Raw genomic sequence first — 72,089 nt, forward strand, 5'->3', positions numbered from 1 at the left:
TGTTTCTTCAGAGATTAGAGTTGCTTCATTGAAAGCTTCCAATGTTTCTTTGCAACAGGATCATTTGTGTCTTCCAGATCCAGTTCATTAGGATAGATTTCTATCAGACATATCATTTTTATTTGTAAAATCCCTCATTTTGGATCTAGGTGATAGCATTGATTTTATTCATCTTCTCTTTGACGAAGGTGACTCTTCTTTAGTTGTTGTGAGCGAGCCTCCTCGCCCTCTTCTTCCTTCTCTACATAGTCATTCTTCACAGATTGATATGAGTTTGGATACATTTGTACAACATTTTGAGGAGATTTATTTGTCTTTTGAGGTGAAAAATGTGTCTTTTGATTATGTTCTACAACAATTTCTAAAATATTATAGCCATTTCAAGATCTATATAGAGACCATGGAGTAGTTGTCAGAGGCATCATACATCTTGATATTTCTTCGTACATATCCCTTTCAAGATTGGGGAGACTTCATTCATACATGTTCAGTTATGTTTCTTTCTAAAGGGAAGAATTTTGTTTGAAGATCATGGACCAACTTCTACACACAGTGTTGAGCATCTACCATTCACTACACACCATGGAGGAATCTATCGTCTCTTCCATTTCACTTTCTTGGAGATCTTGTTGAGTCAAAGAAATTGTAGTATGGTAGTTTTATTGCTTTATTAGCATCTATTTTGAGTAGGGGTTTTATTCCTACTGGGTTTTTCCTCTTTCCTCTTAGATTTTTCTTTTATCCTTAGTTAGAATTAAGGGGGGCTGTTGGTAATTAATTCAAACTAATAGCTCATACTCTCTAAATCTGAACTTCTAGTTTGGACGGTGAAATTAGACTATTTCCATGCTGCATTATGTTAGTTGGAGATAAAACTTACATGTGTCAATTATTGTTGGGTATTTGACCATGATTTCATATTCTATGGGTGATTGGTTTTGCATAAATGCTCACATTTTGTAATTGATACACAATGAATGAATAATAGAATTTCATTATTAACCAGCTCTGTTTTTTCTTCTATTTTTGTAATTTTTGCTTTCATCTTTCAGCAAAATTGTTCTTTAAATTTCAGATTTGCTGAAAATCTTACAGATTCGGCCACCTTACCTGAAGATGGTCGAATGTCCTTGTGTTGACTATATGCTAAGTCGACTATTTATGTTCAATGTTTGATGTTCCAATTCAATACAATCTTCAAGTATTTACTATTTTACATCTTTATATCTTTTTTTTTTAGTACCATATGTATAGAATATACAACCCCAAATTCCACCATAGTCTCCGGCCGACCCCCAAATTTGTCCCCCCATTTCACCATCCCCTGTCTTGGGAACAGAGTAACTAGGCCTAAAACAGTCGCGCTGATTAAGCCAACTTAGTGTATTTTCAAATCCATGTCCTGTTTCATTCACGGTAAAGCTCCATTCTGGGAAAACATTTTTCAGCCTTAGTTTTCTGGCCCAAGCCCACTGAAATAACTACTTCATCTAATTCTTGAAAGCTATTTCTAATCAGAGGGTTTGTGCTTCTTGAAATTTCTTGCCATGCTTCTTCATGCCAAATGACTTGCCTCTATAGAATAAATCAATTTATTCATCAGGGTCCTATCTGCATATTTGACCTGCTCTTTAATGGTTTGATCCTCATGTTTTTAGTCTATCACATGTTTTCGTAGGTTATTGCGGATAAGAACGATTATGATATTGACACTACTATCCACCCTTTGTATTTTGTCCATGATTTTACTTTGAGATCCCACATCTTTTCCCTTCAACACTCATATGATTTTGACACTCCATGTTTAGAACGTACATTCTCTTATTCCGATTCAAAACTTTAAGGTACACGTTGGATAGCCACGATTCATTGCTACGTTAAAATAAAACCAAATTCATGGTGCAATCTGCTTTACCAATGATTTAGATTGTGCAAATATTATAATCAAAATTCATATAGGGAAGAAAAGATAAACACGCATATTTATGTTTTTGAATTTTAAGGATCTATTTACATGAACGAGCTTAGCAATTGGCTTATAATTAGAGCTTTACATGAACTTGGCAGGCCAAACACAAATCTACACACATTCTTACAATTGAATCTAAAAATCACGACTGCATAACCGGCTGCTGCCTTATTCTTAATGGAAGAAGGAGATCGACCGTCGGTGATGATGGGGATTAAATGACTTCCCCACAAGTTGAATCTGCTCATGATCTTGTCCCATATCGAGCCTTTCAGATTTACTGTTGTATTTCTCCTGCCCAAGCAATCTCGCAATGCTTGTGGAATGTCCACTCCATGATTGAGTCCTTCTGTATTTCTGGTGGCTCTTCATGTGATTAATAACAGCTTTGTAAATGTAAGGAATAAGGCCTTCCATTCAACTTGGTAGATCAAACTTAACACCTTGAATTTTGCGAGAGAAAATGAAATGGAGAAGCTGAACTTTGACTGCAAACAATGAAGATGAGGTTGGATATAAGGCTGTATAAATAAGGGCAGTTTGAGAGGGTCAGAAGGAGAAGTGGAAAGCGGCACGTAATTCCCACGCGGGCTGCCAAGAAAATACAATTCTCCCTCCATGTCCAATTGGTTAAAGTGTATCAAAATTCTACTCTAGTTCTGAATAGCTATTTTTTTAAATCTCTAGGTTATTTTACTATATTTGGTCTTGGCTGTCGTTTTAATCTAATTTAGATAGTGTGTTCAATTTTTTATTTGTCCATTTCACGATGCTTAAAAATGATGTCAACCCTCCCTCGAAAGAATCGAACTCAACATTGTTGAATTGAACTATTGATTTCTCTCGATTAGAAAACACTACCAACCCTAATTAAGATTGTTCCATTCTGTACAGCTGGGCGGGTAAGCGTATGGAAAGTTTAGTCAGATACGAAACCACGTGTGATTATTGGCTTTGAAATATGATGGTATCTGACTCTATCCCCGTTTATCAGTATCCTGGGACTCTCAAATTAATTCATTGTTTATTAGTTTGAACAAGTGATTGCACTAAACATACACGTCATCGCGGCTAACAGCCATTTCATTCCATAATTTGAAGTAAAACATGAGTATAACACTTCACCAACTATGCGAACTTATCTGCGTCGTGTGGAACTCATGCTATCAATGTTTCTTGTTAGGTTTTTCCAAATTTATTCTCATTCTTCAATATACGCTTATATATAGGCATGTGCTTTACATTGTCGATCATTTCAGTGCTCTATATTCCAATGGTTTATTTGTCCCCTATTTATATATGTGAAAAACAAAATTTTAATATAAAATATTAATAATTCAAAATTTATGGTATAAATGTAATGCTATTATAACTTAGTTGTATCTTAGTGTATTACTATTTTATTTAAATTGATAAACTAATCGATATGTTTGATCTTTTTGCATATTTTAGTTGTTATTATTAGCACCTTGTTAAATAGTTTTATATGAGTTCAATTTTTTTTTAAATTAAGATGATTAAATTAAATTTGATTTATTAAGGGGCACATGCTAATTGTACGGGTAGTGATTCCTGGAAATCCGCTCCTATAAGACCCCATATATGTGAGCCAATTAAATTGAAGTAAAATAATTTAATTGATTTTAGAATCAAAACAAAAATACATACATCTAATTGATTAAAATTAAAAAGATTAATTAGTAGTTAAGTTGAAGCGATTACAATAGTATTTAGCCTACCACAAATCCAATAATGCGTTGAGATTTCAAATATTAGAAATTGATAAAGATGGTTAGGGTATTTCACTTTGTGATGTGATGTGATTTGTTAGAATCAAAAAATTATTGACAAAGAGTATTCTAAATTTTCATCTTTTATTTTGAAGTATTAGATAGCAGCAAAAAAGATGAGGGGCTGATTGTGTAGTACAATAAAGGTTGTAGGTCAGCCAGAGGTTACCTCCTAGTCAACTAACTGATACCAACTTTAGACTTCAAGAAACACATAATGTTCATAACCGAATTAACAGTACTATTAGTCCTTAAAGTAATATAAAGAAAAGACTGAGAAATAAACCAACAACACTTCAAAACATCTCTACTATTAGTCCCAATAAATGATAAAAGCATAAAAAGTAAAACCCCATAGGGTATCGAGTTCATAGTCACGAGCAACATTAAAACAAAAATAAACACCAGACCCATGGCTAGCTACCCTCCTTCTGTCCATGATCATCTTCCTTCTTTTCCTCAAACACATCCTTATTCATGTCCTCCCCCATCACCTTGATTGGTTTGTCCAAGATAGTCTTAAGCCTATCCTATTCCAGGAACACATAAATAGAGTGGGTTGTTTGACTTTCCTTTTTCAAGTCCTTCTCTTCTTTATTCACCTACAAAAAGTAAAGGGTGGTGGCTACGGAATGCATGACTTTGGTGAATTTTTTTACCAAAGTATCAAATCTTTGGAAAATACCAATTTGATTGTCTGCTAGGTCCCTGATAGACTGTTCAAGCCTATCCAGTCTAGCCTTAATATAGCTTTTTTTGTGGCTATGCTTTCCTTTCTATCCCCCACCTTTAGGAGTTTCTTTCCTGGAGGATGTGATGTCTTCCCTCGCACTTATAGTCAACGTAGCTTTGAGGGCATCAAAGATATCAGAAGGGTTAAGAAAGATGGGGGCAGGCTTGGTGTCCTGGGGTAGTCTCTTCTTTTTTTCAAGTTTGACATCACTTTTGGTAGATTCAAAGCTGGAATCATCCTTACGGGGACTTAAATTTTTCCATTTGGAGGCATTTGCTAGGTCACCTAGCACTCTACTTACTCTTCCTAGTGTTCAAATCTGACTCAATGAGGCTAGTTTTGACCTCAGGTGTAGGTTTTTCTTGATTTTATTGTGGCAAGGGCCAAGGCCAAGGTCCAAAGAGACTTGGGGCATGATAAAGGCTAGAGGGTTAACTAGGAGTGGCAGGTTTTGGGTGAGATGTTGGGTATATAGTTTATTCATGACCCCCTGATGGATGAGGTAGAAGGTTTTACCCCCCCATGTTTCTTCCTAGCCTTATAAATGTAATCTTCCAATGAATGCAACAAAAGAAATGGGAAGGAAATGCGGTCCAAGTTTCTGAAGTGATTAAGAATGGGGAAGTGGTAATAATAGAGTACCTAGAAGCGATCCTCAAGGGTGATATACCACATAATCACATAGCAGATAACATCATAAGGTTTAGAAAGGGCTTCCCTTGAAAACCCACCACACATTCGCACTGGCTCCTCCTTGAATTTGTAAATTTTTTGTAAATTGGTTACCTCATTAACCTTGGCCTACCTCCCCCAGTTCTTTCTTTCCATGGTAAACTCTCCAACTCTTCAACCCTTGCCAATTTTTTCTCCAACCTCTAAGGACCCAAGCCTAGATTTTCTTAGCAATGATGATGAATGGATGATCCTTGAAAGAAAGCCTATGGGAGGGAATAGGGCTAATGTTGGATCATCCATGAGGATTGGGAAATCTCTGATCAAGAAAATCTATCAAAGGGAAATAGAAAAGGATATCAGTGATTTCTTTAGTGGCAAATCTTTGCCTTTTGGCGATCCTGTCTAACGAGTCAATTGTCATTTGGCGAATAATGCATGCAATGCAGGTCAACTATGTTGCCGAATATTTATCGAATTTGGGTCCAATGCTCGGGGTAGTTGCCCATTAGTTATCACACAATTGGTCAAAAATATCAATACAATCACCATTGCAATATACATTTTGGATACATTTATTTTAAACATATAGCCAGCCTTTGCATGTTATTTCTTATTGGCCCACGTTCTTTCGCCATTACTACAACCAAATAATTTTCCCTTGGGTTAGGTGTCGCCAACCATTTTACTGACATGTGTCGATCACCAAACTCGTTTAGCCAACTATTTCTTACTGTGGGCTTGCATAGGAAGGTACGTTTCACCTACATTTGAATTCATGCTTGTTAATCTCGCCTAATTTGCCAACCTAGATTGGACTATAAGATATTATTATTCTACATAATTTTCTATTTTCTGGTCTGGAGACTAGCATTTCTTATTGCTGTCGAACTTTCAGAGTGTTGAGTGCATTGGGCATTGACTCATGGACCCTGGTTTTTGTAAAAGGAAAGTGATTTTTAATTTATTTTTTATGTCAACAGTGGTACTGGACCATTGGTACAGTGGTACTAGTTATTTTTTTAGTTTTAGTGTCTAGTGTCCGCTGGTGACAAGACATTTCACATGCTAGGATAGCCTATAGGTTTGCAAATTATATTGGGTAGTACCATAGACTATAGTACCATAGTAGTAGTACCCTTTTTTGAGAATGAATCATATTATTGTTATTATATGTTTTCTAAGTAGTTGAGTCTTTTTTTCAACAACTAAGTTGATTTTTTTGTAGCCTTTATCAATTTTCCATGACAAGCAAGAGGGGTAATAAGGGTTCCAGTAGGATCCTTGAAAGCCAAGAGAGGCCACCATTACCAAAATGCAAAACCATAACGGCATATTTTGGTGGTGGAAATTTTGGCAACCTACAAGATTCACAAGTTAGATCTCTAGTGGTTATTGAAAAAAAAGATTCATCAAAAGTTGGACCCTCAGACCATATTGAATTTCAAGTTGGTGAACCTGATATCTCAGTTGAGGATAAATTTTAACAAGATTTGGAGGCACTTCCCCTGAGTAGGGAGTCACAAACTGAGATTATAGAGTTGGAGTCGATCCTGAACTAGTCAAGTGAGAAAACCAAAACTAATTCCATAAATTGTGTTCATGCACAAAAGGGGAAAAGAAAATTGGAATCGACAAAAGATCGATCTCATTGGGATATATCCAAAAGATTTTTCAGTTAGAATGGGTTGAAAAGTACTGGTTCATTAAACCAGTGCACAATCTAATTGATAGTGAGCCTCCTAGAGAATTCAAATGTAAGATTTGCATAGAGATAACAAAGAAGGAGAAGAGGTTGTAGCTTAAAATTGATACCATAGAAAAGCATGTCGGTAAAGTTTACAAGAAGGAGACTATAGATGGAGTTGAAAATTTCGTGCTAACTTGGAAAACAAAAGAGAACTATCTACATATCAAGAATGTCAAAATATACGAGTTACACCAGCAATTATAGGAGAAGCGTTCTATGATAAAAGGTTCCATTGAAGATTTCATTGGAAAAGAAATGGAAGTGCAAAATATGGGAGAAGTAGTTTAGTTAAGTGTGGTTTTTTATATATTGAAAAGAGGACATCCTATGACGAACTACCCTTCAATTCCTGCCTTACTACACTTTTTGAAAACTTGAAACTATCTAAATAGTCACTAGTTAGTAAATAGTAGGTGGGAATGGGCTAGATGTCTTGCACAGGTTGAAAAAGAAGATATGAAGGACAAAATTAAAGACTCTAATTTCATTGCATTGTCTCTAGATGAAGTTACAAAAATTGATAATACTTTCTAGGTGTGCATGCATGTTTATATTGTAAACAATCTTTGTCATCAACCATTTCTACTCTCTATTGCTAAATTGAACTGTAGTGTGATAGCTAAAAATTTATATGAATTATTAAAGACTACTCTAATTGAATCTAGAGGTTTGGATAGGATGGAGATTGCCAAAAAGTTGGTGTGTGTTGGAGTAGACGGAGCTTCGGTTATGCAAGGTCATAAAGATGGTCTTTGCAAAAAGATCATGGATGATTTGGTGCCCTACTCTATTCCCATTCATTGCATGGCCCATCGAATGAATCTAGCTTTTGGAATTGTCAACAATTTTGGTTGTGTAAGTAAAGTGGAATCTCTAATCAAAGAGATTTACCAATACTTCTATCAAAGTCCAAAATGAGTCCAAGAATTTCAACACTTTGCTAAGGGACTTACTGATGGGAGGAAGCTTCTTAAAGACAATGATACCAGATGGATCTCTTTGGATGGACTAGTGCATCGAGTAATGTCTAAATACCTGTCATTGTTTGGACTAATCCACTATGTGTAAGACAAATTCCCTCAGTTGTATTCAATCCTAACTAATGTTAAGGTACTCTTAACTTTAGCAGCTATTCTCCCCATGCAATAGGACATGAGAAATATTATAAAAAAGGTTCAACAAAGAGATATGTACATTGTAGAATATAATGAGTTATGCAAAATGGCATGTAGTAGCCTGGATACTCTGTACTAATTAATACCATTAGATGAAACAAAGTTTGCAAAGTGGTTAGAAATCTCAGATTTGAACAATCCTGAAAACTTTTTACATATTGGTGGAAATGATGAGGTATATGCTAGGGTATGTAAAGTTGACATACCAATACAGTACTATGATTGCATCAACCCTAACTCCAATCCCAACAAAGCAGGAAGAAAAGTTGAATTAGTACCAGAGAAGGTACTTTCATGTTTTACAAGTGAAGACTTCAAGAAGATCAAAGACTCTGTGCTTGACTCTATCAAGTGAGTTTGCTACAATCTTTCGTCAAAAATTAGATTCAAATTCCCTCTAGAGGAATTGCTCGAAGCAATGTCAATTGTCTTTCCACAATATTGGTCTCTAAACTATCTGACTAATTTTTGAAGAAGGATGACGACTTTGATTCAGCATTTTTGCAAACCTAAAGTAATCAATGGAGTCACTATAAATAGAATTTTAGATGAATCTCGACTGAGAGATCAATCATATTCTTTTACAAACATAATGAGGGAACAATATGCTCTTATGGAGAACCCAAATGAAGAGGGAGCGGTAACAAAGCTTTGGAAAAACCTTGGTGAGAGCAATCAGTAGAGAGAAACAATACCAAAATATTTCAAGCTTACTAATTTATGTTTGACAATGATATTGGGTTCAGTGGAGGATGAGAGAGTTTTAAGTACTTTGGGCTTCCTGAAGTCAAAGGTTAGAAACAAATTAGACAAAAATTTGGATAATTGTTTAAGGCTCTATAATTCTAGGTATGAGGTAAAAAATTTCTCTTATGACAGGGTTATCAACATTTGAAGAAACCAATGTCAAAGAAGAGGGATTGTCAACATTTCAAACCCAAGTGGCAGTGGCGGTGGTAGTGGTAGTAGCAGTGGCGGTGGCAGTGGTTCATATCCTAATATTGGAAGCAATAAAGATGATGTTGACTTTGGCATGCATAGTGAATCTGATGCTGATAGTGAATATGAAGAAAACACAATGGACAATGAAATATTATATGCAATAAATGAGGAGGATTCTGATGATAGTGATGCTGAGTTAGTCCAGGTGGAATGGCAACTATAGAAGCATCTCAACCTCAAGTTCTAACTTCTACCTAAGTCAAGTAATAGGCTAGTAGCTCTGATCTAAAACTCTACCTAGTAATTAATTATGTAACATGTTTGAAGAAGTTAATTTATAGCCTTCATTCACTGTCCCTTTATAGATGCATAAATTATTATTTTTTGAACATGTTGATGTTACAAACTTACATGTTGAGATTTTCATTGATTGTATTTTTTTAACATGTTGAGATTTTCATTGATTCTAGTTTCTTTAAGAAATTGTAACATAGTGCATTTAATAGAATAAGCTCTATTTTAAAAAAATTGTATTATAATTTATAATTATAAATTAGCCTACAACATAATACATTTAACAATTGTCAATTACAAACAATTACAACCCTTTGCAAATGACTCAATGTCAAATTGAAATGACTCTAAATTCTCTTTTGCAGATAAAAGGGAGCAACAATAGCTGTAGGTTCGTTTGGAATTGTATATATAATCAAATTATTACTACATAATATATTATGTATATACAACATAGTTCCAAGAATCGTGATGATTCACATGATTCAACGATTTGATTCGAGCTTGCCGATTTTGATTCTTGTTACTTTGGTACTATACAATCACATTGCCAATTGTACAATTTTTTCAAATAGTAGGACTAGGGAAAACTTTTCCATCTGCTTTGTGTAGTAATAGTATGCTAGTTCCTGGCTGCCCAACTATCCTGATATGTTGGCTCTTGCTTCCTATAACAATTAAAATTAAACAAAGTTGAAATTAAATCCAAAATTTGAAATTAAAGAGCAACAAGTAACAAAAAAATTATAGTACTATCACTTACTAAGTTGTTACTTCTTAGTGTTATCAACTATGAGTCATGACTGCCAATGACATCAATAGTAACAGCTTCAGTTTGAGAAGATGACCCAACTTCAAAGAATTTCCTTAGGGTGCTCCATTCTACATCATTTAGAAACTCTATTTGTTTGAGGTTGTAGCTAAATAGCTGTAACCTCGTCAATAATCAATACTTGTGAGATATATTTTTACATGAATTGAGGAATTTATCTACAACTTCATTTATTATTTACAGTGGTTTGATGCAACTTGCAATTCTTTCTAGAGTGGTTTCCTCAGGCAAGTTGCCTAAATCATAATTCATGTTGTCCTGCAACCTTTTCATGTAATTTTCTTTTCCAATGAATATGCCATCTAAGTCAGTTGGATTTGATAATCTAGAATTCAACAAGTTCAGTACTGTTAGAGTAAATAATTAATTAATTAATAATTATTTATTATATTTACTTAAGCTTACTTAGGTAAATGCATTTTATTTATTAGTTGTAGTCTAGAAGTTAGTTATAAGTTGTTGACAATATGGGAGTTTGTTCTCTTCTAAGTTATACTTATCCTCTCACCTTGTTTGAAGAATTTCAACCTCATGTGGATGTGTGCTTAGTTGTCACACTTATCTTCTAGCTTGTTCTAGGAGATTCCATGAGGCCTTTATAAGTGGTCTCTCCCTCATTGTATTTCATAACACAATATCACTTTTTGCATATTGTAAATACATATTTTCTTATGTTGCAATATCTTGTGGTCTCTCATGTCCGTTTAGGGTTTTTCCCTAGCTCTACACTCTTCTCTCCTTGGCTTTCCTTTGACAGGTTATTTGCATGCAGGTGATCTTGGGCGTCTTCAGAGTTGGATTTCATCAAATCCAACAAGTATGATGTTATTCATCTTCTTCAATTCTTTAGAAGAAGATTTGAGAGCTTCACCTATTTCCATTACTTGTTCACAATGGTGACTGATTGCAATGGTTATTATAGAGGTGCCATCCAAGTGGTTGTTTATTCTATGGTTTTCCAAATCCTTGTCACTGGATCTCTTTACTTTATTCAAAATTTGGTCAAAAAGATTTTTTAAGGAATTGGTGAAGATTTGTCTTTTACCCAAAATATCACTTTTTACATTTTCAAAGACAAGTCTTATATTGCTATTTAAATCAAGCCATTCAAACAAACTATCACTATTCTTCATTATTTTGTCCCAATTTTCTTGTTTGATAAGCTTAACCATGTTTATTAGAGTATCCTTCACATGATGGTCTTTGGAAGAGGTTGCTCTATTTTCTACCATTACATTCTCCATCTTTTTCTTCATTTGAGACATCTCTTTTTCACTCTTTTTTTGTATTTCCTCTAGTTGCCCTTGCCAATTAGTTGCTCTCTTCCTCTCATCCTCCAATTTCTTCTTCAAATCTCGGATTGTCTTTGCAGTAGTTACCTCTTTTTTCTTCTCATCCTCGAGTTCCCTTTTCAAATCATGGATTGTCTTTGTAGTGGACTCCTCCTTTTTCTTCACATTGTCTAATTCCTTCTTCAAATCATATAGTCTTTGAGTAGATTCAGTAGACTCCTCTTTCTTCGTGTTCTCCAATTCCTTTCTCAAATCGAAGATTTTCTTTGCATCTGACTCCTTTTTTTCTTTGCATTCTCCAATTCCTTCCTCATGTGGTGGATTGTGTTAGTTCTTGCAATAGCACTAGACTTTATTTTCTTTGCATTCTTCAATTCCTTCTCCAAAGTACTGATAGTTTTTGCAGTTGACTCCTATTTTTGTTTCATATTCTCCAATTGCTTATTCAAATTGTCAATTGTTTTTTCACTAGACTCCTCTTTTTTCTTCTCATTCCCCAATTCTTTTTGAAAATTAAAAACCATATTTTCCCTAGACACCGAATGTTTCTTTTCATTCTCCAATTCAGTCTTCAAACTATTATTTTCCTTGATAGCATAGTCTAGGTTAGTTTTCAATTTATTGTTGACCTGTGCACTACTCTTTACAGACTTGAACAACTGTGCAATAGAGGCTTGTTAATGCTAAAGTCTTTTTTGGTACTCATCCAATTCTTTAGTCAATTTTTGTACTTTTTCATTCATCTTTTCTTGCTAGACAATTGCCTCTATAGGAGAAGATTTCTTTATCCTATTTTGCAATTCTTTGAACCTATTGTCTGCTGCTTTCTCCTTTGCCATCACATTATCAAGGTCTTCGTGTAACTTTTATATTTTTTTGGTAAGCTTTTTTTTTCCCTCTCCACTTTCAGAAATGTAGAGCAAACCATTTTGTTGCTCTCTTTTGATATATATTGATTTTGTCAATATTTTTCACTTTTGAAAAATCCATTTGAAGACTGGTAACTTGTATATCATTGAGATTTATTACATTTTGCGGTGGATTATTATCTCTACCCCAAGGGCATAACAACCATTAAGTTCATCATTTCATTGTTTGGATCATATGTTGGAAATATTCTATTAGTAGATCCCTAACATTTAGCAACTGCATCACTTTTCAAAGTCTTCATAATTTGCCTATTTCTTTTGTTTTTCTATTCAAACTTTGATGCAAACTCGTTCAAACTAAAATCTGGGTTTGTTGACACAATTGAGTGTTTGAAAGGTGAATTATCATTTTTATCCATGTGTGCTCCTCCAACTCCAGTTAAACTTACTCCACCTATAATTATATTTTGAGGATTGCCAATAGACTGAAGATGGCCCATTCCAAATCCTGGCATTTTAGGATTATTTTATAGACTAGTGCATACATTGGTAAAGTAACCACTGACGTTGTTGGTAGTGTAATTGTCATAATTTTTTTCTTTTTTGCACAAGGTCCATCCATGCTAGTGCCAATGGGATCAACTACAACTAGATTCAAAGATTTAACAAATAAAATTTTGGGATGACCTTCAGCAGCAAAGGTATAATATTTTTTTCCCTTTCTAGATGAATCTTCATTCTCAAAGAGTCCAATGATTGGTTTACATCTTGTTTTGGGTGGGTCTGGTATTGGAACTAGATTTCAAATCCCTTCACCACTTGCACCATTGGGCCCTATACCTGCATAACCCATTTTTTGTATAATAGTTGCCCCTCTACTATATGTTTTCTTAACAGAATCACTCATTTGAAGTGTAAGAATATCTCTACCCCTGGTTGACCCAGAATCTGGAATACCTTGAATGTTAACATCAGACTCGAGGTCCTTCTACCTTCCATTATCAGTGTCACTGCCAAAATCATATAGTACAATTGGATGCTCTTTATTCCAATAATTGCTAAAAAATTTATCCTCCTCAATTTCATCAAAACTAGCTAATGTCTTTGGTTCGCCCAAATTTTGCCTCATTATCTAGAAATCAATCATCTTGGTTTGACACCACATTTCAGCTGCGCATGCCTCTTTAATTTCTTTCAGCATAGACCTCTTAGAAGGTTGAGATGCTTTCTTGTAGAAATTTAAGTATGTTAGAGGCTTTAATTTGTGCCATGTCATAATTTGGGATGACAATTCTTGCATTGAAATATTATTCTCTATTGCATATTTTTCCATCTCTTTCTTAACCTCATCCCATGACTCTTTGTTTTTAAACTTTTCTATCAATGGCATCTCCTGATGTTCATATTTTCTCACAGAGTTTCCATTGGCAATAAGTTTCATTTTTATTATATTCAATGGATCATAATTCCAGTGACTGACAAAATCAAAGCCAAAAAAAGTTACCAATTCATTTGCTAGTTTGAAAGCCTTTCTCTCAAATGTGAGGCCTCCAATTACAAAAGGCAAGGAAGGAAATATCTTTTTCTTTTGTTGTCCACTGAAAAGTTTATTTGCGCTCTCCATATGCCATACATATTCTAGTCCAAAAACTCTTTCTGTAACATGCATTGGAAGTTTGCAGGGTTCAACCACTAAACCGTAAAACCTTAAGATAGTGTACTCTTCCATGAAGAACCAATTAGCCAATTGAATTTGACTTTCGAGTTGAATGCAATTTTTACAAGACAGTAGCAATCTAAGCATCGAAGTGCTTATGATTTTTTGGTAAATAGGTGACAAAGAGAAGTCTACAAAATGGTTGTAGTTTTTATTTGCAGCAGTCATCCTCATCTTATGTGTCCACTCATATACTGGACTTGGAGTTTCTGATTTCTTCTAGGTTCTCTCATCAAACGTATAGACCTCAATATCAAGCTTGTTGTTCTCTATCTCAAATATTGAGCAATGCTTTGCTAAAAGAAGGTAGCACAAGTAACTTGTGAACCTATATGTCTTTGTCTTTCCTGTAGTTGTACTTTGTTTAATCATCAGTAATTATTGTTGCATAGATTCAACAATGTGCTAAAAAAAATTATATCTTACATTTACCTGCTCAACTGACTGATCTTGACAATGGATATTATAAATCATTTCAAGAACACTAGCCCCCACTTCTTTGTTACTGTCCAATCCCAAACAAAATGATAACAAAGAAATAGTATTCTGAACCCATAGGACAAAAATATCATACTGATAAGGAGGCTTATGGTCTATGTCTGGTGTAACACTAGTAGAACTAGAGGACTCTAAGTTTATTAAACTCTTAATAAATGAATCTTGAAAAACTCTTTCCAGTTTGTAATAAGTCTATGCTAGTTTATCCAAGTCAATGCATACGTTAGATTTTTCTGGTTTAAACCCTAGCCCAGGTCTAATAGAGTGAAAAATTCACTCTCAGTTATGGATACAATTTCCTCCTAAGTGTTTTGGTTTACAATTGTCTTTCTTATTTCATCATAATTCTTAGCGCATAGCATTACAATTTCAGGGCAAGGGAATACTTCAGGTACAATGAAGTTTGCTAATCCAGTAACTAGAGTAGCTAGTTTATTTGTATGTGCACCAATATTGTTTTTATATTTGTAATAATTTCTCCCCTTCTGTGGATCTTTCCACTTATTAAACAATCAATGTCTAATTTTCATGATTCCTAAATCTCCATGGATAACAGGATAAAAAAATCATGACATTCATCAGTGAAACATGAGGTTTGTAGCACTTGCCTGAGTTCTATAATGTGTTTCTTTCCTTTATGCTTGCACTCCTACAGGAGGTTTTTGACTTTGTTTTTCCCATCCCTACTACTGGTTATTACACAAAATTCTTCTTCATGCCCTATTTAAAATAATTGTAAAGTGTAAACCTAAGATAGTTAAAATCAAAATTTCTATTGCTGCAAATTGCAATGAAAAAAGTTTTAAAAAGATTAAATACCCAGAATTGAGATTGGATAATTGGTGTTGTCATCTGATACACAAGTTTCACACTTTTAGTCTTCAGAACACAAAATAGAATTTTGCCAATCTGAGAAAATTAGAAATTTGAAAACCCTACTGACGTATAAGACTTTAAAAAAATAATGAACATACAAGGTAGGGTTAATAGTTAAAAAGAAAGTATTAAGTAATTAATGGTTTTAAATACTTTATTAATAGTATGTACAATGTACATGTAAACAACATAAAGAGTAAGACTCAATAATTTAGTAATGTACATAACAATAAAAAAAAATTTAAAAAGAGAATTTATTACATTGATATACATTTGAATATTTTTTTTCATTTTAAATAAATAAATTAATAAAAATAGAACTTAATTATCAATGATTCGATATAATTTTCGGGTGAATTTGAATTTTGTGGAGTGATATCATCACGCATGACGCATCTATCAATCGTGACATCATGACACTTATCAAGGACACATGTCACAATTTTAGATGAATCTAATCACTTGCAAGAGCATTCCCCAAATCAACCCAAAATTTATCTCGGGTCATTGATCTTTCTTTTAGTCAATGGTTTTGATTTCAATTTTTAGGTAGAATCTTGTAGCACACGTGTCTCGATTTTGGGTTAATTTAATTATTGATATTCAATGAAGATATATTAAACTTTATAAAATAAAATTGGTGCAAGATATGAAACAAAGTGCCTTTAGTTTTTATATAAATCTAATTTAAATTGAATAAATTTGTTATAATATATAATGTATTTTAATTAATAAAAATGTAATATAATTATTATTTTTTGTAATGATGTTAATTTAAATTTAAATTTTATTCATAAATATATTATATAATCATTGATATATATGTGCTATAACATATATATCATATGGTTATAATTTTATTATATTAATAATTATATTATATGTTCTATTATATAATAAATAATTATAAATAAAAATAATAATATTTTTATAATAATAATAAATCTTAAATGATTATATCATATAACTAATATTATTTTTAATTGAATGACAAAAAAACACATTATAATTTATAAAAAAATTACATTATTACAATATAAAATATTAAACCAATGCACTTACATTAAAAAAATAAAAAAATTAGCGTTAATGAATCACATTGAAAATGAAATATTTAGCTCTTAGCCCTAAGTCTAGTAGCTATCGGCAAGTACTAATAATTATTAATAAATTATAATGACAATAATTTAATTTAAATAAAATAAATAGAATTTAAAAATAATTACAAATGTTATATTTTTATTCATATTTATTATTTAGTTTGAAAATAAAAATGTAATATAGTTTAATTATCTATAGATTATTAACATATATTGGTAATTGTGATAATTGTTTATAAACATAATTATTAATAATAATATTAACCGAGTCTTTCGATTGGCAAAGACCAGACACGTGTCAGGATTCCGGATGAATCTAGGCACATATAAATGTATTTCCCAAATCAGTCCAAAATTCATCTCGGGCCATCAATCTTTCTTTTAATCAATGGTCGAGATTTCAATTTTTGGGTAGAATCTTGTAGTACACGTTTCCCAATTTTGAGTTAATTTAATTATTGATATTCAATAAAAAAATATTAAATTTTATAAAATAAAATTGGTGCAATATATGAAACAAGTGCCACTAGTACTTGAATTTAGTTTTTATATAAATCTAATTTAAATTTAATAAATTTATTATAATATATATAATATTTTAATCAATAAAAATGTAATATAATTTTTTTTTTGTAGTGATGTTAATTTAAATTTAAATTTTATTCATAAATATATTATATAATCATTGATATATATGTTCTATTACATATATATCATATGGTTATAATTATATTATATTATAAATAATTATATTATATATTCTATTATATAATAAATAGTTATAAATAAAAATAATAATATTTTTATAATAATAATAAATCTTAAATGATTATATAATATAAGTAATATTATTTTTAATTGAATGAGAAAAAAATATATTATAATTTATAGAAAAATACATTATTACAATATAAAATATAAACCAATGCACTTACATTAAAAAATTAAAAATATTAACCAAGTCTTTCGATTGGCAATGATCGAACACATGTCACGATTTTAGATGAGTCTAGGCACATGGGAAAGCATTCTCCAAATCGGCCCAAAATTCATCTTGGGCCATCGATCTTTCTTTTAATATTTATTATAATAGTTTTAATATATAAATAAAGGATTTTCTTTTCTATTAGAGAATTGGTTTTCTTTTCTATCATAACCATAAGCTTTTTATTATAAAGATGATATGAAAAATTCAATGAAGATATATTAAATTTTATAAAATAAAATTGGTGCAAGATATCATGATATAATAATAATAATAATGTAATAAAATAATTACAATTTAAAAATATAATAGCAAATGCTATATTTTTATTCATATCTATTATTTAGTTTCAAAATTAAAATATAATATAGTTAAAATATTTATAAATTATTAAAATTTAACATATATTGAAAATTGTGATAATTGTTTATAAACTATTCTTCATCATTTAAAAGATTTCATAATAAAAAAAAAGTTAGGAATAGGTGACAAGATAGGTATGAAATAAAAATTTGACACATAAATTATCAAAATTATATTTAACTTTGTTAAGGTTATAATCTATTAATCTTTAGCTTTCCTTGAAGCTCCATTTGTTTTAACCAATCAGATTAAACAAAAATAGTTAATTATTAATACTTAATTATTTTTAACAAAGTCGCAGACTAATAGTAGCATTTCAACAGTGCATTGAGAATCAAGATGCCAAAAACAAACTTACAAAGTCGTAGACTAATAAGAACAATGATTTGAGAAGCCAAAAACTATTGTTTTTATTGATAATATTTTAGAGTATACAATATACATAGTACTAATTCATAGCATAGATATTCAAAATAGCTGATTAAATCAGCCTGGTTTTACTATTTTGTAATTTATGAAAAAGGGCCAGGTCCAATCCAAAGAAAAAATTAAAAATATAGATATCTTTAAAACATTTTTTTGCCCTAAAGGCTACGGGTAAGGAAATAAGTTACAATATTAGGGAATAAGGCTAAGGGAATAGGAAACTAGGGAACTAGGGAGGTTGGAAGCATGATTAGGCTAAGGGGCTGAGAGTTTGAAGCCTTTAATCAGAAAGCTCTTCAAGTTCATCCGTGAGGAATCTGTTGGAGAAGATATGTCGCTAAACTTGTCTAGCCATGTGAATTTGGTCTCGCTAACATCATCAAAAACAACCATTTCCACAAGAAATCTCTTCCAAGCATGCCCACTTCTGATAACGAGTCAATTATCATTCGTTCATGCTGAGCAAGAAAGGAAGCTTATATATAATGCACCCTATGCCTTCCTCCTAGCACTTGTCTGCTACATCTACAAAAGGGATGCCAATGCCCAGCCCTCGTATCTACTTGACCAATACAAGAATTTTGACATCATCTTCTAAAAATGTTACACAAAAGCATCAGCATGTCTATTTGATTGCTTTCAAGGTTGAGAAGAGATGCAAGGAAGTGAGAGGTAATATTCGTGGACACAAGGTACCTCTTATCGATTCTCAAGAATTCATAACCGAGTACCATGAATATAGCATGGCGGATAAAAAGACTTTGGACATCTACTTTGCAAACCATGGTAAGGACACCATCAAGAATCCTACCTAGAAAGGGCTTTTGTAGAGCCATTGTAGTGCATTTGAGGTGAATTGGCGTATCCATGACTAAGATTCAAGAAACTCTACAAACTGCAACTACAAATCAAATTCAGATTGAAGTTTGAAGAATATGAGAAATGATAATGAAAGAGGAATTGAAGAGGCTATTCAATGGCACTTCCAATTCCATTATGGTAGTTGCATTTAATTCTTTGGTATTTGTGATTTTTCATATCTTGATTTTTTGTATTCCTATTAATTTTAAGTGTGTGAAATGCCAAAATGTATTGGCATTAATGTTAGACAGTTGATAGTGCCTGACATTAAGTAATGATTTGCATGAAAATCTTTTCATGTCTCTCCATTATAGAGAATTATGTGCGACTATAGGTCTTTTCAAGCGAGTGGCCCCGAGATGCATCTTCTATCATTGATCTCTAAGTAATCAATGGTCAATAAAACTATTGTATTTACTATTAACAATACGAAAGTGATAGTAGCTAACTTGGTAATAGTGACACTAACTTAACAATGTTACGTCATTATCAATAACACACCTGAGATAGTACACAAGTTGATACTTGAAGTTGTTAGAGTAAATAATTAATTTACTAATTATTTATTCTATTTACTTAAGCATACTTAGGTAAATGCATTTATTTATTAGTTGTAGTCTAGGAGTTAGGAATAAGTTGTTGACAGTATGAAATTTTGTTCTCTCCTAAGTCATACTTATCCTCTCACATTGTTCGAGGACTTTCCACCTTATGTGGATGTATGCTTAGTTTTCACACTTATCTCCTAGCATCTTCTAGCTTGTTTTAGGAGATTTTTGGAGCTCTTTATATTTAGGCTCCCTCATTGTATTATCTCAACATTTCATTTTTATTGTAAATACATATTTTATTATGTTTGCATATTTTCTCTCTCTCATGTCCATTTAGGGTTTTTCTCTATCTCCAAGCTCTTCCTTCTTTGGCTTCTCTTTGACAAGTTTTCACATGTAGGTGATCTTGGACATCTTCGGAGTTGGATTTTATCAAGTCCAACATGGTATCAGAGCCTCCCTGTTGCTGCTTCATTGAAGAATTTTCGAAGCCGTGATTTGGAGTCACAAACCCTAGTTTGTTTATGCATTTTTCTTCAAATTAGGGGATCAACAAATTTTTGGAGTATTTTCAGCCCAAACAGATGCTGCCATTGGATCCGGAAGGCTATTTGTAGTCAGGATTCATATAAAACTTGTCGATTTTGGAGACAAAGCTCTGGGAGGCAAAAAAATTTGCTTGCAGCCTTCCGTACGGACTGTACGGACAATTTTTGGCAAATAAAATAAAATTTCTACTAGGCAGCCATCGCTGCGCTACCACAACACCTCCTGAGCGTGGCCCATAGTGGCTGTAGCAGGAAATGCCACCCCAAGGCCACCGCTGCCCGTCCTTCGCTCTCCACAGGCGGCACCATCATTTCCTCCATCGGCATAGCGCTGCTTCACCTCCATTCCGCCACGCCTACAGTTGTTTTCATCGACAACTCCTGCACACACTCTTTGAAGGACACATGGAATTCTGCAGTGCCAGTCAGTGCATGACACGTGGCAGGTGTGCCACATGGCACTTTGCCACGTGGACCTTGCCACATCATCCTCCTACCATGTGGCATCCATGTGGCACCTTTTTTTTTGCTGTGACGGCCTCATGGCCATCAAATTTTTTTCTATGAAATGTGATCGTCAACACTACATCAGCACCTTCCTGCCTCTCCTTCAAGGTTGTTTTTTACCTACTCTTGGTTTTTTGGCCATAACTTGAGCATACAGAGGTATTTTGCCAATCTAAAAGAAGTGCCAGAAAGCTGGTTGTGAGATGGAGACATTGGTGTAGGTATTTTTAGGTTTTAATATATTTTTATTTCCCATTTTTGTAGTTAAAGTCTAAAGTTGTCCTTTTTACTCTGGTCAGCATATCTTTTGCGTCCCATGCCCATTTTTTGAAAACTTTATATTTTTGAAAAGCTGGTTTTGTCACCTTTTCAAAATATAGTTCTTTTTCTTAGCCTTTGGCCCATCCCCTGTCTATCATATTTTTGGAATTTTTGCTATATGGTGGATATCTTGAGTGATTTAGGCCCGAGGATCATTTTCCTGGTATGGTTTCTTTTGTTTTAGGTTGTTCTATGTTTTGTATTAGATTATTTTCTATTTTGATCATTGTAGCTATCATTTTGAAGCACTTTTATGTATCACATTGAGATAAAGTGTCACTCTTGCATTTTCGGGGTCATGAACGTTATTTTTAAGTCAGTTGTACATGCACTATTTTTATAAAGAACCATGGGGGGGATAGTTGTTTTCTATTTTAGGCATTCTCCCTTTGTCAAGTGAGTGTCCCTTCCATGACATTAGCCCCATGTAGAGTCAGTTTGATCGTGTCTTTATAGGTTTCTATATCTCTTCCTCTCTCATTGTTCTTGGTTCATCTATAGGAGACTTTGGCCCACCTTCTCAGTTGCCTGTCATCTCACCTCGTCTTCATTAAGGGGGGGTTATGTTTTTGTTCTAATGCATCCTTGGTTCGATGGTTCGATAGTGTGAGCTATGTATTCAGTGGTTGATCCTATATACAAGGCGATTGCAGTGGCTAGCTACCTATGCATTTCGGTGAGATGGATCATCTACCATATAGACATGCTCGGTTCATGCCTTCTTCTTCCTTGGAGGTTCTTTAGATTAGCAATTTTCTACTTGATGGCAGATTTGTGGCTTCTTCATGCTTCAGTGATGCTCTTCATGATCATTCCATGTTCCTATTTTAGGGGATATTTTCCTAGTTGGAGGCTTCTTCAATTCTTCACTAGGTTCTTACCTCTTTTTGGGGGAGGATTTTTCCCACATGGTTTTCTCTCTTTCTCCATTTTTAGAGGTTGCATCTCTTTGCATTGTTCATGGGTACCTAACATTGCCTCATTACCGAGACCCATTCTATATTCATCTTAGTTTTGTGAGCATAAGGCATTTCCCTAAGTTGCACTTAAGGGGGGTGTTAGCGTAAATAATTAATTTACTAATTATTTATTCTATTTACTTAATCTTACTTAGGTAAATGCATTTATTTATTAGTTGTAGTCTACGATTTAGGTATAAGTTGTTGACAATATGAGAGTTTGTTCTCTCCTAATTCATACTTATCCTCTCATATTGTTCAAGGACTTTTCACCTTATGTGGATGTATGCTTAGTTGTCACACTTATCTCCTAGCATCTTCTAGCTTGTTCTAGGAGATTCCTGGAGCTCTTTATATTCAAGCTCGCTCATTGTATTATCTCAACATCTCATTCTTATTGTAAATACATATTTTATTATGTTTGCATATTTTCTCTCTCTCATGTCTGTATAGGGTTTTTCCGTAGCTCCACGCTCTTCCTTCCTTGGCTTCTCTTTGATAGGTTTTCGCATTCAGATGATATTGGGTGTCTTCAAAGTTGGATTTCATCAACTCTAACAAAAGTGACTATTCAGAAGTCAATACAGTCATTAGCCAATACATGTGCAAATTTTACTTTCAGATTAAACAATTTTTAAGATTACCACTAAAGATTAGCCAAGACTATTATTATTCATTTTTCTACAAAAGAAGTAATTCACCTCTGACATTGTTAATTCATTTTTGGCAAGGGAAAAAATAGCCATCATTTATTTATCCATCAGCCAAAAAAAAAATTAATTTGCCACATTTAAAATGATTTTTTTCTAGGGCAAGACAAAAATCACCAACATATAATATTTTATTTCCTTACATGGAACAAAAAAATTACCCTCGACATTAAAATTTTCCTTCCCACAAAATGTTGGATTTGCTGGCAATTTAGGCTTTTCTTTCGGGAGGTGTTTCTTAAAGTTATCCCTAAAGGATATAGCATAGAGCAAACAAAAAAACCCTAAAAGAAACTCAAAATCATAGAAGACGAAGATTATACACTAGAATGTTAGAGAGCTGAAAAGCCTTAGGAAGCAAGATGAAATCAAAAAAAAGATCATTGAACTTAATATTGACATGATTCTTTGTTGGAAGTGAAAAAGAATGAGCAATTTTTCTCTAAAGTGGCTAATGACATTTGTCCAGGTGCTATGTATACTTATAGTAATGCTAATGAAGCTTCTAGTGGCATTGTTATGATGTGGAATCCTAATAGGGTAGTGAGCATGGTTATTTCCATCAACACCCATTTTTTTGTCAAAAGTTTCACCACCCAACTAGCATCTGAACTATGTTTAATTTCTATACCCCCAACACTCAAAATGGTAGGCTTGCTATTTGGGATGAGGCTACCAATGTGGCTAATTCCATGAGACAAAGAAATATTTTTTGCATGGGAGACTTTAACACCCTACTTTACCCTTTGGAGAAAATAGAGGGGATTGGAGGATTTTTTGGATTGTATCTAGGACTTGGAGGATTTCTTGAGAAGAAACAATCTAATTGACATTGATCTCCAGGTTTTTGCCTTCACTTGGTCTAACAATAGATTGAGGGAAATTTTGATTTAGGTTAGGCCCCTCATCTCATTTGGATGGGAATCCTCCAGTACACCTCCTTAAAGGAAAATCTAAGGACCATTTTAGATCATTCTATGCAGGTTCTCTCTTGGACACAAAGCACAACTAGACAATGAGATTTTAGGTATGAGATCATGTGGCACTCGCATAAAGAGTTTAGAGACTATATTGTGCGATGGTGGAAGGATCTAGTGGAAGACAAGACCATGTTCCATATTTCTAGAAAACTTGACATAATCTGAAAGGAGGTGAGAGAATGGAGAAAATCCTCATTTTGAAAGATATCCAAAGAAAAGAAGTTGGAAGCTCTCCAAAATCAACTTGTGCTAACCAATGCATAGGTTGAGAAAGAATAAGAGAAGAGGGAGTGTAGATAAAAATAGAAAACCTTCCTAAATCGAGAGGAAGCCTTTTGGAAATAGCTCAATCTAGGGTTCAATGATTAGAGGAGGGAGACATAAACATGACATTCCATAGATCGGCCTTGAGAAGAAAAAAGAGAAACACTATTAACTTGTTGATGGATGATAATTATCAAGAAGTTACTGAAGTGGAGCAGATAGAGGATAGAGCCAATTCCTATTTTTTAGGAAATGTATAACCCATCAGTTGTCTAGGTTAACAATAACTTGTAAAGTGATATCCTGATGTTGTTTCAACTAGTGACCAATGAATAGATGAATGAGGATGTGATGAGCAAGGTCAAAGAGGAGGAAGTTAGAATGGTTGTTTTTAGTATGAATCAGTATAAAGCCCTTAGTCTTGATGGGTTTCCTTTTGCTTTCTTCCAAGAATTTTGGGACATTGTAAAGTACGCCATGATCTATGTTTCTAATGATTTTATTAGAATAGGTAAACTACTAAAGGAACTCAACCAGACCTTCATTTTTATCATACCTAAGATTGAGGACCCTATGAGGATAGAGGATTTTAGAACCATTAGCCCATGTAACGCTATTTATAATATTCTTGCTAAGGTTATGGTGAATCGTATAAAGACCCTTCTGGACAATTTTATTGGCCCCTATTAGAATGGTTTTGTGCTAGGGAGGTAGATTCTTGATGCGGTTATAACTACCCATGAGGTGATTCACTCAATGGAAAGGTGTAAGAACCAAGGTATGGCCCTTAAACTAGATATTTCCAAAGCTTATGAAAAAGGTAGAAGAGAATTCCTCTTTTCTACTCTTACCAAACATGGCTTTAATGAGAATGTTAATAGAATTATAAAAAAATGTTATTACCTTTGTTACATTCTTGGTGCTTATTAATGGATCCCCTTGCAAATTATTTTCTTCCTCCCAAGGTCTTCATCAAGGTGACCCCCTATCTCCTTACATTCTTGAGAAAATCCAACATAATTATTTATGGTTGAAGTGAAGTCTAGAATGAGTTTGGTTAGCTGGGAAAAAGTTTTTCATTTGGAAGCTCTTGGAGGATTGAATATTAGAAAAATAGGACAATTGAGTATGGCCCTCCTAACCAAAATTAGCTTGAAATTTGTGAACTCTCAGGGTATTTGGTGTAATAGCATGATGGCTAAATACCTTAGAGGATCCTCTTTACATCAATTCCTTTGGGCACTAGATCTCCCTCAAGGTTCCAAGATCTGCAACAATGTGGCTAAAACCTGAAAGATCTTGAAAATGGAGTGTCATTGGATCATGGAGAATGGTAATTCTATTGACTTTTGGGAAGATCAATGGATTCATGACAACCCCCTCATGCATACCAAGTTCTTACCTCTATGAGAGATGTGCACTAGATGGTATGGCTCTCATACTCAAAACTTTATCACCCCTAATAGACATTGAATCAAATTCTAAAACCTAGAGCCTATGGAGTTAGGCCTTGCCCAAGAGCTGTAGGAACTTATTTAGAACTATAGGATTCCCCTCACTTTGGTGGAGGACTCCTTAGTGTGGAAACTCACATCCTTGGGTGAGTTCATAGTTAAGTCTTTTTATCTCAGTTGTCACGAGGGGGAGGTGGCCCAAGCTAATTGGAAAAAGGCCTAGCACCCTTGGAATATACCAAAGATAAACTTCTCTTAGTGGAAAACTTTGCATGGATTCATCCTCACTATCAATAAGCTCTAGAGAAGAAGGTGCCAACTTGCTAACTATTATATTTTATGTCTCCAAGATGTTAAATCTATTCCACACCTGCTTATCCACTGCCCTTTTTCCATATATGTTTTGAGGGAAGTCACTACCTTATGGGAAGTCCAATGGTGTATGGATAATGGTTTGAAGAAATTTTTTCACTAGGATGGGTCATCTGCTCACCCATAACTCAAAAACTTATGGTCGATTCTACCCTCATATGCTTCATGGAAAATTTGGAAGGAGAGGAGCAATACTATTTTTAAGGAACAATCCACTACTAGCTTGGGGGTGGCCAAGCAGATTATTAGGCTACTAAAAGCATGCAGTGGGACCTGGTGTTGGAAGCCCCCCTCGAAACTCCTAAGAAGATTTGATATGAAATGGGCATCAACTTAGGGGCACAATTCAATGATTCCAAAGTCATGGCTAGAAAGAAGACAATGTGGCACCCTCCTATTGAGTCCTAGATCAAGCTTAATTTTGATGGCTCAGCTATGATGGGTAGCACCATGGTGGGAGGCGTCCTTTGCAATAGTATGGGAAATATGGCGGTCGCTTATACTGGAAACTATGGAGGAGGCTCAAACATGTAAGTATAAGCCTTGGTGTTTCTATGGAAATTGAGAATTATGAGAGCTCATGGATTCAATAAGCTTGTCATTGAGGAGGACTCAATGTTACTTATTAAAGCTACTAGGGGAGAGAGTTGGAGAAACTAGTTGATTAAAGTTATTATCAATGAAATCTAAAGGTTGATGGCTCACATATATCATGAAGAAAATGTCATGGCAGATGAGCTAGCCAAATTTGGCTATAGTGTCACACATTTAGTTGAATGGGAGGACATCCAATTGCTGCCATCATCAACTCACACTATGATGGAAAAGAGTGTACTTACAATAATACCATACGAATCATCACAATAGGTGGTAGGCATTCATTTATCCACGTGGGTGTGATGACATGACTTTTAAATAAGGGATCATTTGGCAAGATTGTATGATGATTTGTGTTAATGATTCGATTGTCATGAATCTTAAATATTATTGAAAAAGGATGCACAGGGTGGATTTGTCAATATGAAAAATATCGTCAATTAATGATAAAAAGGACAAGTTGTTAAAATCCCACACCCACTTCAGTTAGCAACAACCATTTACGGATGTAAAAGGACCACTAACACATGCCACTAAGGCTGGGAAATCTTGCAAATTATGATGGTTATGTACTGCCTTTTCATTTTAATCTTCGAGGCTTTTCATTTTAAATTTGGTAACTTCCAAACCTGCAACAAGGCTATGTCAGAAAACTTTGAAGAGTTGGTGGTTGATTTGGCTAATGGCATATGCACTAATGATCACATTGAACCAATGGGTGTGGAGGTTTGCATCCATAAAAATGAAGCAATTATGGTTTACTTGCAAGAGGGTGGCCTCTTACCATTTATGGAAGGAATGAAGAGGCAAGATGATAATGTCTCTATGTAGTTCTTCCATTCCTGGAAGGATAGGAAGGTGACTATCAATGGGATGGGATTTGAAATTTTTATCTATTTTGATTACATATGAATATGGTCTTTATTTATGGATTTCATTGGAGATATGAAATTAGATTTTGATTATCAGTTATTAGCTTCTATTTATCCATAAATATAATTGAAGTTTGTAGGAAAAGGGGTTTTGTCTTAGTATAATTATTTGAATCAATTTGATAATTTAAAAAAGATTATAGATAGCCAAGAAATTTCTATTTAATCACTAATTATTTTATTTTAGATGTAATCATAGTGAAATATTCAATTGAATGAAATTTAAAACATGATTTTCTCCACATTAAAATATGAATATAGATTTTTCTTTATATATTAAAAAATGTATATATTATATTCATATCTCAAGTTATTATTAAAATGTAGAAATAATTAATTTAAACACATTTGTGACACTTGAATTTTTATCTATTTATTTTATATTATGTTAAAGAATTGTACTTGGATTTTTCTTTATCAATTTATATATTATCAAAATATCGTTGTTTAACATCAATTTTTTAAAACTAACTTAATTATATTGCTCACCCAAATATTTATGGACAATTTATCAGTCTTACTCAAGGACATGGTATATTTTCAGCTATCCCTATCCCATAAAAGTCTTGGAGACTTGGGGACACCTAAGGGACTTTGATTCCTAAAACAAATTAGACTTTGACTTTCAAAGTAACACAAATTTGACATGCATGCCAATTCTTATATTTTAAGATTCTATTATGTGCAAGTACATGCTTTATTCATCATTTCATATAAATATTTTAAATTTTTATATATATATTAATTTTCTCTATTGTTATATAGCCATCCCCATTTGTCCCAAACTGTCTAGAAACTCAGAAGAACATAGCAATTTATTTATGTCACCAATATGTCAAAGGTATTGTCCTACCTAATGGAGAGGAAATCTCCAATATGTAGTTTACCGATGACATTGCAATAAACATTACATTGGACGAAAGAAATATTCAGAATCCATTAAATAAGGTCAAAGAAATATTTACAAACTAATGGATAAGTTGGACCTATTTTGTACTGCCTTTGACAGTAAGATATCACTCCCCAAGTCTATTATGCTTGGATGGCAAGAGGAACATCCTAGATGGTATAATCGGTTTGGCTTCTCTTGGAAGGGGTGATAGGGTTGCAAACCATATTGTCAAATATCTTGGAATCCCCTTTTGTGTTTCCCAAAATTGAGAGAAACATGGAGATGGGTGAAAAGCAAATTGGATAAGACTGTCAGGCTTCTTTCCTTGGCGGGGTCGATTAAAATTAGATCAATTATTTCCAAAATATAATTAGAAATTTCCTTTGGTTTGATGAAAAAGGAAACATGAAGGCACATGCAGTTAGATGGAAATGGTGCACAATGAAAAAAAATCAGGGGGGCTTAGGGATTTAAGATTCAAGACTTCAAGTATCTCACTTGCAGTAAAATGGATTGCTAAGGCCAGTAAGGGTAATGAACGTTGAATTTTATTGAGTAGAAATAACATTGCTAAGGTTTATCCTTATAAAGCATCATACTAGAATTACCTAAACCTAAGTGACCTCTTGTCATGAAACTTTTCAGTGAAAGTCAGCGGATCTAATATTTTCAAATCAATTTGGAAGTGTTGGAAATTGATGAGACCACACTTTTCTGCTAACCATGGACATTATTTTTCATATCGACAAACCCGTCCTTTTGCGTCCTTTTTGTAGGATTCAAACAACAACAGCAACACAAAAGAAAAAAAATGATAATATTCAAAACAAAGAAGGCTCTGTTTTACTGCAGAGAAAAAAAAAACTAATATATTATTCCTCCAACAAATTGTTGTTCAGCCAATACATTTATTCAAATAAAAATTGTTAAAACTAATCCCTAACACAAAGATCAAAATATAGATCAGGAGTTCTGACAATAGTTTTAGCATTATTCCATGCGTATGATTAAGGATGGGAGAAGAAGTAACTAAGACTAAACTAAAATGCATCCAAAAATATCATCTAATGCATGCCATATGTACATCATGCTTCTTGTTTAAACTACTCCTAAACTGAAGTATTCTAGAAATTATTTATAGAACGGTGGAAATGGAGCAGTGGAGCTGGAGTTTGAAATGAAGATCTCAGCATCAATCTTCATACTCCCCCTTGATGCTGAGAGGACTCACAATCTGATCTCTGAGTACCAAAAACTAATCTTTTGTAACTGCCTTTGTGAAGATGTCTGCAATTTGCTCCTTTGTGCTGATGTACTTCAACTCAACCACTTTATTTTGTACCAAATCTCTGATAAAATTTTGTTTAAGATCAAAGTGTTTGGTCCTGCTGTGATGAACCGGATTCTTGGCCAATTTAATGGCACTTATGTTGTCACAAAAAATCACAGTAGGCTGAACCTGTATCTCTCCAATTTCTTCAAGAAGCTTTCTAAGCCATAAAGCTTGTGTGCCAGCTGAAGTGACCGCAACATATTCCGCTTCTGTAGAAGAAAGAGCAACCATACTTTGCTTCTTTGAACTCCATGTAATTAAACTAGAACCCAAAGAAAAAAAATTACCAGATGTAGATTTTCGGTCATCCAAACAACCTCCCCAATCTGAATCACTAAAGCCAACAAGCTCAAACTTATTAGAAGAATAGTGAATGCCAAAATCTACCGTGCTTTTCACAATCTCAAAATTCTCTTGGCTGCCTTCATATGTTCCTTTGATGGATTTGCCATATACCTTGAAACCAATGAAACTGAATAAGCAATATCAGGCCTTGTGTGAGTTAAAAACATCAAACTCCCCACAATGCTCCTGTATAATGTCTCATCAACAATTTTAGCACCATCATCTCTACATAAACTAACTCTATGAGCAATTGGAGTGGAAAGAGGTTTACAATCAGCCATATCAAATTTTTTCAACATATCTTTTGCATACTTTTCTTGACAAATAAAAATTTCATCTTTACCTTGATAAACCTTCATGCCAAGAAAGTACTTCATGAGACCTAAATCTTTCATCTCAAACTCATTCATCATAGCAACTTTAAATTCATCTTTCATCTTTGAACTACTACCCATATATAACAAATCATCAACATACAAACTCACAATGAGAATATCATTACCTTCTTGTTTGTAGTAAAGGGTAGGTTCACTCTTACTTCTTTGAAAGCCATTCTGCTGAAAATATCCATCAATTCTTGCATACCATGCACGTGGTGCTTGCTTGAGGCCATACAAAGCCTTCTTCAACTTGTACACATAATCTTCTTTGCCTTGAATCTCAAAACTTTGTGGCTGTCCCACATATACCTCTTCTTCTAAGTACCCATTCAAGAAAGCACTTTTCACATCCATGTGATGAATACTCCATTCCTTTTGAGCTGCAAGAGATATTAGCATCCTAATAGTTTCTTGTCTTGCTACTGGTGCAAAATTTTCTTCATAATCAATGCCATACCTTTGAGTGAAACCTTTAGCAACCAATCTTGCCTTATGTCTTTCAACACTCCTATCACTATTATACTTGGTCTTATAGACCGATTTTGTGCCAATCTTCTTCTTCTTATGTGGAAGATCTACAAGCTCCCATGTTTCATTCCTATCAATGGAATCCATCTCTTCATTCATTGCTTGCATCCAAACCTCATTAGCACATGCATCTTCAAAACATGATGGCTCAAAATCAGCTTTAGCAAGTAATGCAAAATTTACTGTCTCACCTATTGGATCTTCTTCATGTGCTTGATTTTGACACCTCTCATAAATATCACTCAATCTTCTTACCTTCCTTGGAGGACTTGAGGATGGACTTGCTCTTGGGATTGGTGAGGGGTTTCTTGGTGGGCTTGGTGATCTTGAAATAGAACCATTAGCTAGCTACTCATTATCATTATCAGCAATATCATCATCATCCAAAACTAATTTTGGCTTTCCAACATGTTGTTTTTGATGACTATAAACTCCCCCTTCATCAAAAATCACATCTCTTGAAACAACAATCTTATTAGTAATAGGATTGAATAATCTATAAGCTTTGTTTTCCTCACTATAGCCCACAAAAATACATGATTCACTTTTAGCATCTAGCTTTTGCCTATTTTGATCAGAGATGTGAACATAAGCCAAACAACCAAAAACTTTAAAATGATTTACATTAGGCTTTTTCTCATACCATGCTTCATATGGAGTCATCTTGTGGAGGGCACTTGTAGGACTCCTATTGAGAATATATACGGTTGTAGCAACTGAATCAGCCCAATAAGAATTGTTCAAACCCTTGGTTTGTAACATGCTCCTTACCATTTCTACCATAGTACGATTCTTCCTTTCAGCCACTCCATTTTGTTGGGGTGTGTATGCAATTGTGAGTTGTCTTTTGATGCCATTCATCTCTCAAAAATTCTGAAAATTGTTTGAGAAAAATTCTCCTCCTCGATCTATTCTCAAACATCTTATTGTGTTCCCTTTCTCATTCTCTACACGAGCTTTAAACTTCTTGAATGTATCAAAGGCTTCATCTTTAGTCTTCAAAAAATATACCCAACACATGCGTGAGTAATCATCAATAAAAGTAATGAAATATGACGACTTAACCAAACTTTGTGTTTGCATTGGACCACAAATATCTGAATGAATAAGTTGAAGTGGGTATTGGGCCCGCCATCCATTGCCTTTTGGAAATGATTCCCTTGAATGTTTCCCTTTTGCACACCCTTCACAAATCTGTTTATGCTCTTCAACCTTAGGCAATCCAAGAACTAATGCATTTGATGTTAGATTCTTCAAACTATTGAAATTTAAATGGCCATACTTGAGATGCCACAACCAACTTTTATCCTCATAAGCCATATTGACAAGCTGATTATCATTTTGACCAAACTTCAAAGGAAACATCCTATTCTTTGTCATAGGAACAACTGTAATCACTTTATTTTTTTTATTCTTATCATAGATAGTACAGTGCATGTTCTCAAATACCACTCTATAATTCTTCTCACATAGCTGCCCAACACTCAATAAATTATGCTTTAACTTGGGAGTATAATAAATATCTTGAACACTTTTCATACCTTCCTTTGTCTGAACATCCATGGCTCCTTTGGCCGCAACATCCACAGTATTGTTATTACCAAGGGTAATATTGGATCTGTAACTATCATCAAGCTTTGAAAATATTTCTCTGTTACCAGACATATGGTTAGAGCATCCAGAATCCAAATACCAAACATCGTTCATAGTACTTTCACCTTTTCCATAACACAAAAATAAATTACCCGAGGAAGGATTCTCATCTTGTTTGGCATAATTTGCACTATTGTTACCTGATTTCAGTCTACACTCTCTCTCAAAATGTCCATACTTATTGCAATGATAGCATTGGATGTTCCTTTTATCAAATATGCCTCTACCTCTGCCTCCTTGAGCACCTCCTCTTCCTCTAGATCCTCTTGAAAAATTCTGATTTTGGCACCTTCCCGAGCCTTTGTTGTTGTTACTACTGCTGCTAGCACCATCGTTCTTTGAAATTTTCAATTGGGAAGCAAAAGCCTTCTCATTAACACTGATAGATGTGTCCCTTATTCTATCCTCATGTGATATAAGAGATCCAACCAATTCATCATACTCCATGGTAGCTAAATTTTTTCTTTCTTCTATGGCAATTACTACAATATTCCATCTTGGGGTTAGAGATCTCAATACCTCTTGTATTATTTGCTCTTGAGCAATAGATTCACCCAAAGTGGCCATTTTATGAGTCACGTCTTTCACTCTCACATAGAAATCTCCCACACTCTCTGTCTCCTTCATCTTCAAGTTCTCATATTTTCTTTTCAAGGTTTGTAGCTTCACAACCTTGATCTGATCATTGCCATGGTAAGCATCTTTTAGAGTCTTCCAGGCCTCTTTTGCTGTCTGTGCATCAGCAATTCGAGGAAACAAGCTCTTATCAAGAGCCATCTGAATGTGAAACAATGCCATTGCATTCTTATTCTCAGCTTCTTTCTTCAATGTCTTGTCATTAGGTTGGAGAGTATTCCAATCTGCAGGCTCTTCATATCCAGATTCAACGATCTCCCAAAAATCTTTCCCAATCAAAAAAGTCATCATCTTGATTGACCAATATTGGTAATCAACTCCATCAAACTCTGGGATTTGCAAATTGTTTGCCATGCTGCTGTCTTCCAAACACCTTCAGCTCTGATACCAAATGAAGGATTCAAACAACAGCAACAACACAAAAGAAAAAAAATGATAATATTCAAAACAAAGAAGGCTCTGTTTTACTGCAGAGAAAAAAAAATTTGATATATTATTCCTCCAACAAATTGTTGTTCAGCCAATACATTTATTCAAATAAAAATTGTTAAAACTAATCCCTAACACATAGATCAAAATATAGATCAGGAGTTCTGACAGTAGTTTTAGCATTATTCCATGCCTATGATTAAGGATGGGAGAAGAAGTAACTACGACTAAACTAAAATGCATCCAAAAATATCATCTAATGCATGGCATATGTACAACATGCTTCTTGTTTAAACTACTCCTAAACTAAAGTATTCTAGAAATTATTTATAGAATGGTGGAAATGGAGCAGTGGAGCTGGAGTTTGAAATGAAGATCTCAGCATCAATCTTCACTTTTCCAACAATATTTAAGACTCACGACAATCGAATCATTAACACAAATTATCATACAATCTTAATATTGCCCGGGGTCTTAATACTGTCAAAATACTGTCTTAATTATTCCAAAAAAACATGGACACAACCTATCCATTGAATGCGAGCATCGAAGCAAAATGTACCTAGATTACCCTCCAACCCGCGGTTTTGCACAGAAATCACAAATAATGATGGAACGTCGATGAAATTGGAGTTTCTTGTTTGGGGGATTTGAAGTCTTAGAAGAGTGATCGCTATGCCTGATGCCTTTCTTTTATGACAGTCCTTTATTTTCTATGACGATTACCTTACATTTATTATAGTCTTACTTTTACATGTACATGTTCCCATTTTGCAAAAGGTTAGAGACACTGTAATAGGCCATAATTGCTGTGGAATCTGCCAGAGACTTGAAAACAAATTGTTCATGCTAAGGTATTCTTGTTCCAAACCCAAATGACTTGAAACAGTCCCGCTAATAAAGCCAACTTAGTGTATTTTTAAATCCATGCACTGTTTCATCACAATAAAGCTCCATTCTGAGCAAACATTCTTCAGTCTTAGTTTTCTGGCCCTTTTTTGAAGCCCACTGAAATCACTGCTTCATCTAACTCTTGAAAGCTATTTCTAATCAGAAGTTTTGTGCTTCTTGCCCTTGTTCTATCATTACATGTTTGTTCATGCCAAATGAAGTTGTCTTCCCTCTATAAGATAAATCAATTTATTCATCTCAGTCCTATCTGCATATTTGACTTGCTCCTTAATGGTTCCATCCTCATGTTTTTAGTCTGTCACATGTTTTCGTAGGTTATTGTGCATAAAAACAATTATGATATTGAGACTATTATCCACCCTTTGTATTTATCCATGATTTTACTTTGAGATCCCACATCTTTTCCCTTCAACACTCGTATGATTGTGTGATGAGGAGATAACAAGAACAAAGTCTATAATAGGCTCAATATTGGATGGGAAGAAGAAATTTTAAAAAACTACAGGAAAACACCAAATATGAACAACACCTTACAGGTTACATGTGTTCATTCATGGCAAGCACATAGGGATGTTGCCTTACCAAACACATGTTTCTTCAAACTGTAGCCCATTCTTGCAAATGGCCATGAAGAAAGTAGTGTACATTCCTCCTACCCGCTCTCCACCACACTCAGGCCACTTCACATGGTGATTATGCGAGCAAGAGGCATTACTGCCCAATTTAATTTCTAGAGATTCTAGTATGGGTCTGGCTTCCTGCAACAATAACTTCTACAAAAAGAAAACAATGCTACTACTACTATTTTATTCAGAAAACAATAGATATGATATGCATCCCTAATCAATTTGCAGTGTGAATAAAATAAAACCAAAACCTGAGTAGCAAAAAAGCACTACAATTTTATTTATTTCATCTGTTCATCTCAATCCTTCTGCACACAGAAAAGAAAAATCTCAAATCATACTCTCCCAAATGATTTCAGAGAGAATTTATAAACAAAGCCAAACAGATAAGAACTGATTTTGGCAACCACCGTAAAGGTTTTGTTTAAACCTTTACTAAAGTTATAACAACATATTAAATTAAGTCCCAAAATTAAACACCATCACAATTGCAAACCAAAAATTTATTCCTGTGCCCAGCACTTGCTCCTGCAGCATTGTGGCACTCCATGTGAAAGTACATTCTTTTATCCCGATTCAAAACTTTAAGGGACAACCGTTGGATAGCCATGCTTCATTGCAACCTTCAAATAAAACCAAATTCATGGTGCAATTTGTTTTACCAATGATTTAGATCGTGCAAATGTTATAAACAAAATTCATATGGGGAAGAAAAGAAAAACACGCATATTTATGTTTTTGAATTTTTAAGGATCTATTTACATGAATGAGCTTAGCAATTGGCTTATTAGAGCTTTACATGAACTTGGCAGGCCAAACACAAATCTACAGACATTCTTACAATCGAATCTAAAAATCACGACTGCACAACTGGCTGTTGCTTGTATTTTTAATGGAAACAGGAGATCGACCGTCGGTGATGAAGGGAATTAAATGATTTTCCAACAACTTGAAACTGCTCATGATCTTGTCCCATATCGAGCCTTTCAGATTTACTGTTGAATTTCTCCTGCCCAAGCAATCTCGCAATGCTTGTGGAATTTTCACTCCATGATTGAGTCCTTTTGTATTTCTGGTGGCTCTTCATGTGATTAATAACAGCTTTGTAAATGTAAGGAATAAGGCCTTCCATTGAACTTGGTAGATCAAACTGAACACAGATTTTTGCAAGAGCAAATGAATTGAAAAAGCGAAGCTTTGTCTGCAACCAATGAAGATGCGATTGGATATAAGGCTGTATAAATAAGGGGATTAGTTTGAGATGATCGGAAGGAGAGGAGAAGTGGAAGGCGGTACGTAATTTCCACGTAGGTTATCGAAATCCGTGGGCTGCTAAAAAATTCAATTCTCCCTTTTTCATGTTTATTTGGTTGAAGTGTATTGAAATTCTAGTTCCAAATAGCCACTTTTCCTAATCTCTATGTTATTTTACTTTATTTGGCCTTGGCTGTCGTTTCAATCTAATTTATATAGTGGGTTCAATTTTTGACTTGTCCGTTTCAGGATGCTTAAAAATTATATAACCACGCCCACCCCCCGCCCCCAAAAAAAACAAAAGAATCGAACTCAACATTGTTGAATTGAACTCTTGATTTCTCTTGATTTAGAAAACACTACTAACCCTAATAATATTGTTCCATTCTGTACAGCTGGGCGGGTAAGAGAATGGAAAGTTCTAGTCGGATACGAAACCACGTGTGATTATTGGCTTTGGAATATGATGCCGGTGGCTATCCAGTTTTGGAAAAAAAACCGTGTGTTCTCCCTTCGTATGCTAAACGTTTTTCGTGCCTGCATAGCGATTGCCAAATATGATGGGATCTGACTCTATCCCCGTTTATCAAAATCCTGGGACAGAGAGATACCCTGTACCTACCTCCAGACAAGCATTCTCAAATTAAACCATTGTTTGGATGAGTGATTGGACTAAACACACATGTTTCGAGGTTAACTGCCCTTTCATTCCATAATTTAAACTAAAAGATGAGTGTACACTTCACCAACTATGCGAACTTATCTGCAAAAGATGCGTCGTGTGGAATTCATGCTATCAATTTTTTTCGTAGGTTTACTAGATTTATTCTCATTCTTCAATATACGCTTATTTATAGGCATGTACTTTACATTGTCGGTCGTATCAGTGCTCCATATTGTAATGGTTTATTGAAAAAGTGACGTTATAAAATTCAAGCACCTTGCCTGCTCAATGCAACGACAGAATGAATGGTGTAACAATTGATATTCTAAGAGTTTTCTAGGGCAAATGAATGAAAACCATCATTTACTGAATGTGAATATATTAGAATAATGTCAAATATTATAAATGAAAATGATAAAGATGGTTAGGCAGTTGGCTTTGTTTGTGTTGTGAGGTTGTTTGTTAGAATAATTTTTTTTAGTATTATCAAGAAGTAGAGGCTATATACTATATATAAAAAAGAGTACAACTCAATTTGTGTGGCACTAAAAGGTTGGAATTCGGTGATGGTAATTCAGCTTAGCTCAAATTTTAAAAATATATTCTTTTTTTCACATCCAATGGTTATAAATTTCCATCTTTTCCAAAGAGATCAACTCTTGTGTCTCAAATTACCTAAAACATCAAAGAAACACTAATCAAAATAGACAACTCCATGTTTCTCTGTTAGGGGTTAGAAAACTTTAAAAAAGATACTATTAAAAGATAGAAAAACAAGAAGTTGTAGAAGGCCAACAACTAGAGATTGATGAGCATAAACCCATGAAGTCTTAAAGGAGCTTTTAAACACAAAAGAAACACATCAAATTGAATAAACATCAACACACCCAAAGTTGATTAATAACACAACAAATTGATTAATAAAGTGCCAGCGAGTAAGGAGCTTCTTGTTCAAAAGGGCTTAGCATCATCTCAAGGTCTATTATTCTTTGAGGTTGGAGAGTCTTCTATGAATCAGGACAACCTTGCTACAGATGTGGATTAGAAGCTGTGGGGTCCAGAATGTTCAAAATCTACTTTTAACTTTGAAGTAGATGGCAAAAAGCTCCTGCTCAAGAATATCCATGTCTGAAATAGTAGACCAAACCCATGGGTGATGGATTGAAGCATGGAAAATGAATCTTTACCAATGGGGTTAGCAAGCATCATCAGCTTCCTTCTTATGTGTCTTTCCCTAGCTCCATTTATCTCTCCAAACCTAGATTCCTCTTAGAACCTAATAACATTCCCTTGCTAGGGAAGGTTGCTCTATCTATGGTTCGTGGAGGCGTCAATGAGCAATTTTGCAACTCAAATTATAACACTCAAGTGTGGAGAAAGAAGCAATCAATGGAGAGTATATCTGATCAAATTCACAGTCCTCTTCCTTCTGATCAACAACACCCCTTTGTTCCATTGCTAGATCATTCTCTTTCTTTGTTGGTGGATTTCTAGAGATAAACAATCCTCATTAGTAAGTTCGTGAATCCTAATCTCCATATTTCAGTCATTTCAGAATGGGCTTTTGAACATTGGATTGGTCTAAAGGACATCTTTTTAATTCACTCTTGCTCTAAGTTCTTCATTGCTCTTTTTAAGTCAAAATCTAGGCAGGATGCTGCTCACAGAATCAAAAGTTGGTTTTGCAAAGGTTATGGCCTTTTCACTATACCTTGGGTTCCCAATTTCAAGTATGATCCTTCCCTCTATGTTTTTATGCCTTTTTCAGTTGCTTTGCCTACTTTACCACTTGAATACAAAGATCCTCAGATTGTTGAAAGTTTGGCCAATGGTTTGGGGATTTTTATTAAGCATGATTTGATCCCTTTTGAACACCTTCATCACGATGTTAGAGTTTTCTTACTCCTTAAGCTTGCTAAACCTTTGTCTCAAATGCTTTTCATCCACTTAAAATGGGGTTTATGGGAACAAGAAGTTTTGGTTCAAGATGAGGCTCTCTTGGAGAGATTTGAAAACCATCTAGATCATCTTGACACTTAGTTCCATTCTCCCCCTCACTCTGATGTTCTTGTTTGCAAAGATTCTCATTCCAACCCCGATCTATGCTCTTTCGTTGCACCCAATGCTTACATTATCCTTAATAATGAAGTCACTAATGTCTCTTGTTTACCTTTGGCATCCTCTGTAAGCAGGAAGGATATTGTTTGTTACCACATTTTTGGGAAAGGATCTTTGGAATATTTCCAACTTCAGGAGTTTATTACTAGTCTCTTCCAATCTTTCAGACAAACTTTAATGACATGGACACAGTGAAATAATTATTCTTTTTGGTTCCAAGATCCCTTCCCTCGTCAATTCAATCTCAAGATTGCGATGAAATTTGTTTATCTATTGAGACTATTTAATATTTGACACTAGATTTGATGCTTCAAAACCACCCAATACAAATTCCATTGGAATACACAGGATTGAAGTCTAATGTACCTTTTGATCAACATTTGGAGAGCATGGCCAACAAAATTTTGTTTACCCTTGCTTCAAGAATGATTCAAGAGATTGCTACTAAAGAAGCTGTGTGTGTGGCATTAGAAGACTACTCATGCTAGGATTGTAAACCTTCTTCACATTATGATTTTCTTTGCAAGATCTCTCAACCAAATGATTTCACAATAGGGTCTAAAGATTTAGCACATGAGATTCATGAGAAGGAGGATCCCATGTGTATAACCTCCCAAATGGATAGCTTAGATAGCTTTCACTCTTTTCAAGATCTTCACATTGTTTGTGACACTTCTAACACTATCTCCAACTTGGTTGATCCCAGGCTGATTGAGAAAATTCAATGTTGTGATTTGCAGGATAATCAAGATCCTCCCCTTTCTTCAGATTGTTTAAATACAAATTTCTCTTCCTTGGATGTGGATTCGTATGACATTATTCAACCTCTTTCCAGCATGATACCTAATGAAATTTCTACATATCATTAGGGGCACGACTCAAATACACCTCTTCCAATACATAGTGGGATACATGATGATAGCATAGAGAGTGACTCAGTACCACTATAGAAATATATCTGAATAACTTGACTTTTGATTCTCTCTAGATTTTATTGATCTCACAAACACCATCCCAAAAGATAGCAGGTAGAAGGACCCCTAAAACTTGAGGTAGAAAATCCAAAGCTTCTAAAATCAAAGAGGAAATTGAAGTTGGCACCCAAAGCACAGTTGATGGCAAGTTTGTATCAGTTAAAAGAGTGACAAGGAGAATATAATGTTCTTCTTGTCAACAATGAATATTTCCTCACGGAATGTCAGAGGCATTAATGCCTTTGACAAGAGATTAAGGATCAAAAACCATCTTGATTCTTTGAAGGCTAACTTGGTATTGTTGCAAGAGAAAAAGATGTCACTAGGGTCTTACTCCAATTATATTAGTAAATGGTAATTATGGAAGTCTACTCATCAACAAAGTGTTGGTGCTTCCAGTGGTCTTGCTATTTTTTGGAATCCAAAAACCATTTAAGGTCAACCAATAGAGAAAAATGCTAACTTTCAAGTCTTCAAAGTCACCCATTTTGACACTTCTTTTACTCTAATTAATGTTTGTCACCCCTCTTCAATGTAACGCCCCGCCAAGGGATCCAAAAGAATTAACCTAAAGTTTCACTAAGTTTACTAAACATTTTTATTTTTTTATTTTTTTTTAAAGTAAGAAAGTATGACATACACATCAAACAAATAGTAGCGGAAGCAATAACATGTAATCATCGACAAACATACATTGCAAGTTACATTTCTTAAAGATCCCAAGACGTTGAGTCACGTTTAAATTTAATTAATTCTAAGTCTAACAACTAACACATACATATAGAAGAATAATCAGAAACTCCAATATCCATAATATACATTTGTTCCGAATGCTCCTTGGCAAATTAATTCGGAATGCTCATTCATCCACTGTACATGTCATAGGGTATGAAAGGCTTAAAAGAATATACATATGTAAAGATCAAGATACAACATCCTCAAATCCATGATACAAAGTACAGTAAAAATATATGAAAATTATTCACCATACATGATACATCCATACATCCATAATGATAAAACATCTATCATAAAATCTAATCATCCATCATACTAATCCAAGAACATAGTGTAGGTAAATGCCAATCACAAAATCTCCAGCCACGGTGACCACGGAACGGATCTCAATGGTAAGAGTAAAAGCACTACCACCCGACCGCGTGGAACCTAAATGGTCCACTCCCACCGCGCTGAGGAGATAGTCTCAAGTCTCAAATAGGATAACAAAACCTATAATCATAAATACTTTCTAAGTCCAGGAGATCCTATAAGTATGCCAACTCAAGGGTTCCTAAAAAGATCGACATCTAAATCCCAGAGGTACCACAAGACACGTAGGAAACCTAATATGCAAGCGGGAAAGTGTCATCGCAAAAGTCATGTAGAAGTTACCCGAGCAATCCCTTAGGAATCCCGGGTCCCTACTGATCCTGCGGCCACTAGTATCCTCTCGTACTGACGAGGCATACTATGGTATGCAAGGTCGTAACCAAGCGTCCTCTCTACCCCATCCTAGTCTGTACTAGCACTCATGGCATGGGAGAGAACATACAATTATCTTATTAGGTTCATTTTCTCTCATTTAGTGTAAATGTTTTCACTTATTAAAAACGACTTACAATGGGTTTCTCAAGGCAGCCACTTAGGGCTCTGACCCCCATTGCAAGCCACTTCCCGACTCTACACATAGATAACCTACCCTAGCTCATGAACTCATAAATCAAAGAATCATAATAAAACCATCTCAGTCCTATGCGAGCAACTAAAAATATCATAAAAAGATAATCCACAAAATATATCAGTTCTTCATGAGCAACAGATAACATCAAATAGTAATCAAGTAATCACGATAGTTCTCTATTAGCAACTGAAGGCATCAATGATAAGTCACAAAATCCAATGGTTCTCTAATGAGCAACCAGAAAGTAATACAAGTATAACTGATCGAGACTCAGAAATGGTTAAGTTAGGTATTCTCAAATACATACATCTCAGCTTCACACAAGGAACTGGAAAGCAATCACAAACAGTAAACACAATCATGTCATAGAGCACTTCATCACATTACCATGGTCAAGTTTAAGAAAGATCGAGACCAAATCATCAAGACATCACATTCACAAACCCCGAGCCTCTGGTAACAACCTGAACTGGTCAACGCTAAACCAACCCCAAAACATTCAAAGTATAAAGACAACATCAAAGTCTCAGAGATTGGATCTGAAAGTATATTATTTAAGTTAAGGTAAGGTTTGTGATTTAGTTTAATGTCGAATTCAAGTAACAAAGTTTTCACAACTACCCTTTTTCGAATAACCCATTTCTATAATAACTTTCATTAAATCAATATCCAAATTTATAATTTAGTCAAATAAAATTCATTATTAATTAACTTAATTAAACTAATTTTAATTAAATTAATCAGTATTCATTAGATCTAATTAATTATTTTAATCCCACTACTAATTGTTAATTTATTAATATTTAAACAAAATTATTAATAAATTAAAATCTACAACTATATCTATGCAATTAATATTTATTTATTAAATATTTAAAAAGTTTAATATATTATAAAAATTGAATATATTATAATTTTTATTATTTAAAATTTTTAATTAAATAAAATTTCGTTTTTTAATCATTAAAAAAAATTATATAAAAAAAAAATAAAAAATAAAAAAAAAAACGGAATTAAATTCTTCCCCACGTTTAAAGCCCGTCGGCTTTGGCCGCAGGCCTGCGGTCGCAGGGCCTGCGGCGGCAGGTACTTTGTACCTGCCGTCGCAGTACCTGCGACGCAGGTACTGTCGGCCTGCGCCGACAGTGGGGGCGGGTACGGGGTAATTCCCTCCCCCCCACTATATAATATTTAAATATATATATTTTTTATATATATATATTTTTTTAAATTTGATTTGATTTTATTCTAAACAATAAAATAAATTTTATTTTAACAAAAATAATTTTGTTAAATTCTTTTTTTTTTTTTTAATTTATTTATTTATCTAGAACTTTTCAATTTCATTAAAAACAAAACCCTTATCAAATTAGATCTTAATTTCTAAATCAGGAAAAACAAGGGTTCTAATTAATTCATCCAGTCTCCATGGATACAGAAATTATTGACGAATAATTAATAGCTTCACAAGATTGAAAGCTTAAAACTTTTATAACAGAGAATTCATATCTACAAACCCCAGACACGAAGAAGGCAGGAAGGGATAATTGCAAATTTAATGGATAAAAAACACAAGACCCTACCTGATCTTGATGCTATTATGCAACCTCCAGAAAACTGTATGCGAATTCGCTCCTCTCAATAACCTTTCCCTTCGAGACTTTCTTCGTATCAACCTTCTGAAATTTTCTTCCAAAAATTGTCTTCCTCCTAATTCCCGTCCAAATTCCTCTCTCTAAAAAAAATGAACCCCCAAAGTTGTGATAAGCAAATTCTCCTCAATTCGGGGCACTAATTGTGCGTTTTCCCGAGAAGACTCTTTTCACAACTCAGTTAACTCAAATTAACTTTTATTATCTTTTCTAATTCTTTTGCATTCAACTTTCATGCACATTAAGTTGAATGATTAAATAACTTTATTTAAAATTTCACTTGACTTCAATTCTTAATTAATTTATTACTTTAAATCTTATGTGCACTTTTAAGAAATTAAAATAACATTATTAATTTTTATAATTTAATCTTTTAATTTAATTCTTATATTTAACTCATGTTTAGATCATGCGATCTAGAATTCTTAATAAAATTAATATCTTTCAACTTTTTAATTTATTTTAGAACTTAATTGATAACATATTTAATTAATTTAAATAACAATAATACTTAGCATTTATTTAAAAATGAACTCCAAATATATTATTATTAAATTAAATAAATATTATCCTATTCTAAATATATCTTAAACTTTAATTTCCAACTTTAATTCTTTTATTTAATTAATTAATTAATTAATTAAATATAAAGATATCATAATAATTCCTTATTAAATTAAATCATTAATTTGTCTTTTTAATTAGACTTAATTAATAGAAAAATACACCAAGGACTCATAAAGCAACATACGAAAACCCATCATAGAAAAATACATACCACATCAAACAAAAAGGTTATAATCACAAAATTACATCATTTGATGCATTCGGAGGGTACTAACTCAGATACTTGTCCTAATTATCAATTAGGACAATTGGCTAGAGGGTTTAGGATTTGGACTTAAGAGTTTATCTCCCCTCTCTTACCATTGAGACAGTGCGATAGGGTACGCTCATCCTGACAATTCAGGGAAGTCGATACCCAGTACCTGCAACCTGCATAAAATCCACGCATGTACAAACACAATATTCTAAGCTAAACAGGCAATGGCAGGAAGTGGTGCATCGTGTAGATCCCGACTAGCAGGTGACTACGACTCCCTTCCTTAACCATATCAGAAACACCATACATAAATAAAACAGCACGCACACCATACACATGCAGTATGGGGTAAGTATCCATAAGAGGCACATGAAATAATAAGCCATCTAACTAATCATCATCGATAACTAAAACCATTGAATAATCATCATACATGCATGAAATATAGAGTACCAAGTAATCTCATCATATAATAAACTGAGTGTAAACATCATCTGATAATCTCTAAAATAATAATACTACTCATCAAACATAAATTGGCCTAAAAGAGTTTGGCAATCATAACATAAATGTAGCTCGAAAAATGTAAACTAGGGGCAGGCACTACATCCACCCCCCCTAGACTTAGGCTTACTCCTGGAAGCCTATAAACAAATAGGGATATAAATCTCGTAATCTAGATGCATCCTCCCATGTCGCTGAAGAGTCATCAGTAGGGTCCCATTGGACCCTTACCTGCTGTATGGTTCGACCCCTGAGGGTCAACTCCCGCTGCTCCAGAATACGACTTGGCTCCAAAGCCAGCTGCCCGTCCTCTACCTGTAATGCATTCCAATCAAGAATATGTACAACATTAGGAATATACTATCTACGTACTGAAACATGGAAAACATCGTGAATGCGAGCAAGGCTGGGTGGTAAAGCAAGACGATAGGCAACTGGACCAATCCTCTCAAGAATATCGAATGGTCCCACAAAGCGAGGTGCTAGCTTCGAGCCCTTTCCATAACGGATCGGACTCTTCCGCGGACGCACTCTCAAGAAAACCTTCTCACCCACAGCAAACTGCTTATCTGACCTATGAGCATCGGCATACTTCTTCTGCCTATCCTGTGCCGTTGTCAAGTGCTCTCGGATACGCACCACCTGTTGCTCCATGTCACGAAGCATCTCTGGGCCCAACAGGATGCGATCCTCAAGGCTATCCCAACTCAAAGGTGTACGACAAGGGCATCCATATAAGGCTTGGAAAGGTGCCATGCCAATAGAACTGTGATACCCGTTGTTGTAAGCAAACTCCACTAGGTAGAGATAGTCCTCCCAATGAGTCTGCCTATCCATCACGTACATCCTCAACATATCCTCGAGAACCTGATTCACTCTCTCTGTCTGCCCATCTGTCTCTGGGTGATATGCTGAACTGAAGTTCAACTGTGCTCCAAGATCATGCTGTAGTGATGTCCAAAATGCGAAAGTGAAAACATGATCCCTATCCGAAATGATCTTTCGGGGAATACCATGTAGTCTCACAATGTCACACATGAAGACATTAGCTACTGAAGCTGCAGTGTAGGAAGACTTGATTGGTGCAAAATGTGCCACCTTGGTCAACCGATCAACGGTGACCATGATAGCATCATGACGACGAAGAGTCATAGGTAATCCTACTATGAAATCCATAGAGATGATGTCCCACTTCCATGAAGGAATGAGATTCGGTTGCAAAAGTCCTGCCGGATGCTGGTGTTCTGCCTTGACTCTCTGACACTCAAGACATCTAGCCACAAAATCAGCAATGTCGCGCTTCATCCCGGACCAAAAGAATAAACGTCACAAATCTGCATGCATCTTCTTGACACCTGGATGTGCCGAGTAAGGTGCACGATGGGCCTCTGATAGGATCAATATGCGAAGCTCATCCAGTAGCGGCACATAGATCCTTCCTGAAAGTCTCAAAAGGCCATCTGACTCTAGGACATAGCCTGAAAACTTTCCCTCCAAGGATCTCCCTGAATTGATCTCACTGCACACCTCCAGATACCATGAATCAGTGGGGAGTGCCTGAAGTATCTGACATCTCAAATCGACACTAAGAGTCATAGATGATATCACATGTTTCCTGCGACTCAAAGCATCAGCTACGACATTCTCCTTCCCCTGGATATACTTCACCTCAAAGTCATACTCGCACAAAAACTCCATCCAACGCCTTTGCCTAGCATTCAGATTAGGCTGCGTGAATATGTACTGAAGACTACGATGATCGCTATGTAGTTCAAATCTGTGTCCCAACAAGAAATGTCTCCATCTCACTAAGGCATGAACTACTGCTGCTAACTCAAGGTCATGTGTAGGATAATTCAACTCATGATCCTTGAGTTTGCGTGACTCATATGCAATCACTCGACCATTCTGCATTAGAAATGCTCCAATACCCTCGAGGGAAGCATCGGTACACACCATGAACTCACCTTCTGGATCAGGTACAGCTAAGATCGGTGCACTGGTCAGAAGCTCTTTGAGTTTCTGAAAAGCTTCTACACACTTTTCTGTCCAAAGAAACTTCTTTCCTTTCCTCTGAAGGGAGGTAATAGGGTGTGCTATTCTGGAGAAGTTTTGAACAAATCTGTGGTAATACCCAGCTAGACCCATGAAACTACGAATCTTCGACACAGTAGTGGGTGCAGGCCAATCGACTATTGCCTGGATCTTCGCAGGGTCTACAGAGATACCTTCGCCTGAAATAACGTGTCCCAAATACTGTATCTCTGATTGAAAGAAATCACACTTTGCCGCATTGGCATAAAGTTGATTATCTCTCAAGCACTGCAAAACTAAACTCAAATGTTCCTCATGTTCCTTTTGGGACTTAGAATATATCAGAATATCATCGAGGAACACAAGAACAAATCTATCAAGATAGGAACGAAACACCCCATTCATTAAGCACATGAAAACTGATGGGGCGTTCGTCAGCCCAAAGGGTACCACTGTGAACTCATAATGCCCGTAGCGAGTTCGGAAGGCGGTCTTATGAATATCAGCCTCCTTGATGCGAAGTTGATGGTATCCTGACTTAAGATCAATCTTAGAGAACACTGTAGCTCCCTTGATCTGATCAAATAAATCATCAATCCTAGGTAAAGGATACCTGTTCTTTATTGTCACCTTATTCAGCTGTCTGTAATCAATGCAAAGGCGCAAAGAGCCATCCTTCTTCTTCACAAAGAGCACTGGAGCTCCCCATGGTGATATACTAGGTCGAATACTACCCTTGGCCAAAAGTTCCTCTAACTGCAAACGCAACTCACTTAGCTCTTGAGTGGTCATACGGTAAGGAGCTCTAGAAATAGGTTTCGCTCCTGGAGTGAGCTCAATGCTAAAATCAATGTCTCTCTTCGGAGGCATGCCTGGAATCTCACTCGGAAAGACATCAACATACTCCTGTAAAATAGGGTGATCTAGGGTCTTCCTCGTAGATTCTTCCTCATCAAGCTCATTTACCGAAACGGCAAATACCTGACACCCCTTACGAAAGCTTCGCTTAAGTTGCATAGCAGAGATCATCCGTAGGGATATAGGCCTCGGTATCCCCACAATCTCCACATCCTTCCCTTGGTCATCCTGACACAAAATGGTCTTCTTTCTGCAGTCAATACTAGCCCTATGAGAGCCAAGCCAATCCATACCTAAGACCACATCGTAGGAGCCAAGAGGAATAACTCGAAAATCGACTGAAGTCTCGAACCCTCCTATGCTAAGTCCACACTTGTGAACTACTGAATCTGTGGAAACTTTAGCACCTGAGGCTAGTTCCACTTGCCAACCATGGTCTTGCTTAACCGACTCCAGCTTACACTTATCAACTAGAGATGGAGAAATGAAAGAATCTGTAGCACCTTAATCAAATAATACAGAGAGAGGTGTACCTCGGATAGCTCCTGTAGTCTCGACTACTGTCCCCTGATGGTCTGCCTGACGGTGATCCACCGCTGCAAAAACTCTATGAGATCCACCTGTATTTCCGACTGTAGGCTCAGATGCTGTTAGATTATGCAACAAAAATTGGACAACAAATGGTGTTAGATTATGCAACAAAAGTATTTGGATAATAGTGACCCTTCTAGAATTTTTTTCTTGTCTAATCTGCCAAAGAGATTTGACATATGGAATTTCATGATGTCTTTAAGGAAGGTAGTGGTAAACTATATCTGATGGACTGTTCATAATGGCGAGAGTTTTAATTTTTGGTCCAACTCTTGGAATGGTCTCCCACCATTAGCTACTTATAGCCATCTTAAAGATATTATGTCTCTCACCATTGACTTATGTGGCTCACAACTTCTAGATTATGGGTCTGCTATTGATATTTTCTTGGGTAAGGTTATATGGAGGGATGGGAGGAAGATTAGATTTTGGGAGTACAACTAGTTGGGCTTCCTCCTAGACCAATCCTAGTTTAGTCCTCTAAAGTAGGCATGCATTCATCAAATCAAATTGAAAGTGAGTAACTATATTGACAATAATGAGAGGTGGATTAATTTACACCAAAGACTTTTAGTTCATCCACTGGCTAGAAATCTATAGAAATGCCTAGATCTAAATTATAGGTCACATCTTTTCCAATGGAGGATGTGGTGGTGTGGTAGTATAATTCCTCAGGAGACTTTAGTGTTAAATCTATCTATAATACCCTCATTAGTCTTAAGGGGTGCACTGACTAGAAACATGTTTGGAATCCAAAGATCATCCCAAAAGTCAACCTTTTTGGTGGAAAAACCTACATGGTAGCATGCTCACAATTGATAACCTTATGAAGAGGGGTTTTCAATTTTTCAATAGGTGTATCTTATGTTCACAATTGATAACCTTATGAAGAGGGGTTTTCAATTTGTCAATAGGTGTATCTTATGTCAATCAGAGGAAGAAACTACCTCCCACCTATTGATACATTGTTCCTATGCTTGGGAGGTGTGGTTGGGTATTCTACTTAGATTTGGCTTAGAATAGGTGTTTAATGATAACATGCAACAAGTTGTGTGTGGATGAGAGCTCCCTATTTACCACTCTCTAAAACTACTATGGAAGATGATTGCCCCATTTATTTGCTAACAATTATGGAAGGAAAGAAGCAATTGAATCTTTAGGGACAAATCCTCTCCCCCTTCTATCATTACACATCAAAACACTAGCTCCTTACATGAGATTATCCCTCATTGGAAATGGCAAACCCTTTCTTACCTTTGACTCCCTATGAGTGGGTTATTGGGAATAATTGGTGTATTACGGATCTGGTCTCCAAAATCAACAGCTCTAAACTAATGGTGAAGTAGAGAGTTAAATGGAAACCCTCACCCCCTTTATGGCTCAAGTTGAACTTCAATGGTTTTGCGAAGGGGGGTTAGGCTACTACAGGGTGTATAATAAGAGACCACCTGGGCAACTTTGTTCTGGTCTATGCCTATAAATGTGGAGAAAATAGTGGTAATTATGGTGAAGCTATGGGCCTATTTTGGGGGATCAAATTAGCCACCCTATGGAACATTGAAAAATTAATTGTGGAGGGAGATTTCCACTTAATAATTAAAGCCTTAAAAGGAAGTAGCAATGTTAGCTGGAATATCTCCAATCTTATTAAAGGTAGCCATAACCTAATATCAAATCTTTGGGATGTGTCCATTTAACACATTTACTGGGAAGGCATTAGTGTGGCAGATGCACTAGCTGTGATTGGGTACATTACCCTTGACACATGTACCTAGGGGAATATGAATGAGCTTCCATCTCATTTTTAGTAATTAGTTGTTAAAGATGCCAAATGATGAGGAAATAATATATAATGGCTTTGGTTTTAGTGTTTTGGTCTACAATTATTACTATGAAGGGTTCGCAAAAATGTAACCATATTACTATTAGTTGGGATGACATTATAATTGGCTAGTAAAAGTGTAGAAATGATGATAAAACTTGCTAAAGTCGGTGCACTGATTTCTTTGAGATTTGGTGGGATCATGTTAGAAGGAAAAGGATAGAGTTTTTTTAAATAAAAAATACACATTATAAAGAGTGCAAGTGGAGTTTTAAATGAGGTGGTTGTTAGATTGTGGTGACTAATTAGGAAAGTACTATACATACTTCATAAATTCTTTGGGGTTTGGGGCATCACCCCAAAAAAATAAAATTGAGTCCTATTTTATCAAGATTTTGGGCCAAAAAGTAATTATTAATTATAACCCTAAAGCAATTACAATACTTATATAAAAGGGCTTAGGGTTAGGGATTGTTTCATAAGGTGTGATGCGAAATTGGTTCTTGTGGTGGTATTGAACTATAAGGGATTACAAATTGTAATTAGGTTGTAATCACTGGATCATAAAAATATTGGACTTGCTGTTTGGTGGACGTAGCCCAGGGATTGGGTGAACCACATTAAATCTTGTTGTCTTGTGTTCTTTTCTGTGTGATATATTATTTTCTATTATTGGTTATATTTGCATGTAATTTTTATTTCTATCCTTGGTTTAATCCTAACAGTGGTGAGTGCTAAGGGTAATAATGAGATGTCATGGATCGAGCCTTGAACTGATATTATTTCCTTGTGCCTTCACATTTGGGTATCTGTCATTTCATTTTCTTGAACCAGAAAGTTTTGCATGTTCTCTCTAGTTTTTTAGTCTCTATTTGGGTTGGGTTGAGGTTATGTCAGATACTTCCAAAGATTTCTTGAGGATTTGGGTGAGAGTGGAGAGATGAGTGGAGACCCTGTCCATATTGAGCTGAGATCTATCAAGAATTAAAAGGAGGTGACATGGACATATTTGAGAGAAGGCAAGTTAGTATCATTTATGTAGTGCATTGAATGGTTCAACGAGGCAATTTCTATGCAATTCATGAATTCATGGAATAACAAGATGGTTGTAGTGAATGGGATCTCATTTAAGAACAATGAAGAGGTCATTGCTAAAGTTGGTGGCCTATCTTTGGAGGGAAGAAAATGGAGGAAACAAATTCGTGTCATTGATAAAGTGAGCCTTAGCCAATTCTTCTAATTTGGTGAGAGCCTTATGCATGATCATAGTGGATTTGTCAAAATGGAGCTTTTGGATCCCTAGAAGGAGGTATTTTATGCTTATTAGATATCTTACTCTTGAGGATGGGTTTTAGATCTTCTATTACTACAATTTTCCCATTTTAAATAATATTTGTAACTGAGACCTCATATTCTTCCCATTCTTTCTTATGCATTTTATGGAGGATAATTTTTTTAGGGTTAGGGAGAAGATAAAAAAGGACACTGTCCTGCATCGGGCCTTTATGCATAAATTATATGATTTCAATAAAAACCTTTACCCCATACAACCCTTAAATGTGGAAGTGGTCCTTCCTAACTTGACCATGTCTACCTCTACCCCTCAAAAATCTATTGAGGATATGTCTACTCTAGAAAATAAAACTCCAAAGTCCACCATCTTTAAACAAATAAAAATGGAGACAAATATCCAATTTTTGGACTTAGATGTTGAAATTGAAGATGGCAAGAGACGATCCATGAGGAAAAAGAAGAAGAGGATTAATGTCAACTCTGGATCTAAGATGGAAAGTTCCCCTAGTTCAAAATCCATATATAGTGGCAAATGCAAGCCACCTCAAAAAAAAATAGAAGAATAATAGCTACCGAAGGTAACATGTGAGAGAGGAGGATGAGGAAATTATTAGTGAGGGAAAGGGTTAGGATAGTAGCCACTTAAGCTCCCTCCCTTCCCATGTGTCTGATACTTAAAAGAATAATTCCCCTAGTATGTCAAGGGGTGAGAGGGGGAGACCCTCACCTCCCCCTAATGAGCTACTAGAAAAGGTGATCATATCCTTGAGAAGGAAACCCCTCGATCCCCATCTATTGTTCAGAACGATGATTTGGGGGTCATTAACAGGAACATGATGAAGCTGGAAGAAAGAAAGGAGGTCCTAGAGAAGATGTTCAATGAGATCACTAGGTTTTTTGTGAGGGTGCTGCACTTAGTGACCTCCAGCCTACACTTACTGCATACAGAGATAGAGGTGGACATCACAGGCTCTCTTTATAGATTCTTATATGATGATTGGCTCTAATTGCTACTAGATAAGCTGGAGAGAAAGTAGAAGAATAAGGGGAATTAGTGCCCCCTTTAGTTTCTGTTTTAAGTTTTTGTTTTGATTACTTATATAGCACCCAGGCCATTAGGTTTTGGTAATGGTGCTTTTATGGACTTTGGATATTATGAAATCTATATATTTTAAGTTGTATACTATTTTTAGTTTGCTTTATCGTAGTTGGGACATGTTAATATGAGGTTTTTTGAAATTTAAAAGGAGGGCTGGTTAATTATGGACTTGCTTATTAAATAGTTATTTTTCAGCATCTTGTACTTCACATCAACCCCCATTTTGACTGCTTTCAATATCAAAAATATTTTTAAAAATTGTTATTAATAAATTCTAATATATTTATTGAAAATATAATCTATCATGCTTAATGATATTTAACTATTTTATTTTCTCAGAATTTCTATACTATAATGATTGGCAAATCTTTTGGTTGTGGTTGATTTTTGAGTCATTTGTAAGTGAATTAACCACTAATGCCATTTAGCTACTATAGTCCCTCGTAGTAGATTTCTGGAATTCATTATAATTAGAGAGCAAATTCCTTGCCCTGACGTTGTCAATCATATCAAGCTTCCATAGGAATGAGAAGCAATTAAATTACTGATATTAACTTAGAATGTTAGAAGAATGGAATCATCGCCACAACCAACAATTTAGTTTCAATGTTTCTAAAAGAGAAAAGAGGCCAATTTTTTTGTGTCATTAAACTTATATGATTCTTTATTCATCTAATCTCCCTAATTGGCAATAAATGTTTCAATGTTTCTGAAGAAGAGAAGAGGCCAATTTTTTTATCATTAAATTAATATGATTCTTTATTCATCTAATCTCCTTAATTGGCAATGTTACGAGGATAAAGATTTTGATGTGTTTGCTGCAAATTTCTGATTAAAGTTCTCTCATTTCTATGGTACAACTTTATCCTCTTATGGGGCTGCAATAATTCTTCATTTTATTTTCTTTAAATAATTATCACATTATTTGCTATGTCGTACCAAACTTATTTAGCACTTTCTAGAATTGGAAAGTAGTTTGTAGCTAATTTGCTCAAGTGATTAAAAACACAACTTATTCATTGTATCAACATTGAGAGCATGACATTACATTTTGACACAACTTTTCTTTTATAGGTAGGCTAGTTAGAACAAATCTGATACTCTGAAAGAAAAAAATCAGAAAGAAGATATCTGTGTAATTCATTATACTAAAAAAAAAAGAAGAAACATCAGCTGTGAAAATTTACAGAATACATAGCTTAGTTATCCATATACACCATTCTTGTAGGAAGCCTATTCATGAATGGTGCTGGTTATCCTTGGGACAAAATGCATTTTAAAAGAAAGTCAAAATTTTAAACTTTAATAGTTCTAGTCAGACACGAAACCAGGTGTGATAATTGGCTTGGTGACATGGTGAGATCTGACTTTATCAAAATCTTGGGACAGAAGATACCATCTACCGACCTTAGAACAAACATTTCTAAAATTACAGCTTTGTTTATTTATTAGTTTGGCAAGTGATTGAAATAAGCATCCATTCAAGGCTTAACGCCTATTGTACTGCCTTCCCATTCTGTGTTTTAAATAAAATAGATATACTTCACCAAATACTGCAGGCTTAGCTGCAAAAGATGCATCTTAATGTTTTTTTATAAATATTTTTGCAAACTTTCTTAAAAAAATTGTTTTTTATTATACATTTATTTTATACGCGTGTCCTTTTCATCTGTCCGTTATATCAGATCTTTAAATTCTGATTGTTTATAAAAATATTAGGTTTGGGAGACAAAGCCAACATCTTACAAATTTTTATTGCACACCCATACAACGACTGAAATGGTTCAACCACTGATATTGGAGCTGTCTAGGGCAAATGAATGCAAACCAGCTTTTAAATAATGAAATTATTTTAGAATAGCGAATTCAGAATGTAGTAGTATATAATAAAAAAGATTTTTTAAAGATTTTTTTATATTAAGATAGTTAGGGTATTTAGTTTTGTTTATGATATTCTAATTAGGTATTTTAATATGATGTTTTCTAATGTTTGACTTAATTTTAGATATGTAAAAATGGTCATTTATTATAGTATTTATTATAGTGTAAGGTTTGTGTACTATTGAATGTTATAAATATATTTGCTTTTACAATCTAAGAATGGAGTATCTATATATACTATCCAAGCTTTGTATGAAAGAAATTTCATCTTAGTAAAATCACTTGAATGATCACAATACTTTGAAATAAATCAGTGATGGTAAGAGTTCATAATTTAGGATATATATAATCAACTACTAATGATTTTGATGTTGATATATATATATATATATATGAATGAAAATCACAAAAATAATTTAGTGTACTTCTAATATTTGTTGAGAGTAATAATTAATATCTATTAAATGACTCTCTATGTTCATGGAGGGAAAGGGAGGGGGGATTGGTCTCTATGACTCCCATCATCATAATATTGCATTTGGGGCAAAACTTGATTGGCAACTATACAATAAACCAAATCTTCCTTGGTGCAAATTGATGCATACCAAATATCTAGACTCTAATGACCCTACTAGAATTTTTTCTATTGCCAATCCCCCTTGAAGGGATCAACAATGTGAAATTTCTTAGTGGACACAAGAGGACTTATTACAAAGTATATCTCTTGGGAAGTACATAATGGGGATGTTGTATTATTTTGGTTAGATTCATGGAATGGATTCATCCCTTTATATACCATGGGAGAATTTGTTGATGTGTATGAAGTCATCATTGAAACTTAGGGTTCAAAACTTGTGCATTATATTGTAATTTGGAGGGACCCAACAATATTACCTACAGATGATCTCAAAAATGATTTAATTAGGGGGATGTTGAACAAGAGGATGGTATTTATACCAAGGCATCAAGACAAGCATTTGGCTTCCCTCTTCTTTGGGAACTTACTCCATTAAGAAAGGATATAAAGTTTCTCATAGAAGTAATTTGAATTGTGATTCATACCCTCAAATACAATTATAGCTGGAATGATTTTGTTCCCCCTAGAGTAGGATGCTTTACTTGGTTAGCTTTAAAAATTGAATTATAAAATGTATTAGACTTGCTCGACTAAAAATCTATGGGATCACTTTCAAATGTGTGTTATGTTCTCATGAATATGAAATAGTGGATCAATTGTTTGTACAATGTCATTTTTCTCTAAGTTGTTGGCAATATGTAATGGCAAAATTACATTGTTGTTTTCAGTTACCCTTCACATTATGGGATCTTGTCTAGTATTGTGGAATATCATTCCAATTATTGTAATTTGGGCAATATGGTGGGAAAGGAATACAAGAATATTCCACAAGAAAATTTCATCGTTAGAGATGGTCAAGAAGATAATTACTTCATCAATTTTTAAATGATTTAAATCATACATTAAGAAGCATATGAGCACTAATTTTTACTTCTCTTCTTGGGACAATAATATGTTGAAAGAATGGGTAGATATCAAATTTCCAAAAGATCACTTGTAGAATACAAAGATTTGAATTAATAAAAAAAAAGTCAAATGGAAAAAACCACCCCCACAATTTTATAAGCTCAATTTCAATGGGGCTTCTCACGGTAATATTTCAGTCTCCGGCATAGGATTCTATATAAGGAGTAGCCCTAAAAATTGATGGGAGCAAGTCTATATCTCTTCTAATAGGAACTTATAGTCAAGTGGAAGCATTAGCAATTTACCATGGAATATTATTTTCTAAGCATGTGCAAGTCATGGTGTGCCAAAAAGTGGTGATCTAAAAAATATGTAGTTCTAAAACGCCTCAAAGAATTTCAAAATCTATTCTAGCTTTTCTCCCACCCATCCTAATAACAAAAAAAAATATTAACTTTATAAGGCTTAGTATTTCTTTGGATATGAACCATACATGGTCATCTTTAACAATGTCATGAAAACATGTTTTTGGCTTGTTATTGTGTGTTTATTACTTCAAACATGTGTTTGATGAATTTTATTTCTCCCAAATTTGATGAAATAAAAAGTGTTTCTTAAGAATGTTCTTATCTTTCCATAAATGTAAAGTCTATCAAATTATGAGATTAGTAAATAATAATTATTCATTTTCTAATGGAGTTACGCATAAAGTGTTGATTGACACACTAATTGAATAAAAAATATAAATTTCAAACAGTGAAAAAAAATTGAAATACAAAAGATGTGTCACATTGTATACCCATTTTACTATTAGGAAAATAAAATAAAAATTAAATTTAGTAAATTTTTGAGTTTGTTAAGGTGATCAGACACATGAATTTTTTTATTTAAAAATATTATCATTTAATTTTGATTAAGGTGGTCAGACATATGCCTACTTCTTATTTTTGTCTAAATTTTTTGTACTATTGCATTAAAATTCAAAATTTTAACAAATCAAATTTTTCTTTCATCAAATAAGGCCTGGTAGTTCATAAACTTAATTCAATTTCATTCAGATTTTTTTATCACAACTTTTTGATTGAGAGTTCATAACAAGTTTAAAATTGCATGTCAAGTTGACATAACCTTGATTTGTTGATTTTTCATTGCCACTTAAGGGCATAGTTTGGTTGACCATGATTCTACACATACCTTTTTACCTCTTAATATTGATCTTGTTTATATTGAGGGAGATTCTGAGTTAATTATAAAAGCTCTTCAAAAAAGGGAATGTAGAAACTGGAAATTGGAGTATAGCCTCCAAATTTGTTGGAGATTATATTGGATAGACTTTTGCATTAGATTATTTCCCATGCATATCTAAAGGGCAACATGGCAACTAACTATTTAGCTAACTATGCAATTGATATTGGGGATGAATGCATTGATCTGATAGTATCAGATGAAGCAGAGTTATCAAAGTTTTATAATATAGTTGACATTAAAAGCCAAAATTAATTGGTATGATAAAAATTAAAATAATAGTGTATGCCATATTTCATATTTACATGTCAATTTTGTTCATATCTCTAACATTGGTTGTTGTAAGTTACTTGATATATCCATATGGGATCATCTTTGAAGGTAAAGATGGAATAGAATAATCTTATAGTGGGTTAATTGAAAAAGAGGAATTTTTCTAGTCAACCTACTAATCTTCCATGACTAACTAGATGAAGTTAAGGAAAATCTTTCACACACGTGAAGTCTGAATTGGTGATGATGAATTAAATAGACATGAAAAAAATTATCATTGTTTGATATGATTAGTTTTGAGACAAGTTGGGGGTTGGGTTAGATGTGGAAAGATACAATGTTTTGCACCTTATGACCTTAAGAACTCATATAGAAATTAGATTTTTGACATTGAAACTAGTGTACTCAATTTGAGATTATAACATCATAAAGTTTTAAAATTCCAAAATTGGAGTATAGGGAGATTTGAAACTGGTCTAAATTCAAAGCAAATAATTTTTTCACAATTGGGAATGTGTGAAAAAAAGATTCTCTACTTGAAGGCTCTTGTCATCTTTTATCAATACTCAGGGAAAGTAACATAAGAGAATAATTTTATAAGACAGTTATAAATAATAGGGAGGCTTTGTACATTTTCTAGTTATATCATTTGATTTTTATTACTTTTGAAATCATCATTTGAAGTGGTATCTCTTCCTTTTTTCCTATAAGAATAATGAGTACCTCAGTGTCTTCTAATTTTGTATCTTGAAGATCAATCCCTAGTTGTGGAGGGTACTTGGTTTGTTTGGATCGTAGAATGGAGTATTTTCCCCTTAACCTTAGGGTTTATCTTCCAATTATTGATGGTCTTGACCCTTTGATTCAGTATGTCTTGGATGATGAATTAGGAAATTTTAAAATGATGAAATTTTTATTATATATTTTCTAATGACTTTTGGGGTTTTAGGTCCCCTGTGGAAAACCTATTTTAAAATGTAATTGAAAAAAATTACATATTACTTAAGGAAATTTGAGGAAAGGATCCATAATCCAATAAAATTTCATTAAAAATGTTGATTAAGGATCTATTAAAAAGAATTCACATGTATAATAGGAAATCGTTTGAAAAAGAATGAATATTTTATTAGAGCTACATGACCATTAGCATAATTTGTACACAGATCATTATCAAAATATTTATTGGAAAATATAATTTAGATCATTTGTACAAATTTTGTAGTGGTAAAAAATTTAGAAATATGACCATTTTTTGATCTTTATATACATAAAAAAAAATTATTTAAATTTTTTGAAACTCAAACATAAATTCTAACCTCTTTGTTAAAATCTAATATACCATTTAAAATTTAAAATGTAAAATTAAAATAGACACCTAGTGACACCTTCCACTGCTAATAAAGATTTATGAAACTTGGTTATCAAATAAATAAATAAATAAATATTTATGAATTGTTTTTATTTTAATATTTTTCATTTCAGTAAATTTCTCAACTAGATTGACTCATCCTTAGTCTTAAAAAAAAACCCAAAACATGTGTGAGTAATCATTAATAAAACTGATAAAATATGATGACTTACCCAAACTTTGTGCTTGTATGGGACCACATATATCTAAATGAATAAGATGGGGTGGGTGATGGCTGCTCCATGCATTGCCTTTCAGAAATGATTCACTTGTATTATTTCCTTTTGCACATCCTTCACAAATCTTTTTATGCTCTTCAACCTTAGGCAATCCAAGAATCAAAGCATTTAATTGATAAGTTGGAGATAATTTCCATGGCAAGTCAAATTGTGATATTACTATCAAGATTTAACTGTGTGATTTTTGAGTCAAACTCATTGACTCATGTTTCATTAGTAGTGATTCAACATGAATTTATCTCTCATGAGAATAAATGGAACACTTAGCACTCATTGGATCTAGGTGATGCTCATAGAGGTGAAGCACCAGGACTTCCTGGGAGGTCACCCATCCCAGTATTACTCTAGCCTGAGTGCGCTTAACTACGGAGTTTCCTCCATGGTCAAACCCAAAGCTTGCAACCCCATAGCTTTAGGTTTGACCATGGAGGAAACTTTGTACTTAAGTGTGCTCAAGCTAGAGTATATTGGGATGGGTGACCTCCCAGGAAGTCTTAGTGCTTCACCCCTATGAGTATCACCTAGATCCAATGAGTGCTAAGTGTTCCATTTTTTCTCATGAGAGATGGATTCATGTTGAATCACTACTCATGAAACATGGGTCAATGAGTTTGACTCAAAAATCACACAGTTAAATCCTGATAGCAATATCACAAAGCATTTAACGTGAGAAGCTTCAAACTATTGAAATTCAAATGATGATACCTTAGATGCGACAACTAATGTTTATCCTCATAAGCCATATTGACAAGATGGTTGTCATTTTCATCAAGCTTCAAAGGAAACATCCTATTCTTTGTCATATGAACAACTATAATCACTTTATTTCCTCAATTCTTCTAAAAGATAGTACATTTCATATTCTCAAATACCACTCTATAATTATTCTCACATAACTTCCCAGCACTTAATAAATTATTCTTTTAATTTTGGAGTATAGTAAATATCTTGAAAACTTTTCATACCTTCCTTTGTCTAAACATTTATGGCTCCTTTGGTATTGATCTCTAGTGTATTATTATTAACAAGAGTAATATTAGATATGAAGCCATCGTCAAGCTCTAAAAATATTTCCTTATTGTTAGACATGTGATTAGAGCACCTAGATTCCAAATACCAAGCAACATTCACATTATCTTCAGATTTTTCAAAACAAAACAAAAATAAATTACTTGAGGAAGGTTCTTCATCTTGTTGAGCATAATTGCCATTATTATTACCTAATTTCAATATATAGTCTTTCTCAAAGTGTCCATGCCTATTGCAATGATAAGAATGTTCCTTTTATCAAATGTGTCTCTACCTCTTCCTTCTTGACAACCTCCTCTTTCTTTTATTCCTCTTGAATAATTCTGATTTTGACCCCTTTCTAGACCTTTATTGTTGTTATTTTTACTGCTAACACCATCATTCTTTGAATTTTGTAATTGGGAAACAAAAACCTTCTCATCACTGCCTTGTTAGTGAACATATTGGTCTTCATAACGATGCACTATTTACTGACTCTATTCCCCTTTTTTAAAGATACAACATTCCTAATAGTTAGGTAGGTTTAATTAGTAACCCCCCAGAGCTAAATTGAATAAGGTACAAATCCCTTGTTGGATTTTCAATGAATCCTTAAATTAAATCATATAGGTGTGCTTTTGACCCAAAAGCATAAAGGCAACCCAACTCATTCTTAGATAAGAGGCTTTTGAATTAAAATTTTTAGAGTAGATGACTAAAACATGAAGATAACAAATCCCTTCAAGTGTTTTAAGGTTTATAACTTATTAGAATATTAACAATAGCACAAGAACCAATTGAACCATTATTGTTAGAGATCAAAATAGCATAAAAAACTTAAGGAGAGAACATTTACATAGTAACATTTCTCAATTTAATCATAGATAACAAAGATCTAGATTATTTTCATAAAATAAATTTCACTTGTACTAATTCAAAGCTCATAAACAAAATAATCTTCAAAGTTTCAGATTTTACTTGATTCATATATCACCATAAAAAAGATAACATTCAATAATGACTAACAACAAGAAAAATTGAAATGTCTTTCATTTTTTCTATCTTATAACCCTTAAAAATGTCTATCACTTCAAAATTTATAGTTATTAATGTCAAGGGGCTCTCCCTAAAATTCTAACCCCCTGAATGGTTAGGAAAAGTAGTTATAACAATAGAAATGTTTGAAAAAGGAAACATGTTCTCTAGGTTCAAAATAAGATAAAGAAAAATAAAGGAAGATCCATTATGTGGGTGAACTATTGCATTTTCCACATGTCTTGACTTGTTCTACGTAGTCTAGAAGGTGCTCCATGCAAATGACCATTATAGCTTTGATCTCTGACGCTTTTGTGAGATCCACAATAGTAGGGTCATTCACTTCCTTGATTGATTTCAAATCTTCTTGAAAAGACTTTATCAGAGGTTCAATGCCAATATTCCCTTCATCATACTAGGCTACACTAGTAGGATTGATGATTCACATTTTTTTGATAAAACCCCTATACATTCCTTTGATCTCTGTTTCTATGTAGCTGACCTATAGATTAAACACCTCTAACCCATATTCCTTTCGATTATGTATAGCACACTAACATATGCTTCCTTTAGAGGATTCTCTACCAAGAACTTTTCTACATTGTACTGCTCCACATCTTAGATTTGTGCAACAAAAATAGAACACTTCCTCTCTTCTACTTCCTAGGATTAGATTTGTGTTTGAAATTAACTTAATATAGCATCAACATCACTAAATTTTTTGGCACACTATTGGAGGAACTCTTCTCATTTCTTAATTAAAGGTGTCATTCACCCATTCACCCACAACTATTGCTATGGTTGATTCAACAACCTCTTGTTGTCTACCAAAGTAGGGTCAAAGTTATGAGGACTTTCAACTAAAGCACCATAGTAATCCAAAGAGTTAATGTACTCTGCCATCACACTGATTATCTATTTCAAATCCTTTTTCTCCTTTGCATATTTTTTAGATTGAGCCATCATATGTTGAGACGATTATTCCAAAAAGTATTCTTTGGATTCTTGATTTAGCACACTTGGCCCATGTTTGTGACTTTAGAGTTTTCAATGCTTAGGTCTGAAGAACCATCTTTGGGTTTATGTAAAGTAACCTCAACCATGATCTCCACTGTCTTAGGATCTACAACTAATCTAGTGATAGTCTTTATCAAAGGTTTTAGGGTTTTAGCAGTATATTTACTCATCGTATCTTCATAGGTACAAGGACTAGTATAAGGATCCTCTTCTTTCTTATTGAGTTTGTGAGCCAATTTGGTACCAATAAAGAGGGTTTGACCTTTCTTGTGTCCTTTATTAGTGTATTCATGGAGTCTTAAACCTATGAAATGTTTTTTGAGGTCAATTGTACCTATTGCTCATCATCCATTGAAACTGAAAAAGATACTAATGGCACTTGAAAGCCACTTGCCAATTTAGGGCCTATTTCTAAAAGTAGTATTTTTGTCTACAAAACCTATAATGTGATTGCAGATCTGGAAAGTAGACAAAAAAAATGCACTTTCAAAAAAAATGGAACCTGATTTAGAGTCCAGATGAGCCTGTACCAAGCATTTTAAGTGGCAAAATTTGAGATTTTGGAGTTGCAGAAAAATTCAAAAATAGAGATCTTAAACCACCTACACCAATGTATAGATCACAAAATCCCACCTCAAAACAAAAAAAATTGCTCGCAAAAAGGAGTCCATATGAGGAAGATATCGTTGTTTGAAAATCATTGATGTTGTTATTTTTTCTGAATCGTCGCCACGCCTCCAAAAAATAAATCGCTCTAGATTTTGCCTCAGATGTCCGATTTGGATGAAACAAAATCTGATCTAGGGTTTTTGGACCTTCTAAATGTGATGCAAATATTAGATTTGCACCAACAAGCTTCAATGTTCACCTGCAAAAAATCTCTCCTATGGCCCTATGGCCAATTTTTTTTCGAAAAATAACGCAGATCCAAAAAAAATAGCAGAGATGTAGATGAAAAAAATGTAGATCTAAAAATTAAATGTACAAATCTAAAATGATCATACCAATTTTGCAAATCGGTCCTTCGAGTGCCGGTTTGCAAAAAAAAATTGCCTCACAATCGACTTTGGCCTAGGGTAGGTAGCTTTGTAGCCAATTTTCATTGAATCAACATTCTAGATGCCATGGCGAGGTTAGATCTGGCTCTAGATGCTCTCAATTTTGGCAATACTCCAAAGTCAGGTTGCGGTGATGAAGCAAGCATGGTCTCGAAATGGCTATGTGATGAGAAAGTCTCCAAGTTGCTTTGATACCATGTAAGAATTCGCCTAAGGGCAAAATTCACGCAGGAACTAAGAACTCAAACACAAGCACATAGTAGACAAAAAATGGATATGGTCAATTAATCAAAGTATGTTCGAATACATTGCTCTGTTCAGAATGTGATCTTCAAACACACTAGGAGTGCCTGTCTATAAAGGCCTCTCAAGAAGCACCTAAAATGTCTCTAGAAACAACTAGAAGATAAGACAACTAAGCACCTTATCCAACATTCTAGATGAATGGATAAGAATGACAAAGTGTCATATGTGTGTCGAAGATTCCTGTGTTGTAGACAACATGTGCTTAAAAGAGGTGTCGACCCCTGTGATGTCATCAAGACAACTCACAAGAGTGCACAAACTCCTAAGTGTCTCACAAATAAAATAATGCAAAATAATTAAATAATGTATAAACCTAAGCAAACTTAAGTAAGTGTAATAAGTAAATACTTATTTACACCAACACTTTTCAATATCAAGATCTACATGAACATATTCCTGAGATGCCATTTTGTCTTGTTTCTTGAACTTGATCCTTGACCTTGTGCTCTGCAAAATAGGTTGGCTTTCAAATAGTTCTATGACTAATGCTTCTAAATTCTTCCCGTCACCTTAAAAAGAAATAGAAAATATAATATTAGCATTAGAGGAGGAAGGAACTTTCTAGACTGTATCTTAAGATTGAACTTGAGGCATGCCCTTCTTCTTTATATATCTAAGCCACATTTTGGTGCATTCAATCTCATTGCTATTCCTTTGTACTATACCATCTTTTTCCAATTCTGACCAATCAATGGGAGATAGGGTGATTTCTTGTTGTTTGAGGTACTCAAGTTCATCAACCTCCAAATTATTTTCTTTAACTCCTTTAATGTTTAATTTCAATTGGAAAGAAGAGACTTCTGACAAATAAAATTCTAGAGTTAGCTCTCCTTTGAACCTCTCTTTTTCTCAAGCAGTCTTACTAGTAATCCTTTAGGTGAGGTAAGGGTGTGAATTGGTCTTCTTCCTCCAAGACTTTTTTGGTGAACTCTTTATTGTTGAACCATTTTCTCACATGATAAAATTTGAGATAAAAACCTAAAAAATTTCATGAATGTTTATCAAAATTCACAAGGAACAAACAAACCCACTTATCTTCAGGAAAAAAAATATTTTTTGCAATAGCCAATAGCTGAAAAATCTCAGTCAATACAAAGAAGTCAATGGTAGATCTTGGTAATCTTAGGGGCTCTTCATCGAAACCACCTATCCTAAGATATGTGAACCTGGGAAATTGAATGAATAGGCTACCATAGATTTTGGTCAATTATAAGGCTTCCAAATAAACTCTTTTCTTTTCTATACCCACTAGTTCAAAACATAACTTGCCCAAGAAAACATCATGAACCATCCTATAACTAGATAAGATCTATCTCCTTTTCAATGAGGGGAAGTAAATATATACAAGGATATCATGATTCTAAGGTTCATGACATAGTGGGGAGCAATATTGAGTACAAGCCAAAAAATAAATAATATAGGGAGACATAAATTAATCCTTTTTGTTGGTCTAGGTTAGCTTCAATTGTTCCCTCATTGAACTAGCTATGATCTCATCCTAGCCTAGGCATATAATTTCAATGAAGTGAAATATCCAATCTTCAAATAGATACACTTCTTGGGAACCCATAAAGAGTTAGTTTGAAAACTAAAATTTTGCAACCCTACGTGGTTATTTGAATATGTTTCTATGACTTTGTGAGGGTCATCTCTCTATTGAGATAGAAAAAAAAAATTAATGTTTTTTCTTTGGCTCTATTGAAGAAATACATATGATGTGCAATAGATATACAAAATCTTAAAATTTTATGTGTTAATCTTTGGCCAATAAATCGTGTGTTTTATTATTGCATGTTGTTCATCTTCTTGTGGAGATGAATTTTATGTAAAGCTAGTTCTCTTTTTAATCATATGATGTTCTTGTATCCAAAGTACTAGAGAAGCCTCTTTTGAGCTATTTAAATTTAAGTGTTTCATTATAGTAATTAGTCATGTGACACAATATTATCATGAGATTTGAATTAATCTTTGATCTACACATTCTTTTCATAGTTATGAGCTCAATTTTATTTCCTTGTACTCTTACATAGTCAAAAAGTATTCTCATTTAAATAATTATTTCTATTTATAAGAATCAATTTAAAAATCATTTAACTCAGGAAGTTGTACCTAATAAATACAAAGAGTTTTCTAGTAAAGAATTTCATTTGTTGGTGCTTTTAGTTTTTCCTTATATTGGGAATAGAGTCAATAATTGATTAAAAACATTAATAGGAAAAATTGTTCACTAGCACAATTCACACCATATTAAATGAGTCATTGAATAAAGTGCATGTGTGTTTTAGTATGTTTGGTGCATTGATGTTCTATAGGGTGGTAAGAAATATTTATTGTACTTTGATTTTCACACCAAAGAGTAGTGGGTGAAGACTAATGGGAAAATGAAACTTAGCCTTCAATTGTTAAAGCCAAAGAATATCTTTAGTAACTAAGATAGTTCATGGATACTCAACTATAATTGATGAAAATGTAATACTAGTTTATTATATGTGCAACCAAGAAAATGGACCATAACCACATTAACAAGATCCTTAGATAGAATTTCAATCACCAACATCACCAACCCAATTTTAGTAAGTGAAACCCACAATATCAAAAGCAATTGATGTGTAGTGAATGCCAAACTATATAGTGCTCTAGATATACCATAGAATGCACTTAGCTTCTTGAAAATAGATCTTATGAGGATTTTGAGAGAGCCTATAGAAAATGCTAACTATAAAGGAAATATCAGTTTGACTATGTGTCAAGAATAAAAGGTTGGCAACTAACTGCCTATACAAGGTAGCATCAACTAATGGAGTGTAAGGAAAATTGGCAACAAATAATATAACCGTTTCCACATAACCCATAATAGATCTAAAATAAACACAAAATTAAAATCCACATGCAAGAGAATAGACAACATACCCACAAAATTGTGACACAAGATATACCCTGGGAAACCCTCATTGAGGTAAAAAACCCAGCCTCCAAAAGCATCCATCATCATGTATTATTCAACAAAAATACCATTGCCATACAACCATGGAAGCCTTCATGGCCATAGTCATAACTGAGCAAACTATGTGAACAAGCATGAATCCACACATCCCATGCCATGCTTCCAACCTTCACAAATGCTCCCTTGGCTAACCTGTCAAGCCTTGTCCCACTTGACTCTTGCCTTTTTCACTCTTACTCTCTCAACAACAACTACCCTTGTGGCTGCTTATATAGTAGCAAGTCCCACAAAACCACTAAGTGGTATTACATAAACCATGTGCTAAAACCATGTGCTACCTAACCCATTGACCCCCCATTTAATATTGGGCATTTAATTCTTTTCCCCAATATTAAATAATTACATAAAATATTATCACAATGTTACAATACAACTTATCAAGAATATTCCATGGGAATCTTTACATGTTGCACGTCCATCTAGGCACAACATTACATAATAAAAAATAAAATAATAAAATAACAATATTATGCAATGTGTGCAACACCCATTATCTCAACATGGAGTAGTGTAGTTGGTAGACAACACAACACATATCTAAAAAGGATTAGAGGCTATTTGGACACCACCCATTCCAAATATTTATAAGAAATAAAGAGTATACTTCTTTTGGAAAATTAAAACACCAACAAAATATTGATTAATTTAAAGATAAAGGAAATAATACAACAAAGAAAGATCAGTTATATCAAAAATCTTCATAAAATCTCTATACATTTTCTAATTCATCACATGATATATCCATGATAGTATCAAGTCATCCAAATAAAGAACAAGAATGAGAAGATCCCCCTCATATTGTTGAATGTAAATTGTAGGAACATAATGACATCTAATGAATCAAGAACCATGTGAAAAGTTATCCATCTTGTCATACCAAGATATAAGAGATTTCTTGAGACCATAAATAAAATATTAATTATAGTGAATGTCACATGATGCAAACAAGTAAAGAATAATGTACAAACATGGTGGATTCTGCATATAGATCTCCTCTTGAAGATCACCATGCAAGAAGGAATTCTTCACATTCATCTAATAAACTAACAAAGGTCCTCTAATGCAACATTAGAAAGTACAAGACATATGAAATTCATCTTGGAAAATAGAGAAAATTTTTGAAAATAGTCAATTTAAACATAAGGATATCCTTTGGACACTAGATGATTCTTATACTTTTCAACAATACAATCAAGTGCAAATTTGATATGATATGGCTATTTGCACTCAACCAAATTTTATCCCTTAGGAAGAGGAACCAAATCAAAAGTATTATTCTTCATCAAATAGGAATAATCATTAGCCATAGCACAATCCCATTTTCATATATTTTTCAAGCATCTAAAAGATTTTGAGGATTGAGGATTAGTAAATTTTGCATGACCCAAGATAATGATATCAAAAGTTTGTGAATGAGTGTGACTATTCACTGTGTGATAAATTGAAAGAGAACCAACACCCTCAAAAATTGTTTGATGCCATAAGGGTCTACTAGATGTAAGTGGAGGATAAGGAGATGATTGAGTAATATCAATAACTAAATCAATATCATCCTCTATAATTGTAGCATTAAGAGTATCATCATCATCCTATGGAGGCATACCATCTTAAATTGAAGAACATGAAAGAAGATAGAGTATTTTTTCCTATCAAGTGATATGATCAAATAACTAAAATCCCTTCACATCCTTACAATAGCCAATAAAAATAAGGTTGATTTTTCTTCTTTATTGCTTTGTATTGATTATTAGGAATGAATATCCACGCATCACTATTGAATATTACGAAACAATATAGCCTAAGATTGACATGAGACCAAGTCTCCTCAAGAGTCTTATTTAGTAAGTTACCTTATAAGGCATATCATTCTAGATAAAGTTGGCATGATCGATAACTTCTACCAAAAATTTTGGAACCGTGGATCTAGGTTAAAGAATGAAATTGGCCATTTTCCATAAGGTTCTAGTATTCCATTTAGCTACAAAATTTTAATTTGTGGAGTGTAAGACACTATCTATTGAGGAAGAACACATTAAGCATGAAAAAAATCCAAGTCAAATGCTTGATTGGCATAATTTCTAGATTATTTATATGAATCTTCTAGATGGAATATCCCAACTTTTCCACAAATTCAATAAAGATTGTGAACTATTGAGAAATCCATCCTTGTACTTCAAAAAGTACACCAACGTGCACCTAGAGAAGTCATCAATGAAGGTGAGTGCATACTCCATTCATGAAAATGAGGAATTGGAAAAGACATGAGGTCATTATGCACCAACTCAAGGGAAGTTATAGCTCGTGTGTCCATACCCTTAGGAAAGGAACCTTGATCATGCTTTCTAAGAACATAGCCTACAAAAACTCCATTTGAACAAAATATCTAAAGTAGACAATTACCAAATTTTGTGTGCTCATTTGTTATCAATATCTATAGTTCAAGTGGCAAAAGCTTTCATGCTAAAGTTTACTTCTACAATCTGCATGAGAAATAAAAAATGAATTTGACAAAAGTCAAATCTGTCAAACTTATATAAGCATGTTGCATGATCAACTATGTTTGCAATAATGACCTTCTAGGATTTTACATCTTTTAGTAGTCACGTGAGTAGAAGAAAACTCAACAATTTTTCTATCACCATGATTGTGAATTTTATAGATGGAGCTTGTTGATTCTAACATATTAGGAACAAAAAGATCATTACCAATGCTATCATTGAGAAAGCTGAGCCTAGCCATAGAAATAAAAAGTAAGATGAGTTCCTCTAGTGATGTGTGAAGTGGGACTGTTAGAAAAAGAGTCAAGAAGGTCAACTATCTGAGTCATGTAATTAGAAACACTAGAATCAAGAATCCAATAGGAACTTGTAGATGGAAAAGCCTTATCCAAAAGGGCTTTTCTTTTTCTTAAAGAACAATAAAAATTAGGTACTGCAATATTGTGCCTCTTCATAGCTTCTTCTAAGGTTGTTAGCTTATGAGAATATGGTGTCTCCTTATGCTCGGACCTTCGCTAAAGGGAACAATTCTCTATTTTATTCTTGTACTTTAAAGATGACCCTCCTAAATTAGTAGGAGGAGGAGGAGGAGGATTGTGCTTTTGATAATTATTCACTTTAGGCTTATACACTTAAAACGAGGCTTACCTCCTAAAAATGCATATGTATGTGGCTACTTCTTATACTTACTCTTTCTTGTAGAAAATTGAGCCATCAATGCGTGACTCTTAGGAAGAGAATCCATGTGAAATAGTTGGGTTGTCTCCCTAGTTAATCTATCATGAAAGTCCTCAAATGAAGGCATCTTATGTTCTCCTCCCCTAACATCCATTTAGAATACAAGGCTTACCTCATAAAATGCATATGTATGTGGCTACTTCTTATACTTACCCTTTCTTGTAGAAAATTGAGCCATCAATGCATGAATCTTAGGAAGAGAGTCCATGTGAAATAGTTGGATTGTCTCCCTAATTAATCTATCACAAAAGTCCTCCAATGAAGGCATCTTACATTCTCCTCCATTGGCATCCATATAGAATATAAGGTAGACACAAGCACTTAGAAACGATCTCTAATATCAACAAGATTAAGAAAAATGATTATCTTCTTTGACATGATGAAAATCTTTCATCCTAAATAGAAGGAAATGCATATGAGAAAAGAGAAGTGAAATCAGATTCAAGGTGCTAGATTTTCGATTTGTTTTTACCTTACCATACAAATAAATCAGGCCGCCAAATCAATAGACGGAGTAGTGGATGAAAGTGTCATGTCAAATCAAATTCATGGACCAACACAAACAAAATTTGGCCTGCACAATGACATCCTCAAGTGTAGATACAAGCCTTTTCCATGCACTAAATCCAAGCCTTAGACAAATGCATTCTTTGTCATTAATGTATGCTGACGATTGAAAAAGGTGCTTGAAGTCATGAATACAAATCTCACAGGAGCTCGTAACTTTCCAATCTGCCACGATACGCTTGACAGGCCAAGGAACACAAATTTCAACATGCAATGTTTCCAGAGAACACGTGTCTATGAAGAACGCTGCCATAGACCAATAACCTCTCATTTGACCAAGAACGCTGGTCCCAATTTGAAAATCACTTTATCATACATCGATCGTTGCCAACTTCATATCTGGAAAATGTGAATACACTCTCCATCAATCGCCTTCAGAACAAGCCGTGTACACGTTGTGTCAGCCAGGAATGACTTCTTCGATGGCTATGCTTTCAGCAAGTCTGCATCATGGTGCCATCTCTGAGTACTTACTTCGACATACTGGTCAACGTCGACAGCAAGCATATATATATATGATCAGCTAGTCTACAGACATCAATAAATAAAATTTAAAACACTTCTGGTCATTTGATGAAGAGATCAACAAATAAATTTTCAGGCAGATGAGTGCAAAAACCTCAGTTTATATGAGTCAAAGTGCAAGGGCTGAGGGTCGGAGCTGAGATTTAGCCAGAATTAACCAAGGTAATATGCCTTAATTACACCAATATACCCCTTGAGTGCAACTTAGGAAGAATGTACAAAATCTAACAATAGAAGACATATCTTGGCTGCCAAACAATGTTAGATAGCTATGTAGAAATGTAATGAAATGTAAAGACTGCTCCTACAAAATCAATAGCATGTCAACAATCTCCACAACATGTGGAAAATTCAATGTGGGTCAAAGTTAAGGAATATTGACCAGTCAACAGTAGTTGATTAACTATCATTAACTTAACAAAAATGATGCATATACATATATGCTCAAATCTAAAAGAAACTATAATTTCGTTACCAGAATACCATGATGTATCGATTATGTCAACCTTTTGGATAGAAGCTCTAGAACCTGTCTAAGAACACAAGGGTAAGAATATTGTAGGAGTGCTTTACCACCCTATCATGAAGCTATTAAGTTTTCCCATAATCTTTCGTGACATGAAAGATACCCAGCCTGATATCGAGGAAGTATAAACAAGAAAAACTAGGAGGAGAGTAATGGAGTATGTGCTACATGATAAATTCACATTCTATCACCAATATAACATATTGACATCTTCAATAACATGTCTTGTAAATCTAAGGTTGTTTCATACATAGAAAAGTTGATGCAAGGATTTTCACTGATGCTTCGCTCATCATGATCCAAATTTGCATTCTTCACATATTAAAAATTGAACAAGATTCTTTATGGACTATCTACACATAATCATACAATTTATTACATGCTTACTAAAATCATGAACATTAATTAGATACAAATGAATGTATTCAAACAATAGGTATTATTGCATACAAACTTACACATGGACATTCACATTATGACTTGGTCATTAAGAACAATTGTATTGTTTCCTCTTTGCCATGCTTATATCTTTCTCTAATATGCATACAAATTTGAACTTTTGTATCCATAGATGACCAATCAGAAGACACATTTCTTAAGCAAGAAGTAACTTCTTCATAATTCACCATTCCATTGTCACATAAGCTAATGGTTTATGTAATTATTATTTCAATTACTATCATTACAATTTTGTATAGATAAAATATACCAAGTGTAACTACATAACACTTTTGCACATGAAACCTTATTCAAGCATAGATTTCCATAGTGGGATATTAATGATTGGTTATTGTCAACCATTTTCAAAATAAAAGTAATCAATTAAACATTAAATGTG

The sequence above is a fragment of the Cupressus sempervirens genome, chromosome 5 (assembly GCF_028749045.1).
Source record: "Cupressus sempervirens isolate cs-2001-9-10 chromosome 5, ASM2874904v1, whole genome shotgun sequence".
In the NCBI taxonomy this organism is placed as follows: Eukaryota; Viridiplantae; Streptophyta; class Pinopsida; order Cupressales; family Cupressaceae; genus Cupressus; species Cupressus sempervirens.